Source organism: Arachis hypogaea, chromosome 18, assembly GCF_003086295.3.
Source record: "Arachis hypogaea cultivar Tifrunner chromosome 18, arahy.Tifrunner.gnm2.J5K5, whole genome shotgun sequence".
Lineage (NCBI taxonomy): Eukaryota > Viridiplantae > Streptophyta > Magnoliopsida > Fabales > Fabaceae > Arachis > Arachis hypogaea.
Window position 1 is genome coordinate 121,824,034 of NC_092053.1, and position 72,089 is coordinate 121,896,122.

Here is a 72,089-nt window from a genome sequence, read left to right on the forward strand (position 1 = left end):
TGGCATCATTTTCATATAGTTTTTAGCATGTTTTGTTTAAGTTTTATTATATTTTCATAGGTTTTAGTGTAAAATTTACATTTTTGAATTCTACTATGAGTTGTTTTTTATGGTGATTTCAGATATTTTCTGGCTAAAATCTGAGAGTTTTGACAAAGCCTGATTCAGAGGCAAGGAAAGCGTAGCAGATGTTGTCAGGATCTGACCTCCGTGCATTCAAGCAAATATTTCTTGAGCTACAGATATCCAAATGGAGCATTCTCAATGGCTATGGAAAGCTAACATCCAGGGCTTTCATCAATATATAATAGTCTATAATTTTCTTTGGAGATGAAGGCCCAAAACTGGCGTTCAACGCCAGCCATCTACCCCTTTCCTGGCGTTGGACACCCAAAAGGGAGCAGCTGGCGTCCAACGCCCACAAAGGTGTCCCAAGCAGGCGTTCAATGCCCAAAGAGCATCCTAGCACATGGGAGACACTAAAGCTCAGCCTAAACACTCACCAAGTGGGCCCCGGAAGTGGATTTTTGTACTATAGGCCTAAGTCTATCATATTTCTGTAATCCTTAGTATATATAGACAAGAGTTCACCATTGTTAGGGATACTTAGACTCTTGCCCACTTTTACGTTTCATTTTGTATTTCTTCTATCAGCATGAGTCACTAAACTTCCTAAGTTAAGGTTAGGAGCTCTGCTGAGTTTTATGGATTAATAAAAATACTACTGTCCTATTTCAATTCGTGTTTAATTCTCTCCTAAGATGTATCTTCGTTCTTCAACCTTATGAATGAGTTGAACTGTCAAAAGTTATCTCTATTCTACATGGGTTCAACGAGCGTCTTTCATCAGATATCAATGAACCACTAGCTTGAGGATACGTCTCTTAGACAGCTAATCCACGACTTCATTGGGGACTTCTTGAGACATCAGTTTAGCCAAGGTATGGGGAGATTAGGGTCTTTGTGGTAAAGGCTAAAATCAAGGCGCAGCATTCTCTGATCTGGAAGATTCAACCTTGTCTATGGCATTTTGAGTAGGATCACCAAGGGGATGAACTGCAGGAGCTTCACCCTCATTCAGACTGGATGCGCACTAAACCTAGTGTTCAGCCAAGAGGAAGATTGGCGGCCACTCAAACCGGCGTTGATCACATACAGCTTGCTATAGAAAAAATCATTCACAGTTGAAGTAGACAGTAAGAAAGTATTGATCCAGAAGAACCAAGCATCTCCAAAGCCTTAACCATCTTCTTATTATTCGATTCACAATTACTGAGTAACGTATCTTTATTTTACTTTTATTCATTTAAACAACTAATCAATTTTTCTATCCGCCTAACTAAGATTTACAAGATAACCATTGTTTGATCCAAGCCGACAATTCTCATGGGATCGACCCTGACTCACCTCAGGTATTACTTGGATGACCCAGTGCACTTGCTGGTTCAGTTGTGCGGAGTATGGGAATTCGTACACTAAAATATCAGTGCATTAATCAAAGGTAGAAAAGCTAGAATATTAGTCCATAGGAATCAACAGAGCTACTAACCTTAACCGAGGAGATTAGTGGCTCATGCTTCCAGAGAAAGCCTAAAATTCTATATTGTCAAAAGTGCCAAAGGATCCAAGAAACATGTGTGTCCTCTCCCTTATATACTAACCTTAAAACAAATTTCAAATTCAAAACTTAAAAGAGAATCAACTTAAAACAAAATCGAATCTAACTAATTAATATTTTCCCTCTCAAGTCAAGCTTTAGATCTTTTTACTCATGATTCTCAATCAATGCTATGGGCTTATGTTGAGCCTTGAGTAAATCACTTAAGTGTTGAAGAATTGGAAGCCTTGGTGAGTGAATTAAGGTCCCTGGGAGGTGACCCATATTTCACGTTATAAGTGAGCTTCTTCACGTTGTACGTGAGGCTTAATATTAGTCCAATTTGCTCTCTATCTTGCTCCAATCATGCCACACCTAGGTTCCCACATCTCACGGCCAGGTATTTTGGCCTCAATTGCTCTCTATTTGCTCTCCTTGCATTGCACGGCCTTTCTCTCACATTGCACGGCTTTGTTGTCATGCGTACGCATGCTAGATGTGTGTACGTATGACCCCCTCTTTTCATAGCCCACGTTCGACGATTGTGCTCCTGTATCCCACTGCTGGTGTTATTGTGCATATGCATGCTAGATGTGTATGCTTGAATTTCTTTATACCGCTGGTTGTGCATACGCGCATGGCATGCGTACGCACAACACCCTCTTTGTCGTTGCATGGCTAGGCTTACACGTTTCACGGCTGAACCACAATTCAACCATTTGCTCTCTGTTTCTCCTTAGCCATGGCACGCCTTGTCTTCCACGTCCCATGGCCATTGTGTGTCCTCAATTATTTGTACAGGGAGCTATCTGTTTGGTTCCCCTTCATGTGCTTCTTGTTCATGGTGAATCCTAACCTCTTCTTACTTGATCTTTGTCAATTCTCTTCCAATTTCTCCTGTTCCAAATAAATTCAACTAACTCAAAGTAATGATAATTTAACCATAAAATCATTGCTTATCTAACAAAAATTCTTAGCTTATTGAATGAAATTCTAAAAAAAAAATACTAATGATGCAAATGCATCAATATGGATGATAGAGCAGCCACTGATGCAGCCTCCACCGATGCAGCCCACGCTGATGCACCAACACTGGGCAAAAAATATAGGAAGATCCGTTCTCCTGGTTGCGAGACAGATGGTTTTCATGCACCACCACCGAGGCGAGTACGTGCTAGGCGAGGTGGTCGACATTGAGCTTAGTCATGGTGCATGTTAGTATGTGTATGTATTTTGTTAGGTTACTTTATAGGACTCAATGACTCATCATATATTATCTATCAGTACTTCTTGTTAAGATTTATTTTGTTCTGTTGCTATATTTATTTTGTAAGCGCTTTCATGTTATAAATTCTCATGATAAACAACAAAATAAACATTGTAAAAATTTTAGCAAATCATAATAACTAACAAAGTAAACATTATAGAAATTTTAGCAAATGATGATAACTAACAAAATAAACACTTAAAGAAAGTAATAATATCTAGCGCTGACGGTTGCCAGAAGTGGAAGCATTTGGATCCAACGCGGTGCAAGTCCTCCGTGTATGACCAACCTGATGACACAATTTGCATATCTTCTAAATGGTCTCCTTTACATCATCCATGTTGTTATGTATCCAAGTAGATACTGGACGACCTCTCTTCACTTGCATCATCCGAAGATTAGGCCAGATATGGGGCCCATCATATGCTGGCCAATTATCCTGATGACCAATCAGTCTGAACTTCACTTTGTAAACTCTGAAAACGAATTTCATAAGCAATGTGCCATCTTGGGAGATTTCCATAAGTAAGGTGCCTCCATATTTACCATACAAGTGAGTACCATCAATAGAATTTAGTGATGTGCAGTGCTTGAAAGCCTCAACACATGGTGAAAATGTCCAAAACACTCGATGAAACATAACACTGTCCTCATCACCGTGGCTTGGTTAAGTTACAATTTGAACCCAGGTGCCTATGTCATAACAATTGTTAGAAGTTGGTTTGTTTAATACTGCATAAAACTAAAGACAACGTAATAACACACACCTAATAAGTACATCTCCATTGCAAATAGCTACCTAAGAATATCATTGTATGATTCCTCCCAGTCTCTGTATATTGTAGCGATTACCCTGTTCTTTGCAAGCCAAACCTTTCTATAGGATGCTTTGTAGCCAAAGTGGGTCTCAACATCCTTTGCGAAATCCTTACGCCAATGGTTGGATCGACTTTTACCATTGTAAAGATAGCTTGAGCTATCACTTTTGAGTCTAACCTTCTATGATCTTGCCTCGTCGATGTGTGCAGACAAGAATAAGGACCATTGTATCTCCTCACCTCCCATTTTTCCTGCTTTCGACGATAAGAAACACGTATGCTCCATTGACAACCTGTTCCAAACTGAGTGTACTGAACTGAATATTTCAAATGGTCACTCTCTAATATCTTATACTCCATGGCCCTCCTGATGCTATTCGTCTTTATTGCCATAAGAACTTCCTCCTTATTCTCAAATTGTTGCCAACTATGAACTCATTGATCAGATTATCATTGAGACCTCCTTGACCAAAAGACCAATCTTGGTTCATTACATCTAAATTCAACATGGTATAGTGAGGCAAATGATCATATGGATGAAAAATAGCAGGCTGAGTCTGTGCGAGTTGCGAGTCTATGAAATAATTCATTTCAACATCGTCGTCCTTCTCATCATTAGGTATATCAACTGGTTCAACTTCTACCTTCTCACCATCAGATACAGGGTTAACTAAATATGGATCGATCATTAGGTCTCCAATTGTAGAGCTATCATGGCTTTCAACATCTACTTACGACATACTCTCTGGTTGTATATTCCGATCTTCATGATTCGGCCCATCATTATTGGCATGAGATGCATGTTTAGATCAATGTCCAATTCTGTAATGTTCTTTCTCACGGCCCCATCTGACTGGGTGTCATCAACTAGATAAACAAATAATTTTAAAATATGAATTTTGAAAAAAATGATTATGGCAATCCCTGATTTATTTTATGTCATTATCATCATGTAGTCGATACTTATGACAAACGAATAAAAATAATGCTATAAAACAGATCAGTAAAACAAAACTATCAATTAATTGATATTTATTTAAATAATATATTTTATAATAAAAAAAGTATTATTTGCTTCTATTGGATATCTGTAATAAATTTTTTTCACCCATTTTCTGTGTTGCTGACCAATAACATACAGTCATACAGAACAAAATTACTCAACGTCGCCAGATATCTCACATCTAGTGGCATATCAATAAATATAGGATAAAGAGAACTAAATATAAAAAAATTCATTATAATCTAATAATATTTTTCTATCATAATGAATTTCTAATAGTGACGTTTGAGCCATTTTACAAATTAAAAAAAAAAGGTAAGAGAAAGAGGTAAAATAGGTAAAGAAGTGAATTTTTGTGTACCATAGTGCAAATGATTTGTCTCACTCGCTGTATGTATATATTGTTGGGATTTGTAATAATTCGTCTAATGTCTAAGCAAACTGAAGGATCGAATACGCAACTTCCTTAATATCTAAATAAATTGAATCAGATGTTAGTGCAATTTGTCTAGATATTAAGCACATTATAAAAAAAAATGATAATTAAAATTATTTTAATTTTTTTTAAATAATAATTTTTTAATTTATTCTAAAAAAAATTCCAACAATAATTCATCTAAATTTTTGTCTATGGTTTGCAAATGTTTTACCCCCTAATAACTTGCATGATTTGTAATTATTAATTCTCTAGATTCGGTTGTTGTCTTTGTCGTCAAATTAAGACCGACATGGCTTTCTCTCCAACATTTACATTCTTAGGTGAGACTATAATAATGAATATTTCAATTAAATTTAATCATTTATTTAATTAAATAAGTGTTAAGAGTTCAAATTCAAAGCCAATAAATTATAATTCAAATGGCATAATCTCTCGAAATTGTGGTTTCGAATCTCCTATCTTTAATAAAAAAAAAAAAAAAAGAGTTCAAACCCAAAATTTGCCCTACTAGATAAGGCATGTTGCATTATATTGTATTATGGTACCTGCCAGTTCCCACAATCCCCAAAATTTGCCGTAGTTTGCTCAGCACTTCATCATTATCATTCCACAATGCATTATATAATACTATTCTTTCTCTCTTCTTTAACCCATAACTTGTTAATTATTGTATATCTTTATCGCTGTCTATCTTTTTTGGAATAATTCCTCAAAATACCGAAGTAATTCCCATGTTATTATCGAAAAATGATATATATACAATTTATTTAGACAATATAATAATAACTATATATAAAAAAATGTGTATTTTGTGTTAATGTTATATAGGTCTTATAAAATACACCCCTCTTTTTTCTTCGTTATTATTTTTCGGTATAATTCCTAGGATAGTTGTCTAAATGATTTTTTTTTTAATCGTTTTTGTACTATTAGTTAGCATAACTTCATGCATACTATTAGAAAGATGCGTTCGAATAATTTTTAAGGATAAATCACTACAAATATATTCGAATAATTTTAATACTGATAAACATGTATTCGAATTTTGTGATGAATAAAAATATTTTTAAATAATTTTAAAATATGGTTAAAATGATCAATATTAAATATATATTCTCAAAAAAATTTTAAAAATTAAATTTTTATTCGATTTTTTGTATATATCTTTTAAATAAATTATCTAATATTCTTATAAAATTTTGAATCTAATACATAAATGGTTTGTGAAATACAAATATTGTTTATCACTTACAAAAAAATAATATTTTTTAAGTATTTTTGTTGTATTTTTAAAATTTTTTAAAACATTTTTATTAATAACAAAATTCGAATATATTTTTATTAGTGATAAAATTATTCAGATATATATTTTTTAGTTTATCCAATTTTTAATTATTTAATATTAATTAGTTTTTTAAAATTCTAAAAATTTTTATTTGTGAAAATTTAAAATTTAAAATTAATAATTTAATGCTTAAGATCTAAATTTAAGATAAACAAAACAATTAAAAAACTGATGTTGACTAAAATATATTGGTTCCCTAACGTTGCTTACTTGCTTTATTAGAAATCAAAGTGTATGATGAATTTGAGACATGTGTACTATTGATGATTCAATCATTAATAATTATTTTTATATTTTATTTTTTTATTTTATCTTTTAATTTATTAATAGTTAAACTCATACAATATTGTCAATGAGTTATACCTTAAATGGTATAGTCTTTTTATAATTCTCACTTAAGAAATCGGGAGTTTGAATCTTCCTATCTTTGATTTAAAAAAAAAAAAAACTGATACAATATCTATTATCCATTATATAGTACTAATTTTACAATTAAAATATGTCATATATATATCATTTTCTTATTATAATGAAATTAAAGAATTTTTTTTCCTCTTTTTTCTTTTTTTCTATATCTTTTTTATTTTTTCACCCACTCTACCTTTCTTATATATTATTATCAATGACTAATTATAAATTTGACAATTAAAATATACAATATAATATTTTCTAATTATAATTAAAATTAAACTAAAATTGAAATTAAGTTGAAGTATAGCTATATTATATTATAAATTTAACAAATAAAATATGTCACATAACATTTACTCATTAAAGTTTAGATAAAACATACCACTCGAAAATTAATAAACTCCCTTCTTCCATCCTCTTATCTATTTCTTTCCCCTTCTCTATTTCTCTTAACAATTTTCACTCTATATAAAACTTACAATTTATATTTTATATTACTAATTTGACAAATTAAAATGTGTCACGAGATATTTTTTATTGCAATTAAAATAAAATCTTTCTCTTCAAAATTAACAAATTCTCACTCTCTTTTTTCTTCTTTATCTTTTTCTCTATTTTTTCTCTCATTCTCTATCTTATTTTATCTTTATGTTCTACAAAAAAAATTAATAAAATAATATAATTCAAATAAATTTATAAAATTATAAAAAATACATTAAATTTATAATTAAATATAATTTAAAAATAATTTTATAATATTATTTACATAAAAATGTATTACTATTATTATATGCATATTTTTTAAATGTTTTTATTTAGTTTTAAATTTTCAACGCTTATCTTTCTAATTTATATTTTCATTTCTCTTCCTTCAAATATTTATTACATATAATTTGGAGAGAATATTAATGTTGTGATTAATAATTCAAATCAAGATTTAATTTTTGTAGAAAAAAATAATTTTGAGTTAATTTTATAATTATCAATATAAAATTTTTATACTAATATTTAATTATATTTTATAAAAAAAATATCATTTTTAAATAACAAACATGAAAATTAATTATTTTTATTTGTGTAACAGACTTAATATCATATCTTTCTAAATTTTAAAAAGTTAGAAGTAAAAGTGCCCTTGAGGTTTAAAGTGCTCTGCTAGGGTTTAGCAGAGAAATTCTACTATCTATAATTTTCTGTGATCAATCGATCATTTCGAGTAATCTAGTGTCATTGTGTCAACTTGATCAACATGGAAGCAAACGCTGCTACCGCTGCTAGCAATCCAAGACTACAACCTGAAGAAGAAAACACAATAATCAGTTTTGATGAGAAAGACGTGCAAGTTGGGATTGAACGTTGTGCAAGAAGTTTAGTTGGGAGACTTTTGGCGGATAAACCATTCTCAAGCGGTACTGTGGAGGCTGCTATGTACTCTATATGGAGGTAACTGGAGGGTTTTAAAGTGGTAGATCCTGGAGGAAACATATTTCAATTCTTCTTTGGAGATGAGAAGGATATGCTTCGTATTGAGAGGGGTGCCCCTTGGCTATTCAAAAACTACATCCTGAATCTTAGGAGATGGAAGGAGGGTGAGAATAATGCATAAATATATTTCACTCACGTGCCAATATGGATACAAATTTGGGGTTTGCCAGAACAATTCAAGACTAAAGAACTAGGAAGGAAGATAGGAGGCTCATTTGGAGAGGTGCTGGATGTGGATATCTTCCACTTTCGAGGCAAGGAGCATAGCATTGTTAAAATACAGGTAAACTTGGATGTAATAAAACCTCTCAGAAGATATGTCAAGCTTGCTGGTCCCAAAAATCAACAACTTGAAGTGGCATTAAAGTATGAACAGATCGGCACTTTTTGCAATTATTGTGGATTCATTGGACATGAGACAAGAGCTTGCAGTTTTCAAATTGAAGATTCGTTGAAGGGAGAGGTGGAAGAAGAAAAGTGGGGGGATTGATTGAAAGCCGACCAGACGGGAAGAAGAGAGGGTGCTACAAAGGATAATCCTAATACTAATCTGCCTAAAGGGGAAGACAGCTCACACAACAGGGCCAAAAAGCCAACTCCAGTAAACTTAATTAAGGGACTGGCTAATCTATCAATGCAGTCTCAAGGAAGAGAGGGAAGAAGTGAGGAAGAAGAAGTTATGAGCAATGCTATCGTTCAAAAGAAGATACAAACAGCAAACTATCCTCCACAAATCAGTACCGGATCAGCAATAGAAAGAAACAATGCTGAAGGAAGAGAAGAAAAGGAATATTCAAAGGGGATTGAAGCAACGACGTGCTTTGTGTTTGGAGAACAAAGGCAGCAGCTCACAAAATCTACCAGCAAGAGACAAAACTTAAAGCAGCTAGCAAGGAAACCTACTACAGTATCTGGAGTTAAAAGGAGTTCACATGGAGAAAGGGTTCCACTCAATAAGAAGAAATTATGTTCAGAAGAAAAGATGCAAGCGGAAGAGGGAGAGGGTGCCACCCCACAATGGGCACCCAGTGACCAATGAAGATGATGATGTGAAACTGTCGGGATATGGGGAATCCCCTGACAGTTCACAACATACAAGGGATCTCTAGATCTCATTCTCCCGAGGTAATATTTTTATGTGAAACTAAGAATATTACCACGAATATTACAACTCAATGCAACAAAGCAGGTTTTCAGCAGGCATATTGTGTGGATCCTAGGAGTCAATCTGGTGGGCTAGTGCTGGCATGGAAGGATAATGCAGTTGTCTCAATTCTTTCTAGCGATGACTTCTTTATTTTCTTTGAGTGGACAGATCCTACCAAACAAAGAAAATGGGAAGTAGTTGCTGTTCACCTACATTGTGATGACAACATTCGGTTTAATCAATTCCGAAGAATTATGGAGATTAAAATGACAGACAGCCCCTATTTTCTTGTGATAAGCGACTTTAATGCCATCTCCGCCTATCATGAGAAAGAGGGAGGAAGAATGAAGTCGGCCTCATCAATAGAGGCTTTCAATAAATTCATTAGTGATGGTGAGCTGGTGGACTTGGGTTACGAAGGGAGAAAATTCACTTGGAGCAATAGACGATACGGTGACAACCTAATCATGGAACGGCTGGATAGATGCCTCTCTACACATCATTTCAGAGCAAATTATTCGCAAGCAACAATACTACATTTAGATGATACAGGCTCTGACCATTGCCCTTTGATGCTACTGGCGAACAGGGAGGAGCACAAGGCAAAAAGAAGATTTCGATTTCAGAAAAGATGGTGTGACAATGAGGAAGTTCTTAATATGGTGAAAGAAACATGGAGGACTGAATTTCATGGCTCTCCAATGTTCAAGCTGTTCTCTAAACTGAAAAAATGCAGGCATGTATTGGTAGAATGGCAGAAATCTGGCTCTAGCAATTCGCAACACCTAATTTCGGACTTGGAAAATCAATTGAAACTGGAAAAATTAAAGGGGACAGAAGCAACAAGATCAACTATTTTACAGCTGGAGGAAGAATTAGCTGAAGCCTACTCACAAGAGGAGAGATATTGGAAGGAAAAAGCTAGAATTCAATGGCTGAAATGGGGTGACCAAAACACAAAATTCTTTCATGCTAAATTCCAAAGTCGAAATCGAAAAAACAAGATTTTTAGACTACAAGACAGCTCGGGTAATTTCAGCACAGATCCTGGAGGTATTGCCCGAATTGCCACTGAATACTTTAAGGAGCTGTTCACTTCCTGTAACCCCTATACTGCCTCGGCAGAACTGCAATCTCTGGAGAGGAAAATTGATGATGCTACTAATAGAAAACTTACTAGAAGCGTTTTCGAGGAAGAGATCAAGAAAGCTACATTCTCCATTAATCCGTTCTCAGCCCCAGGAGATGATGGATTCACTGGAAAGTTTTATCAACATTATTGGGAGATTATTAAAGGTGATCTATGTAGTGTTATTAAAAGTTTTTTCTCTGGAGGTCGGATGTTAAGGACATTCAATCATACCCATATTTGCCTAATTCCGAAGATGCAAGGCACAGAAACCATGAGCCAGGTTCGCCCCATTAGCCTCAGCACGGTCCTCTATAAGATTATATCTAAGATTCTTGTCCACAGAATGCAGGATATTTTGGATAAAATCATAAGTGCTAATCAGAGTGCATTTATTAAAGGTCGGCTGATCAGTGATAATATACTAATAGCTCATGAGCTTATGCATTTTTTGAAAAACAAGAACCATGGGGATCATGAGATGGCAGTGAAGCTTGACATGAGTAAGGCTTACGATCGGGTTGAATGGTGCTTTGTTTGGGAAGTCATGGAGAAGTTGGGCTTTTGTTCTAAATGGATTGACTGGATCAAGGAATGTGTTACCACTGTGTCATACTCTGTTACTGTGGATGGTCAACCTCATGGTTACTTTAAACCATGCAGGGGATTGAGGCAAGGCGATCCCCTTTCCCCCTATCTTTTTATCCTTTGTGCAGAAGGGCTTTCCCATCTGCTCCACAGAGGAGAACAGAGGAGAGAGATCTCAGGTCTACGACTCAACGGTAGATGTCCTACGATTAGTCATTTATTCTTTGCAGACGACTCAATCCTATTTTGCAAAGCTAATGAGCAGGAGTGCCAGAGACTATTAAAGATTTTGGAAGATTATAAGAACGCTAGTGGGCAACTTATTAACTTCTCTAAGTCTTCAGTATTCTTTAGCAAAAATACCCCAATACAGATTAGAGATGCCCTAGCTGAATCTCTACAAATTTCACATGTGGGCAGACAGAATAATTATTTGGGACTCCCAGCAGTAGTACATCGATCTAAGAGGCAGACGTTCAATTTCATTAAGGAAAAGGTGGAAAGGAAGCTGCAAACATGGAAGAGATCTCTACTATCCGTTAATGGTAGAGAAGTTTTGGTGAAGGCGGTAGCTACAGCTGTACCTATCTATACATTGAGCTGCTTCAAACTCCCTGATTCATTGCTTGAGGAAATACAAAAGAAGATTCTGAGTTTCTGGTGGGGTCAGAAAGGCTCTGAAAGGAGGATACAGTGGGTGAGATGGGATATAATTTGTAGGGAGAAGAAGTATGGGGGGCTAGGTTTTAAGGACCTTAAAGCGTTCAATTTAGCTATGCTAGCCAAGCAAAGCTGGAGGATTCTTACTAAGCCTGAGTCCCTAATAAGCAAAATTTACAAGAGCAGATATTTCAAATATTCTTCCTTTTTACAAGCCCCAACAGGTCAGCAGCCATCATGGGCCTGGAGAAGTCTACTAGACGGAAGGAGAATTCTGGAGGCAGGGATCGAATGGAGGGTAGGAAGAGGCAATCGGATTAGGATATTTGAAGACCCATGGCTAAGGAAGTTTGATCCTATTTCAGACTACCAGCAAAACAATCACAATCCAGACATGGTATGGGTAAACCAACTCATCAACAATTCCAGACAGTGGCAAGAAAAACTAGTTAAAAGCATATTTAGAGCCGATATTGCTACTGAGATTCTACAAATAACTATCTCAGAAGATGGGGAAGATAGCATTACCTGGAAGTGGGAACGAAACGGATACTACTCGGTGGCTTCTGGGTACCATACTGCTTTTAGACTTTCTCACCCTCCAATCCAACAGCTCCCGGAAGTGTGCAGAGAGAAGAGAGTTTGGAATAGCTTGTGGGAACTGCAATGCCCACCAAAGGTCAAAGTCTTCCTTTGGAAAGCCCTCCACGGTGGTCTACCTGTCCGAAACCGATTACACAATAGGCTGCAGACGATCGAAGATATATGTCCGATGTGCCATGAATTAGGGGAATCAGTAAATCATTGCATATTTGACTGTAAGCATGCAAAGGTAATCTGGAGAAAAGTTGAATTTGAAAATTTTATTACCTTCAACAGCTCTGAAGATTTCTGGAGGCGATGGATAAAGCTTATAGAGGCGCTGAGGAGAAGACCCAATTGGAAGACAAACAGTGCTCTTACTGCAATTCTCGCTTGGAAGATCTGGCTAGCACAAAACCTTAAAATTTTTGAAGCCAAAGACTCTGCCATTGATGTGCTCTATTCATTTGCTGTGGAACTCCTTGAAGAATTTGGGAAGAGAAATATAAGGTAGTGGCTACAGTAAATAGATTCAAAAAATTCAGGTTGTCATATTTTGATTCTTGTAATGGGTTAGTAGTGTAATGGGTTAATGGGTAATCTTTTATTTCATTGGCTGTCCAGATTGGACCCTTATCTTTGTATATTCATTTTACAAATTTAAATGAATATATAATTAACTTTGATAAAAAAAAAATAGACTTAATATTTAATTAAATATAAAAATATACACATTAAATTTTTTTAAATTTTAGATAATAAATATTAAAATTAATTATTAATAAAAAATTAAAATTTTTATATAAAAATAATAACTAAAAATTTTTTTATTTAATTATCTTAATTTCTTAGTTGAGACAGACTTTATTTTCTATAATCTTTTTATAAAAATAGTTTGATTTTATAATTTTTTTTATTATAATCTATAATATCCAAATAAAATTGATGTAATTTAAAAAAAATATATATTTTTTAAATAATATTACTGATAAAAATATTAGTATTATATAATTTTGATCCAAAATAGATGTCTATTTGACTATTGAGCATTGACAGCAACCATATACTGATGGCAGAAGAGTAACGGCTTGGGAAGGTATTCAGAACTCAGAAGTATTGGGAATGACGACATTGATGAGATATTGAGATGAGATTATATATCTAGTTTAAGGATGAGTCTCAATAAGGATTAAGGAATTAGAAAATGAGTACTTTATAATTTAATTTGAAGATGGTTCCAAGCATAAATATCCATGGTGCAAAATTTATGAGATGATTATTATAGAATAGAGATATATTTCAAGAAACAAAACCAGATTAAACATTGGAAGAAGCTGCAAATTGTGAGGTTGCGGAACATAGGTTACCAACACTGTTGAGAAAACATTTGGAATTAATTTTTTGAAAACTACAATAAATATTTTTTTTTGTTACCTTGTCGACTCAAATTCTTAATCTTTATTCATTTACTATTTTTTAACTAATTGTTAATTTAAAACAAAAAAAAATGTTTCCCTAGCAAAATCATTCGTACAAAATGTTGGGATATTCTAACAAATATTGTTCAATTTTTGGATATCACAGCATGCATGTGCGTTTTCCTTTATTGTGTGTAAAAAAAATTGCACTTATTTTTAATTATTTAGAAATAAATAAATCAAACATATATTATCATATTAATAAAACAATTTCTACTTAATAAGAATTCAAATGCGCAAATCTAATGATGTAATAAGAGTAAATGATCATATTCAATTTTAAAAGACTCAATCTCCAAATTAATTTTCAAAAAAAATTTAATCAAGTTTCGCTTTTAAAGATTCTAAATTAGTCAAGTTAGTTCTTGATTATTGCATCAAAATTTTACACTGATCACAATATATGCCTAACAGGCCAAATTGACTGTGAATATGATAATTTTATGAAATTAGATCAAATCAACTCTAAAGATATTAGGCATTGAAATCTCTCACTTTAAAATTGATTTTATCTAATTTCATAAGTTTATTATATTAGCATCCAATTATGACTGTTGGGTGTATGTTGTGGTGTTACTTAACAGTAAATTCTAACACAGTTAACAACAGAAGTGATTCAAGTGATAGAAGGACTAATGTAACCAATTTAAAATTTTTAAAAGATAAATTTAATTAAAAAATATTTTAGGGACCAATTTAAAAAATAAATATTTTTTTAAAACGAATTTGACTATATCAGTAAAAAAACCTTTTTACTATTTATGGTTAGTGTATCAAATACTTTAATTTTAATTTACTGTTAGTATAAAATAATTTTATATATGTATTTTAATTACATATCACTATATTAATAAAAATAACTATTCTTTTTTTATCGCATAAATAATCATTTAAAAAAATAAATATAATTAAATAATTGAATAAAATATTTTACCAGGCATCAAAATTAAACCGATTAAATTACATATATAATTATATATGTTAGCTTCCAAGTTGAACTTTAATTTTGACAAAAGAAATAAGCTTAGCACCCTACAAAACCAAATGGAGTACAGTCTGTTACCACCTACCGAATTATATTGGTGGTCACCCCACTTCCCACTGCACTAGCTACTTTAGTCACCGAGTGAGAGTGAGTGTGTGATCCTTTAATTCCTCAAGCATATGCCACCCAAATTACACATATATCCATGGATCCATCAACTAAAAGATTATATTTGTACATAAAAAGTTAGACATGGTGAAACGTACACAAGCACATAAAGTACTAATATATATAAATAGTAGAATGTTATCATGTTATGTGTCTGCACTCTGCACAATCTCAATTGTGTATGTTAAGTGCAATAGAAACGGAAATGGAATTTTTTTTTTTTTGGTTTTTAATTTTGTTAATTTATTTATAAATATCTTAATGGGGTAGCATTAATCTGAAATTTGACCAAATAAAAGTATTCAAACCACACTCCTTTGGAAAATGATGGTTTGATATACCGTACGATTACACACCTACCTAAACAACCAAGAAAACAGAATAAATGTATGAGAGGCACTTCTTATAAGCAGGCCCTTCAAGAACCTCAATTTTTATTTATGAATGTATAGGTTGGGGAAAAAGCTAGATATCTTAGATGTCAACCAAAATAAATAAACACATAAATATTTTGATGATCTCGTCATATAGTCTAAAAGTGAAAAATGCTTTTAATGTTGACGTGTAAGTCATACGAAAATTTAAGATGGGTAAAATGAAAATCAATCTATACAGCATTAGAATATACACTTTTTAAAAAAAAAAATTATTTTTCATAACACTAATTATATATATAACAACACATCTCAAATCTAATCGTGTCACATTGTCATGTCAATTCGATTTGAATGTCTACACTTAATTTCTATATATACACAGAAACATGGATCATGCTATTAATGTATATAAGGTGGGTCTATGATGTCTATTATGATTACCGTGGTTAAATAATTTTAATAATATTTTAAAATTATTAAAATTTAAAATAATATTTTTTTATTTTTTTCTAATTAAAAAATATTAAATAATAAAAATTATTTTTTTTAGTAACATTTTTTTAAATGTTGTTAAAATTTATAATTAATATAACTACTTTAATTATAGGCACCATAGCACATAAATATTATGGTTTTTGAGAACCGAACCAAATCAATTCATTTGATCCTGGTTAATTATAAATCACCCTCTAAATCGATTCAATTTAAAATAAAAATTACCGTAACAAAAAATTAGTTAAAAGATTAAAAATAGTTAAAAATCGATAAATTGATCAAATTAGTGTAACTTTTTAACGGTTAATCGATTTAAAATAATAAATTTTAAAAAAATTAATTTAAAATATTATATATAAATATATTATTTTATTATATTTAATTTAATTTCAATTAAACTTTAGATGAACTTTGAACTACTTCTAACTCTATCGATTCTATAATCGTTGCGGCTTCTGTAATTATCTATATAGAATACATATTAAAAATGAATTAAATAATAAATATATTTATATACACAAATACATAATGATTAATGATTAATGAATAATTTTATAGTTAATTTTTATGTAATATAATATTTTTTTATAAAATTATTCTAGTTCATTTATCTTATATCTTAAAAGTACATATTAAGATTACAAATTGAAAATATTTTTATTGAAAATACAAAAAATTTAAATTTTTAATATATTTATTTTGTAGTTATTAAATAAAAAAATTTAAAATTTTTCATTAATACTAAACTTGTCATATGTCTTTAGAACACATATTAACTAAATCTAAATTATTATGATGTTATATATATTTTATCCTCACTGCTAAAATTTTTTAGATCCATCAAATCCATCAATATATATATAAAACTTGTCCTTTTAATTTATAATTTGGGTGTATACATTTAAAGAACGGGCTCAATTTGAAATATCATTTATTTCTATAAATCCAAAGAAAAAACAAAACAAAGAAGCTATCAAACAAAGTTGTACTATATATACACATTGAACAAAGTCCTTAGCATGTTAATAAACCATAGCCAATAGTCTAATATACTCTCAACCTTGTAGCAACCATGAAACTCTCACTCCCACTCACCCCATTACTCCTCTGTTTATTTCTTCTCTTGATTTCATCACTATCCCAACTGCAAGGACTCACCCCAAAATGTGACGACGACGATGACAACAACCACACCTCAACCCTCAAAGTGTTCCACATATTCAGTCCATGTTCACCGTTTAAACCACAAACCCCAATCTCATGGGAACAAACCATCCTCCAGCTTCAGGAAAAAGACCAAAAAAGGATGGACTACCTTTCCAGCCTTGTCGCGAGGCGGTCGGTCGTGCCGATCGCCTCCGGACGGCAGATCACACAGAGCCCGACCTACATTGTTCGGGCGAAAATCGGTACGCCCAAACAGACGCTGCTCATGGCTATGGACACTAGCAATGATGTTGCTTGGGTGCCTTGTACTGGTTGTCTTGGTTGTTCTTCTTCCACGGCTTTTGCTCCTTCCAAGTCAACAACTTTTAGGAGCGTTCGTTGTGGTGCTTCTCAGTGTAAACAGGTGATGTGCATTTTTTCAGAATCCAAAACGTTAATTCAACATTTTTTTTTTGTTGCTATTTTTAGGTGTTTCCATTTTATTTATTGAAATATTTGACGATCTTTTTCTGATTAAAACTTTTTTAAAAAAAATTGAACGAACAAGATGGATAGAACTATATAATACTATAAAGGTGTGCACAAAAAAAAAAATGTAAAATAACAATTGTTTGTTTTAGTCTTTTTGGAACAAGTAATGTAATACGTGTACAGTAGTAGCGGATCTACATGGAAACTATTGAGGTTAATTAATGTCCGCACTAAATTAGGATATTTTATTAGTGTACGAATATATATATCTTATTTGATATTTCTTTTTATCAGACATTGATATTATTTTTATCCCTTATCACCAAATTTTTTTGATCTATTATTGATCTCTTAATATTCTTTAGATAAGATTACGCATTTTCAAATATAGTTATATTATAATGCTATTAATTTGCATAAAAATGTTACGTGTATATTAATCAGTCATCAAATCAATTATCATATATTTAATAGATGTATAATTAAATTTGTTTAATATATATTTATATTAATAATTAATTTTAGTATACTTGATTACATAAAAAAAATAGTTCAGATGGAAACTAACAAGAACGCACATGTAAGATTAATGAGACTAAATCATACAACAAAATGCCAAATTTTTCATACTACTCTTAAGAATATATCTATATGAAGCTTTCAAGGATGATTGCAATATTTATAAACTATATTGTAATTGTAAACTTGGTTATATTTGAGGTTATTAAAAAATAAGTAAATGATTATACAAACTAAGTATTAGTTTAATTTTGTTTTTAATATGAATATATTAACAAGAAAACATTTTTTGTTTGTTTGGTAACCACTAACAACAAAAAGAAAGGTATTTGGTTAAATAAAAACCTATATTATTCAATATCTTGGATAACAACACTGCCAGGTTCACATGTCCTTGTCACCATTTAATAGTTCTTCATCGTCGCCATCACTGCATTGAATTGGAGCGAATAAAAAGAACGAGAATAAGAATTCTCGTATAACATTTTTTATGCATTAATTTATGTTGATAATGTAGACAGAGTGAAGTTAAATATGTAATCTACAAAATTCTCTAATTTATAATAATATTATTCAATTTGTCCCACATAAAAATTCAACTGTAGTTTCGTATATTATTATTATTATTATTATTTTAAAATTTTTTACAAGCAAAGGTATGTATAAAATTATCTTTATATAATATATACTAATAACAATTTTGATAACTAATTTTAGTGTATATATAGTATTATTCAAAAATAATTGATATGTGTTCAATACTGAGGTACCGCTAGGTGTATTTATATCTTAGTTGTCGAAAATTAATTGCTTAATACGCATATATTGGTGGACTTCATATTAACATATATTCCGTTAGGAGGATTGCTATTTTAAGCGAGTAAATTTTTTTTTTTAAGGATTTTATTGACACAAAAAAAAAAACAATGTTTTTAAAAATCATTTATCAAAACTAAATTCAATAATTTTGGTAGTCACCAAAAAAAAAAAAAATCAATAATTTTGGCATATTTTTGAAACACACGAGAGAATTGGTCTATATTTTATTATGCGCATGGGCTGCCTCTCTCATAAGATTCCCAAATCCATTATCCAAACTCTTAAAAGGTTCACACACTTGTCGGTGTCACTCTTATACTGTTTTACAGCATAAAATAATTCACGAGTCGCATAATCGAAATGAAAAAAAAGTTAGTTGTCACTTTCCATTTTTAACTCTAGCGCCGGTGGAAAGTAAATATTTTTTATGGGTAATATTTTTATGGCTAATTCTATAATATTTATGAGTTAGTATCTAAAATTTTGTTTAACTTATCTTTTATAATAAATTTTAAACTTTTTTTAATTTTTTTACTTTTATACTTTTTAAGTTAAATATTAATTTTAACAAGTTAGATATTACTTTTTAGACACTATAATAATCACTTAGTTTTATTTATTTGTTACCGTGAAAATATTTCAGGCACCCAACCCCAGATGTGGTGGAAGCGCGTGTGCATTCAACTTAACCTACGGCAGTTCCAGCGTGGCAGCAAGCTTGGTCCAAGACACAGTGACACTAGCCACGGACCCAATTCCAGCCTACACCTTTGGGTGCATTCGGAAGGCCACAGGGAGCTCAGTACCACCGCAGGGCCTATTGGGCTTGGGCCGAGGCCCATTAGCACTTTTGTCACAGACTCAAAAGTTGTACCAATCCACATTCTCTTATTGTCTGCCCAGTTTCAAAGCCCTAAATTTCTCTGGGTCTTTGAGACTTGGTCCTGTAGCACAACCTAAGAGGATCAAATTTACACCACTGCTCAGAAACCCAAGAAGGTCATCACTTTACTATGTCAACTTGGTTGCTATTAGGGTTGGCCGGAGAATTGTTGATATCCCGCCGCCGGCATTGGCGTTCAACCCAACCACTGGTGCCGGCACCATCTTCGATTCTGGTAATGTCTTAAACCATTCTTTTTTTTTTTAATCAAAGATAGAGAAATTTAAACCAGCAACCTCTTAAGTGAGTACGGAGAGACTATGTCATTTGAGGTATAATCATAATAATATACATAAAATTTATTTATTTTACTTTATAAAAAAAAGCTTTATCCATTTTTGTTAAAGAAAAGAAAATGTTGATTTTCTTATTGACAAATGTTAATTAATTGTCAATGAGTTATGAGATGCACTTTATTGAAAATGCTGAAGTATTTAAATAAACAAATGGACCCTCTCTGGGCTAAACATGTGTGCCGTAATTTGACTGGTTGACTCCTTCTATGGCCCATTCCCTTTTGCTTTTCAATGAACCGCATTCACAAAGTTGAGATTAATTAATGGTAAACTACCTATATGGGCCAGTCACATGTGTAATTATTAGAACATGCACCACTTTCATACATGCTCTGAAAATTTCTACTATTAGATCACCCAAAAATTACAATCATGATGCCCAAAGAATCAAATAAATCATCTCGATGATGTTAATATTCTTGATTAAATAATTTTTATTTATATTAATTGACAAAATGAACTTAACTGTTGATCCCATAACAAAAATATTTAGTCAACGGGAAAAGTTCATATTGAGTAATACTAGAGAATTAATAACATAGTAGTCAATTTCAGTCAACATTAGAATAAGTTGTTAAATAAGTTTAATATAAAATTTACTAAAAATAAGTTTTTATTAAATTTGAATTTTAGATATCCTTTCTTTGTATTGAATGTTGACCGTAATATTAACCGTGTAATGTTGACTTCCAAAATTTTTTTTATTTAATATAATTAAATAATAAAATTTTCAATTAATATAGTCTACCAACTCAACTCCATACTCTCTATTATTATATTTCAAAACTAATTTCACTAATATTTTTTTTCTTTTTGGATAATGTTATTAAATTTTACCAGGTACGGTATTTACCCGGCTAGTTGAACCAGCCTACATTGCAGTCCGAAACGAGTTCCGTAGAAGAGTTGGTCGGAAAATAGCAGTGACAACACTAGGAGGGTTTGATACATGCTATACGGTTCCAATAGTTGCACCCACAATAACATTCATGTTCTCTGGCATGAACGTTACGCTCCCTACGGACAACATCCTCATACATAGCACCGCCGGCGGCATCACGTGCTTGGCCATGGCTGCCGCGCCGGACAACGTGAACTCGGTCCTCAATGTCATAGCCAACATGCAGCAACAGAACCACCGTGTGCTCTTTGATGTGCCCAACTCAAGGCTTGGCGTTGCTCGTGAGCCTTGCACCTAAACTTTTTTTAAGAAAAGAAAATGGTGACTATTGGTCCAAAGTTTTCATGATTTGTCACACTTGTATTGTATTGTATTGTCTAATTGGATTACAAGTTGGTGTTTGAGACGTTGCTATTTGGTGTATTCGTATGGATTAGGTTTCAACATTGCCAAGGGTTTATAGCTAATTATATAGTATAAGATTAGTGAGATGCTTTTAATTTGTGTAAGGAAATTACATTTGTGCTATGAGCAAGGTTGGAAGTTAATTAAATTGGTAGCTATAATAAATAGTGTATTAGTGTGTATAGCTCTCTCTCATGCATGTTGTTTACTAATGTTGATTGAATTAATATAAGAAAATGTTTAGCGCCAGCAACTTTTTCAAATTCAGGCCAGCATGTAACCAGCAAAGAAAAGTGAGTTATTGGATGAAATTTCACACCAATCTCACACCATTAAAATTATCGTTGATGACTATTTGATAGCTACAAATCACAAAAATTGCTAATTCCTAACACTCCTCTTAATATAATTTAAGCATCATCTACAAGTTCATGGGTACTATTTCAAAAAAAAAAGCTACTAAATAACAAATTTTAGAATTATACATGATAAAATATATTAAAAAAAACCAAGAAAAATGTGTTGTGAAGCACACATAATGAATTTAAAATACACAATTTTAGGTGCAGTGCTTGCTAAAACTAATTATTTGCATAGCATTTCTCTTATCATTTACATGTTTGTTCTAATACAGTGTGTCTAAAATAACACAAATAACTTTGTACACATCTAATATGTAATTTTTATGAATCATTAAATAAAAATCAATTGCTGGTATTATTAAATTTCTGTTCAGCTTGCAGAAAATAGTGATAAAGCTAGGGGTGTGCATGGCTCGACCCGGCCCCAAACACTTTAGGGGCTATTTTGGTGTGATTTCACTTGGTTTAGGGCCGGGTAAGGGTCTCAAAAATAGACTCGGTCATTATTTCGAGTCGAGTTCGGGTCATGGCTCGGGTCACCCGAAGTCGGCCCGGTGGCTCGATCATCTTTGTGTTATTAGTGATGGATGATGGCTATTCTTATGTGGAATTTAAGTATTGTAAAACTTAATATTTTGTGTTATTAGTTATTATAAGACTATAAGTTAATGTTTTATGTTTAAAATGCATAAGATTTTAAACTAATGCATAATATTGTGTTATTTATATTGATTTAAATATTTGGTGTTATTAGATAATATTAATATTGATTATGGTTATGCTTTAATTTTAGAGAAGAGTTGGTTCTTGTTATATTTTTCTAAGTGAATTTTACCATGTCAAATAATGGTTGGAGTCTTGGAAATTTGGATATTTTCACATGCTAACTTATAAGAAGGTATCAAGGTAATATAATGTTAACGACCCGGTTTTCACCCAGTTTTTACCCGGTATAATCCACAACTAGAAAATGGATTAATACAGACAGATTTAGTCTTTATTACAGACGAATTTTTGGTTACCGATGGATTTTATCCCTCTGTAAAAGCCTCGTCGGAAATTATTTATCGTCGGATTTTTTTCCGTCGGAAAATTACCGTCGGATTTTTACCAGTTACCGACAGATTTTCCCTCTGTAAATTCTCTATCCATTTCTCTAAGACGACAAACTTTCCGACGGATTTTCCGTCTGTAATTACAGACGAATTTTCCGACGGATTTTCCGTCTGTAATTACAGACGAATTTTTCGACAAATTTTCTGTTTGTAATTACAGACGGATTTTTTGACAGATTTTTCGTCTGTAATTTGAACCTTAGAAAACTATCTCACACTCTGATTACAGACAGAAAATCCGTCTGTAAAATAAAATAGAATTTTTTAAAATATTTTTGTTGCAAAATAAACTTGTTTTTTAGTATTAAAAACATAAAATAAAATAAAATAAAAATATGAAACATTTTTTATATAACCAAATATGCCATCATAAGGGATCAAAGTCTTATTATATAAATAACAATAGTATTAGAGACACAATCATATGATGCTGATCTAAATATCCAGCATACATCATAGAATAGGTTATATATACAATGTTTACATATCCACTGACATCCTTCGCAACCTTTATGAGCTCCTCTTGAGCCTTGTACAGTGCCCAAGCCGCAAAAAGACGACCGGCATCTTTTCCCCAGTCTGAGTATCCTATCATAACTTCTTGCATCCCATTGATTCGGTTTCTATACCAATCAATAGAGAAAAGCCGCGCCACTGCAAGGACAAAAGTGACTCCATCAAGTGAAAATTTGAGATTCGTTGAAGCATCTATTCATGGCTTTGCATTGAAGGAATAACCAAATGTTGTTGCTGCACCTGCAAATTCCAACAGATTCCAACAATGTTTCATTAGTCAAAAGGAAGAGATGTTTTTTACATTAAACCATAGAACAGAGGGGATAGGACACTTGGAAAAGTGAGGAAATGAGTTAAGAAGGGATAGAACAAAATAACTTAGAACAAATCCTAAAACAGGCTAATAAACCAAAGTGCGTATACAGAAAGTAATTTAATTATAAATAAAACGACCTCATTCAATTGAATCTTATTACTTTGAAACATATTGACTGATCTATCTTACCTAGCAATATATGTTAGAATCAACCGAATAGTCACCGAATATATGTTAGGATTAAAAGAGGCCTTCTTTTCTTCTGCATCTTTTAGAATCAACCGAATAGTCACCGCAAGAATCTGTCAGAGAGTAACACATATTAGAATATCATTACAGAATTCATAAAGCCAACAGAGGAGAGAAATGAAGTTTGCCTACAGACCTTAGAAAGAAGAAAGGACTTGTTTGATCCCTGTTCAAACAAATAACAAATTAGAGAAAAGCTAAAGAAATACCCAAACCAAAAGAAAATAAAATGGCACAGTGGACCTTCAATATTGAGAAGACAAGCTTGGCATAAATATCAATTACAATAAATGACATTGCTGGCAGCTGTTGAGAAGATTGCAATGCCCCAGAATTAATCACCTCAATGTTTAAGCAGTGTGTAAAAACTAGTTCCTGGAGGAAATAAGGGAGGAAAAAAAAGTTTTATTGATAACTCTGGCCATTAATAGGAAAGTGTGACCTATATCTGAGAGAAGATACACTACCATCAATAGCCGGAAGAAGCGATCTGTTACATCATCCCCCTTAAGGAGACCATTTTGATGTAATTGTAAGATGAAGTGAGTAGAAGCTGTATCATTCGGAGGAGGGAGTTCACATATCCGATACCATTCTGTAAACAACATGGAAACCTACAACACATGTGGATAATAAGTAATGATTGAAAGTTTCCAATGATGTATTGTATTCTCAATTCCCACTTAACGAGAAGTTGAAACACTCTAGACATAATTAAAATATACCACAGGCAATAAATACATAATTACAGTCAGTATCTCACAATGTATGCAAATAGCCACACAACAAAGTATGAATTTATCTAGCAATTTCACAGCAAAATACCTGCTCACGGAATTCAGCAGGATCTGGTTCAACATACTCTACAATGTTTACTTCTTCCCGGTTTGGTGCCAGCATCCCAGGACCCTGTTTTTAACAAATAGATTCAGTCACAGTTGGAGCAGAACAAAAACTGAGTGTAAAACAACAATAACAGTTGAACCTAGTATCCTATGTATGACCTTATTGTCCCTTGATTGTCTTGCCTTATCCTCCTTTGCAGGAACACTAACAGAAGGGTTCTTGATCATCTCAATCAGCTGTTGCAACGATTCAGGGGATCCAGGCTTTGAAGCAAGCTGAAATAAAAGATATTTGGTAAAGACGGGGTAGAGTAAAAAATGCAGACACTCGTGGACAAATATAAACCTTTGCCAAAGCATCAACAAGATTGTGAAGTTCTGAAATAACTTTCAGTTCCTCAACAACCAGCATTTGAAGAAGAGAAATAGAAAACTCCGTAGCAGCGCTGCACATTAATCCAGTGGAGTTGCATGAGTATAACAATATAAAAAGGGAAAACAATTAGAAGGTACATTCTTTTGACATACTGTTTCTCCCCCCATCAATGAGCTTTGCCATATGAACATTGTACTCGGTAAGATTTAGCAATTCACTGCGGGTCAGGCCTACAGTAATATCTTTGTTGAATTTCCTTTCTTCTTCTGAGTAAATTACCTGTAACAAGTATTCAATAACACACTAGTTATAAACAGAACACCAACATAACTTGTATTTAAATGTCACTCATGGAGGATTAGTTAGTAGTTAACCACATCTATTTTAGATGTAAATTTGGCTAATGGCAAGCTCTTTGATCAATTTTATTGATAATTTACATTACAAAATAGCATATCAGTGTCTCAAACAGGTACATAACATTAGTGGTTTTTGCACTTGGAAAAACTCTAACATCGTCAGAATTATCTTAGTAGATGGAAGACACCCAAATCATTAATAATAATAATAATAAAGGAAATTCAACATCAGAATATGCAACATTTAGCAATGCTATGGGTAGATAGAGTATATTACATAAGGAAAAAAGGAACTAATGCCAAAATAAATTGTAATAATGACATAACTTCATTCAAGAGTGAAAAACATACCCAGCTGGTAAGCTCCTTAACGGCAAGCTTGCAAACATCACGAATGGCAGTCAGGATTGCAAGATGAGCACCAACATGAGTATTGTTGGATACATTGTCATAAAGGCCCTTGAATACCTAGTTACAAAAGTTAAAGGACAATAGTGAGCTCCTAGACAACTATAGCATTCATCAAGCTCATATTAATAATGTTCAACAATCCAGATTAACAATTTAAACATTTCTTAGCTATTCAGAATCAAAACCTAATCTAATCCTATTTTAACAACCTAAAAATCCACTAATCAGAAAACAAATCTAACTAAACTAATTACTAAAATCAAACTAACTAAACAAAATTAATTGAACTCAACAGAAATTAAAAGAATTTGGAAGCTAGCTACAACCCTTATGAAAAAGGTAGTTGGAAGAGTGTGTATCTCTGAAAATCTGATTCCCATGCTGATGAATATGAACTGTGCTTAATTTAATTTTACAAAACAGCACTCAGAAGTAAAGCACCAAGAATCACAGAACTTATCAAAGATTCTCCATTATAGTAGAACTCAATAAGCAACTGCAATCTCAACATCTGGATCCTTTTCTTTTCGTTCCTTAATAAACCTATAGATAACAAACAAATAGATGCAGAAAATTTTGCTTATTCCTTCAATATTGCATATGAAAATCATGTAAATAATTTAAAGCTCGTACCTTTCAAGAAGAACCTCTGAATTTACAGCACCTAGAGCAAGCTGAAACAAAGAACACAATTTATTAACATCAACTGATATTTGTCAAAGTACTTAGATTTATGAGATGGTTTATGATATTGATAGGGCACAAAATTATTGTTAATAATCTCATTCTAATCAGTCATAGAGTAATTTCAATCTATGTAATTAGCACATTGCATTTCATGAACTGGTATTTATAGTTCCTTCAAATTCAAAATACAAACAACGTATGAACAAAATGAAAGTGGAACAGATCGAGTTTTAGATGCAACAATAACATATGAACATTTGAATTCAACAAAAAAATATAGATCAATAGCAATTTCAGAATCTAAAATAGATAAAGACGTACATGTAGGTTTCAGATCTGGTGACACGATGACTCGATGAGGCTGTGAACAGCGAGGATGGATGGCGTGCGACAAAGAGAGACATAAGCTGATAGGCGGCAGAGAGAGCTCGTGCAACGCGAGCAGCAGAGGAGGGAGCTCATGCGAGCGAACGGCGGTGGAAGGAGCTCGTGCAAGCGAGTAGTGACGGAGGGAGCTCGTGCGACACGAGTGGCAACAAAGCAGAAGCCACCGAGAAGTCACATTTTTGTCCTATTTTCAACTCGAATAAGAGAGAGAGAGAGAGAGAGAGAGAGAGAGAGAGAGAGAGAGGAGAGCAAGCTTAAACGAAAGATCAGAGAAGATCAATGATGATTTTGCGTTGAATGAAGTTTCATCATCGAATATGGTGTGTTTCATCAGGACTGAACCTAATTAAATTTTTCGAGGGATTTATTAAAAGATTACAGAGGGATTTTTTGTTATCGATGGTTTCAAATTTTAATTTTAATTTTATCGACAAAATTACCGAGGGATATTAGTATCTGTCGGTAAATTTTGTAAATTTTTTTATTTTTTATCGACAAAAAATTTGTCGAAAATTCGTCGGTATTTTCGACAGAAAAATTCCGTCAGAAAAATCTGTCTGTAATTTGCTGTTTTTTAGTAGTGATCATGACCCGAAAGTGTATAGGTTTTATCGGGTTTAGGGTCGGGTTCAGGTCTAATAAATAGCCCGGTATATATTTCGGGTCGGGTTTGAGTCACATCAAACCCGGTTTCACTCGGCCCATGCACACCCCTAGATAAAGCAATGAAACTTATTCCGTAAAAGAGAGAGGAATTCAAAAAATGAAAGCCAATTTTAAGGGTGTGTGGTTGAAAGAATTACAGAACATTCCCAGAATTTTTAAGGGTGTGTGTGGTTGGGAGAATTTGATTCTAAATCATACAATTCAATCTAATATCATTCAATTTCACTATAATCAACATAGGGTTATAAAATTTCAATAATTGACAAGGGTTTAGTGGTTCTTATTGTATCTACTGGCATTTTTGAAAAAATTAAAAAATTATCTGCTGTTAGAGTTCACGTAAATCATTATCAAAATCATTCAATTTCTCAATACCAAAACTCCTAAAATTTCGAAACTGAAGAGAGGAAGGCTGGGTGAGAAAATGGAACTTTCTTACCACTTTGTTTATATGGTTTTAAAGAGAATTTTGAGACGAACGCATAGTCTCTGAAGACTCGTCAATCGGAGCTTTGGATTGATATGTGGAATTGAAATATGGGAGTGAGTGAAAGTTAGGGTTCCATGACTTCCTTTCCTCTAAGCTGCGTGTTTCATGTGGTTTGGGGAAGGAGGAGGTTTAGTATTGGCTTTTATATGTTGGATTTGGAGTTCGGTTTGGGTTTGGTCCAATCGGTTTAATATGCTGGTTCAATTTTGGGTCAAAATCTTTAAAATTAGTGTTAAAATTCATATTTTTAATATTTATACCTCCCTAGATTATAAAAATGTAATTTTCTAATTTTTTTAAATAATAATCAATTTATTAGCTAATTATTTATTAATTTTTCGGAATTTACATTATTGAATTCGTGTTTATTCTAATTTATACTTGCAGCTATTTTCTCTGTGAAAACGGTTATATTTATTTGATGGATGTCTCTGAATTAAGGGAAAGCTCTGCCAAAATTTTGTTTAGTTTGTTTTAAAACATGTTTGGTTTGTCAAAAAATGATAATTGTATTTGGCAGAGGATTCTAATTATAGGATACACTCTACCGAATTTTCTAAAAAAAAATTAATAATTGGTGTTATTCGTTGAATTCTAAAGTGTGTGTTTCAATTTGATTCCAAGTCATCGTCTATGGATGTATGATAGGAATAACTATGTACGGAGGGGTTTAAAACCTGAATTCTTTGATAGGGTTGACGCGTTTGTTGCGCAAGTCTTTAGCGTGGAACTGTTTAGGTCTGAAGGAGTTTTTAAGTGTCCATGTGAAAAGTGTTGGTTGACTAAGTGATTAGGATTTACGGATATAGCACTTCACTTCTACCGTAACGGGTTTAAGGATGGGTATTGGATGTGGACAGAACACGGAGAAGCGGATGAGTATGGGGGTTAACCGGTCTGTCTCGAATTTGAATAGATCCGATTGTTGATCAACAAGGATTCGGGTGGTGAGAGAGCTAAACATGGAAGAACAAGAGTTGCAAAGTACGATGAGAGAGGATTCAAAGTGGAATGACATACCCAATCTTTTCTCCCGAACGGGCTGCAATAGGTGCGGACACTGACTATTAGTTGTACCAGAAGGAAATTGATGCCGCATATCTGCAAGTGTTGCTTAACTGTGACCAGATTTCACCCTACTGCTCATGTGAGTTTTTAAGTCTTCGTAAATATTGCAAGCCGTAAGATACTAACTTCTTAATCTAATCAAAACTTATTTATCCTATTCTATCATATAGGTTATTCCAAGAGGCAAATTCTGATGCCTCATTGAACAATTTTCCACGGTGGTTCTGAGAATACGTCAGCGTACATTTAACTGACACAACAGATTCGGAACTAGTTGCACTTAGTTAGGGCCCAATGAATAACGGCAGTAGCTACCCGATATACAATGTTAATGGATATCGGTTTCATTCTTTACAGTGGTCGATTGAAAAAAAAAACAGATAACACCGGAGTTTGGGTTTGTGGAGATTCAGGCGGGGTCATTCTAATTGGTTTGGTGTGTTGCACAACATAATTAAGTTAGAGTATTTCTTTCGCACTACGTACAACGTGTGCATGTTTAAATGTGAATGTTATGATCTAAGTTCGCGCAAGGAACACGAAAACATATGGGTTATGATATCACTGAATTTAATGTAACTAGGAAATATAGGCACTACGATCCTTTTATTCTATCTCAAAATGCATGACAGGTATACTATTTACCTTATCCGGATTCGTGCAAGTCTAGTTGGGTGGTTTTGGTTAAGACTAAGTCAAGAGGTCGCATCAAGTTTGATGATAGGACAGAGGGTCAGGAACCTTACTAGATTGATGACCTAACTCCTTCGAAAACGGTGCCGATCACCCTTAGGACGGCTATTATAGATGATGACATCATTGACCTTGGCTTAGATGCCGATGCACTACAACCAGAGGACGATAATCTTCAAGAAGAAGACAGGATCGATGGAGACAAAGAAGAGGAAGGCGAGTTCAATGATCAGGAAACTACCTCGTAAGAGGAGGATAGACGACGAAGATGATGAATCTGAATAGGGCTAATGTAAATATGGTTCTATGATATGTATTTTTTAACCAAACTTTGAGAAGAATATAATATAATTAGCATCGTTTCAGATATTTCAATTACCATCATTCTGTATTTTTAATTTGTATGTTTGATATTTCATATTAGGTTTAAAGCACTGTTTCAATTATTACTTATTAGGATACATTATAGATGGAGGGTAAAAGATTATAAAAATAAAAAATAAAAAAGACTATGTCAAAATACACCAACGGGTAACACGGCAGTCAATTTTTTAAAAAAACCAATAATTAAAATTTGCCTCTCTATTTTTTACTTTTTACACATTTTCTTTTTCGTTCAATCAAAATTTCTAAGAAATGAATCAGTTACCTGTGCTAGGGTTTATCATTTATTCTTCACCCTTCCCCATATGAGACAATCCTTTTTAGCATTTCTCCTTCCCCCTTCTATTTTTATATATTGCCGCTTTGTTCTTCTTCTTCACTACTAAATTCGGTCTCGGTCCTTCTCTCGCACCTCTGCCCTTGCGAACTGCCTTTTTAAGGTGCAGTTCCCCACTTTTCTTAGGTACTTAACATATTGTCATAATTTACCTCTCCTCATTACTCTTCCGATAGACAACCTCTACTTCACACTACATTTGTTATGCTTTTTCTTAATCTGCATTTTATTTGTGTATATTGATCATATTCTGATATTTGCAGAGCTTAAAAAGAACAAAAAAAGGTTAAATTAATTTAAGTTTCGGGCTCGAAATTCTTCAGGGAAGAGAGGAAATTCCTAATAAACAACTCAGTCTTACAAATGTCATTTTCATGCAGAGTATTGCACATTATGCAAAGGGATGCTCAGGAAGATCCTGCAATATTTCCCGATGCCCTACATGCAAGGAGACTAGTTAATCATGTTCTATGCCATCCTTTTGGTGTTACTTGATGCATAAATGCAATCTCATGTTTTTTGAAAGAATAAGTTACAATTTCATCTGGAATCTTAGGTTCTTAAGGCATTTGAAAATAAATTTTCTAATTAGCAATTATGGTTCGTTTATTTATTGTTTTTTGTTCTCGTGTAGAAGCTGATTTTGATCTGATCTCGTATACTGTTAGGTGGATAGAAAATTGGTTAAGCAGACAGTGATGACATCAGTATATGGTGTCACGTACATTGGTGCGCGGGAGCAGATAAAGAGAAGGTTGAAAGAAAGAAAATCCAGTTTAGATGATGACGAACTCTTTGGCGCTTCTTGTTATGCTGCAAAGGTGAGAGGGTGAAAATAACTCTGTATTATAGATATATATTATCCTTGTAGCATAACATGTATTGCTTGTTTAATCTCATTTCCTTCTCAGGTCACCTTAACTGCCTTGGAGGAGATGTTTCAAGGTGCACGGAATATTATGAAATGGCTTTGTGACGGTGCAAAAGTATGTTACAATCTTCCTTCCACCTACATATGTGATGCACATATTCTGATTCTTGTTTCGTACTTTTGTTGTCGTCATTGTATTAGTAACAGAATTGGTATGACAATGACCTTGAATAGGTAATTGCATCTGAAAATCAGCCAGTCCGTTGGACCACTCCTCTTGGACTTCCTGTTGTGCAACCTTACCGAAAACTTGGAAGGCATATTGTAAGTATAGTAGAATTTCCATGAAATATACTTCTCAGGATATGTTTGGATGGAGGGTTATCGTTTTATTCTTTCATTTTTTTAAAAATAACTTCAAAATATTGTTTACTTTAAACCTCAATTCGTCATCCCTTCCAAAATCCTCCATGCCAAATATACCCTCAAATTCTGAGTTTATGGCTTTATATAGGTTAATGCTATTATTATGTGATGGGTTACAGGTCAAAACTTCACTTCAGATGTTGACATTGCAGGAGAAACAAATAAGGTAAGCTTAACATCATGTATAGATATTTGGATCATTTACTTTGGAGGCAATTATATTTTATCTATTAACTATTTTATGCTTTGCCTAAGGCATCCCTATTGATTATAATTTATAAGAAGTTATGATATGAAAGTAACATCAAGATTCAAAACATAGGGAAGCTAAATAACATTAAAACTATTCAGAAATTTGTACTCCTTCAATGACCTAAATAACAGCTTAGGATTTAAATTTTAACAATAATATAAAATTTTGTTCTATAAATGCTCTAGGTCATGGCAAAGAGGCAGAGGATAGCATTTTTCCCAAATTTTGTTCACTCACTTGGTGGTACTCATATGATGATGACTGCGGTGGCTTGCAAAAAAGAAGGTTTGAATTTTGCAGGTTTTTGCTAGTTAGGTTCTTCTCATTCAGATTTGATTTATAATGATTAAAATGCTTACAAGAAATGATTTCTGTTCATACATTTAGGGGTTCATGACTCATATTGGATGCATGCGTGTGATGTGGATAGAATGAACAGAATACTCAGAGAGAAGTTTGTTGAACTCTGAGACCCCAATACTGGAAAATGTATGGTTTAGATGTTAACGTCATTTACATGATATGCTATTATTTTTAATCTCTGGTATTCTTGGGAATATTTGAGGAGAAATTGATTTTATTATCTTTAGTTTCGTTGGTATTTTCATACTTGCTTGTGTAATTAAATAGTGGATACTTCTTTTGGTATTGTGCTTTGTTTTCTGCAACTTGAAATCTGGTTTGAATTTCTCAAAAAAAAAATGACGAGAAAAACCATTCTATGTTTTTAGTAGATGGGGAAACTTATGTGACTAGATGCAAAGGTTGATATTAATGGTTAATTTATTTTATTTTATATTTGTATAAATAGCCTCTTTGTAATTTCTAGGTTACTGCTAGATCTGTTAACCTGTTCTTATTTGTGAGCAGTTACTGGAGAGCTTCCAGGGGTCTTTCTCAACATTAATGTTCCCCCTATTACCGAAACGGGGAGACTTCAACCTAAGGGAAGTTTTAGAGTCACCATATTTCTTCAACTGATCTTTCTGCAGTCCTCTGTAGGGCATGGACTCTTTCTTTAGGGTTTATTGACTGCATTCTGAGTTATTTCGGCATGTGCATAATAGCGACAACAGTTCTTCCGAATGCGCTCGCGATACAGGCCGTTCCTCAGTGGCATTATATATCTTTGAAGGCATCCAGAGTCTTGAGGAGGACTCTTGTCTGGTATGATAATATAAATTCACTCGTCCCACTGGAATTTTTGAGGGTATATACCTTGACACCAGATAGAAGCTTTCGTAGCTTTTGCAACCATGATGCTTTCAAGAAAAAAATAGCCAAGGTATCAAGCTTGGCATTGCTAGTTAGTGAGTGTAGTAGTTATTGATTTCAAGAATTTAGGAAGAGATCTGCGAATAAGTTCAGCTCACACGTCTCCATGAAAACTATCCCAGGGATAGTTGCAAGACCATCTTTGATATCAAGAGAATAGCGAATGTGTACCTTAGATAAGGTTTTACATGTGTATTTTGTACAAGCTTTCTTTTGTAAATAACTAAATATAAAAGAAACATTCTTTTTTATTATTTTATAACATGTTTAAGATAATTTATTGTAGACATTATATGCACCAAAAATAAAAAAAGAATATGAGCACTTTTTAGCTCATGAAATTTCAGAGACCAGATGAAGTACTCATCTTGCCTTCTTTAAATAAACATCTTCATGCATATGGGAAAACAATGAAGATTTTTCATAAGCATCTACATTTGCAAACCACCTTTAACATGATGAAATATTGAAATGTCATTTCCCTATCACAATGGAGCCCTCCATTAATCCTCTTAACACCACACACCTACTTCAAATAAACCTTTACAGTGGCAGCAACAAAATTGTTTTCCAAATGACTCCATTCTGTACTTCAAAAAAAAAAAAAAAAAAAGAAAAGAGAAAGTCACTTGTTAGTAGCATTCTGATATCCTGTGGTTGTACCAATGGTAAAGTGCATCTCAACTTGCCATGTCTGCTAAATACACTACTGTTGTAACTTAAACACCAAGTAACCTCATCGTCATCCTTCCACTTCCAGTTGATAAAAGGACGCAGGTCAATGAGTTGTCCAACCAACTCTGCAGGTTCAATGAATCTTACCAGGTTCTACCGAATCCTCCCTCGATATCTATTATTTCTTGAAATCGGCAACGTTATGCATAAATCTGCTCAGTAGCCATATTTGTCATTCAAAGAAGTTCGTCCATCACCTGATTATCCTGCACACACGATACAGGAAAATATGAACATTCTGAAAAAATGACGATCCAATCATATAGTAAGGACATTGAAACCAATTATGCTTACCTTGAGGGGAAACCCATGTGTCATCTGTCTGATTGTTCAAAAATGATGGTTTCTCAGGCCCAAGCACTCTTTTAGGCTTCCTCTTCTCCTCATCTTGGTTTTCCACATCATCAGTTGCATACAATTCCCTTTTTTGCTTTAATAATAAAGCCATAGCATTCTCAGCCATTTTTTCACCCACATGAGCAGAAGTCGATTGCCGAGTGACATCATTACTATTTGCACCCGTCATCTCAACTTGTTTTCTTTTCCTTAAAATCAGACTAGGAGCAGCAGACTCAATATTAGATTCTCTAGTCTTTGCATCATCACCTGAATCCAAAATTTTGTTCCTGTCCTTGTAGTCAACGAACTGGATGGACTCGTCCGTATCATGCAAAGGGGCTATTGATTGTTGGTTATCATCTGTAACCATGTCCTCTACAGCTCCAAGCCACTGGGGCTTTGGAACCGTGTATACAACATTCTCACCCTCCACGTTGTCACTTCCAGGTTCTGACTTGTCTAAATCCATAGTTGCATCTTCATGTTTCCCTTCTTGTATGGAGTTATCTGCCTTTGCACAAGTGTCACTGATTTTCTGGGTTTCCACAAGTGGTTTCTTGTTATCGACCTTAGTACAAGGTTCACTGATTTTCTGGGTTTTCGCTTGTGGTTTCTTTTTTATGTTAGAGGCAACTTCTTGAGATTTGTTTGATTTGGATTCTTGTGTTTTCAACTCCCTTTTCTTGACAGCTTCGCCTGTTGGGTTAGCAATCTTCAATAAGTAGAAAATCCTATCCAACTCGGACTGAAGAGTTGACAATTCCTTCTCAAGCTGCACACTTTTGTCTTGAACTGACAGCAACAAAGAAATCAACAAGGATAAGCTAACGTGTGCTAAAGAAATGTCCAATTTAAGACTTGTAATTGCACATAAAGTTAGAGTTTGAAGGAACGAGACAACTCATTTTTTAGTATTACTTCCAAACACATCAAAGCACACAATTGCATACAATGAATATGTGCAAATATAAGCAAGCAACTAAAAAAAGCAAACAAATATAACTCTTACCAAGTTGGGATAAAAGTCCAGACATGTAAGCATCAAGGGAATCATCAACTTCATCTTGTTTGGCGGACTCTGATGACATTTTATTCTTTTCAATTATAAGCAACTCTTTCTTCTCATTCATCTCCTGGATAATGGCGTCTTTTTTATCCAGAAGAGTATCAGTAGTCTCAATAGATTGGTGAATGCAAGTAATAACCATAGTGCTTTTAGTTTTAGTGCATCACTTTATACATATGGTATACATAAACAAAGATAGCACATGAAATATCAGATTTTCTCCACAATCTAAAAGAGCAGCTTCTCAAAAAGGAGATAAAAGCATGTAAATAGCATTAAGCAGTTCAGATTATGAGTATATCCTCTGTCAAAACCAAAAAAATCCTAAAAATCACAGTATGTCACAAATTAAGCACAAAAAAAAAAAATAATAATGGAAAAAAAAATCAGAGGTACAAGTTCTGAAATGCAAACAAGAAACAAAGTGCTACTCAATACTTTCTTACAATTAGAGAATACAGAAACTGCAACCTAACTTCTTCATGCACTTCATCATAATAAACACAAGTTTATAAAAAGGAACACCATCTTACACCATCTTGAAGGTAAAATATTAACATCACTCTCGTTTTACTAACATCAAAATTTTCACAAATTTTACAAGTAACTTAGATCTCTTGCTATAATTCACACCTAAGATTTTTTTTAAACCAGTATTCTTAGAACATTTGTATTATATCAAATACTACCAAACATTATCGAAACTTCAGACACCAGTTAAAATCTTACATGATAAATTTCATGTTCCGGATATAAGGGTGGATGCTTCGCGGACCAAGTGAAAGCCATAAAATGCCTTCCTCATAAATGCTTACCGTCTTATGCCATTGTCAACTAAAGAGAAACAATTTTAAATAGTTCATCAATCTTTACTGGTCAGAAACATGTGTTCATGGATACTAAAAAATTATTGCAAAATCCATTGAAGAATTTTACTTTTGTTATAGTTGACTGGATAAGCATTGTCTATTTACATAGATTATTACATAGATAGAAATACTGAGTTAGGTACAAATTATACTTGCATCGAGTCTCAAATTTATCATGAAATTCTATCAGAACAAGAGCATCCAAATTCACATAATTTTCATAGAAAAGACAATAAAATAAAATAAAACCTTACAAGAGTAGTTCGCAAGGACAGAGGTGCGAGAGAAGGACCGAGACCGTTAGTAGTGAGGAAGAAGAACAAAGCGGCAATATATAAAAAGAGAAGGGGGAGGAATAATGCTAGAAAGGATTGTCTCATATGGGGAAGGATGAAGAATGGATGATAAACTCTAGCAGAAGTAACTGATTCATCTCTTAGAAATTTTGATTGAACAAAAAAAAGTGTAAAAAGTAAAAATCAGAGAAATAAATCTTAATTATTGATTTTTCCAAAAACAAAAAAAAAGAGTCTAATTTATAAATATTTTTATGTTGGTTAACCTTATTCCCACAGTAACAAATCCGTGGCCATGAATCAAAATTAAAAGTTTTATATTTTATTATGTGATTGAGTTCTTAAAGTTAAAATATTATAAGAGAATAACCTTTTATTCAATACGTCTTATGGTTCAAATCTTATTTTGATTCCTGCTAGTACTATCGACTTTAGATACTTACTTTGTATTAGCCCATTATTAATTACCTAATATACGTCCAATCTTATTGATAATTACTTACTATTAATTTATTTGAATTTTAAAAGGGCACGTGTCATACAAAAATGGGAAAACCACACATATGTTGATTTATTCGAACACAAACTAGCTTACAAATGTGTATATGTATAGCACATGCTTAATCGTTATTCGGCCACTAGCAAATCTTGCCTTGGGAAACAACTATATTATCTTACAAGCATCTATTACCCAAACATGAATCTTAAACTAGGCGAGTAAGAAGACTTCATTTATGAATTTAAGAAAGTTGGTTGTGTATATATGCCTATAAGGAAGAAGAGATAAAACGAGAGGCAGAGGTTACAGTAACACGGTGAGAGTTGTTAAGGATGGTTTCCAACTCTTGAACAAATCGATCCATGGCTTCCGATGGTAAACAGATAGGTATGACCAAACCGTGCTCTCCCTTGGCATTGGTAAAGGGAATGTAAAAGCTGGCCACACCAGGAATGGCTCCAACACCCCCTTTGGCGGGCCCACCATAAGCAGCCCTCCCCCACCCAAAGTCCACCTCTCCGAACCCAGCTCGGGTGACATCCGACACCAAGTATGACCTCACCACAGTAAAATGCGGCCGCCCCTTCAACACCATCAAATCCGCTATTGAGTGCATGTACTCCTCCGTCACATCCGCCTTCGCCTTCCTCACCAGGTCAACGGCATATCCCAGCGGGTTCTCTCGCAACTTGCCCGCACTCGTCACAGCCACAGGGAACGCAAAGGCATTACCGTAGTAACCAGTAGGTAACGGAGGGTTGAACTTGCCGCGTGCATTCACGATACAGATTATGCGAACCTCTTCTTCGTTCTCCGGCTGTAGAGCGATCGTGCGCCACCGCCATAAGCAAGCTGTAAGTATCTCAAAGTCGGAGCAGCGCTGTTGATGGGGAGGGAGGAGGCGGCGGATGGCGGAGAGCTCGCTGGGACCGAAGAAGAAGGAACGGTGGGCCATGTCGTCCAACGGGATTATGGTTCCCTTGGTGTCGGGGACTTGCTCATACTCTCGATGGTTGCATGTAATTCTTGGCGGTACTCTTGCGTTCAAGAGGTCTCTCCGCCACACAGGTTGCACCGAAGGCTCACGTGCCCCACGTGCAATTTCGGCCACTGTATTCATGAACTGGACTAACCCCGCTGCATCACTCATGGTGTGGTTTAGCCTCAATGCAAAAATGAATCCACCACACTTCAGCCGTGTTACCTGCGTGTGCATGTGCCCTTTGGTTATTGTAATTCAAAAATGTGCAAGAAATAATAGAAATCAATCAAAATCAGCCTAATTTTTTTATTTTATTTTATAGAAAAAGAATAAGAATTTAATTTTTTACTTAATCTATATTAATAAATTTTAAAATTTTTTAAAAGATTTAAAATTTATAATATGAAATTAAAAATTAAAAATGTTAATTTATAATCTAAAACTTAAGATAAATAAAATAAGAAAAAGTATAGGTAAACAATGAAAATATTAAATAATGTAAACAATAGATAGATAGTTATTTTAATATTAAAATTTAGAGAATTAAATTGGAGGTGTAGTGTGTTTTTATTTAATTGGTAGTTGTTTATATTGTTCAACAAAGTCATTGTCCCCCTAACATTTTTCAATAAAATAATTTAAAAAAATTATATCAGCTGACATTGGTTAAAGAACTTATGAGTTAGGAAGCAAGGAATATGAAAATTTACCTGAATAAGGATCAAGGGAGTGTTGAGAACTTGTGCAGAGCCCGGAACATCATAAAGGAGCTCCTCCCAACATGGAAATGGAGGCTGAAGAGCATCCCCGAATTGGGTAAGCGTGACGTCAGCGTCGGCCTCAACAAAGAGAACACCCTCGCCGGTGCAGTCCACCATTAGTTTCCGAGCAGGCCCTTCCCTAAGCCTGCCAGCAAAAGGGTAATAAAACACCAGTGCTTCGGCCACAGCCTTTCTAATGATGAGGACAGGGTCCTTCCCTTCCATCGATGGATCACTACGATAAAATTGTATCACTGGAATTTGAAAACGGAGCCCTTCTTGGTCGTCTATGTCTGAGAGTAGTTTCACTTCGCGAGGCGTGGGTTTCGCCGGAGCCACAAGCTCCTCCTTACCCCTCCGCACGGTAAACACAAGGGATTCCGGTGATGATGGGACAGCCATGGCCAAGCCGAATTGGAGAGAGGAGTGAATAGAAATTACAAATTAGTAAATTACTACGTATTCTTATTCACTGCTATCTATGCTTTCTCTCAAGTAAGACTAGTTCTGGGTGTATATAAAGAACAAAAATGCAACAAATTGGAGTAAATAATACAAAAAAATATATAATATTTTGAAGAGAAATACTATTTATATACTAAAATCAGTTATTAAAATTAGTCATCAGTATTTATATATAAATACACGTGTGATTTAATTTATTTTCATAATATATTTATATTCTAGCATATATTTTATTTTAGTGACTGATTTTAATGACTGATTTTAGTATACACTTAGCATATCCTATTTTTAATTAAACAAAGGATTTTTTTTTGGGTAATATAAATGGGAACGGATCAAGATTTTATTTCCATCCCATGTGATACATAATGGGCCAAAATGGGATGGCCCTACCTCAACGAAAAGTCGTCCTGCCCAATGCTTTAATAATGAGAATGTCCATGACCACTGACCAGTAAATTAAAGGCTAGATGGGGTTCTTAAAATTTTTGCACTATGAAATTTCCCGGATGCCACATAGACAATAAAGTAACTTGACCGGCGATGACTTGACTTAATTTGGTAATTAACAAGTGACTTGACTTACGTCCGTTTCTAGGTAATTAACAAGTATTTTAAGTATGATAATATTAGAAAGAAAAAAAAAAATAATTAGTCCAAACAACATAAATTTTTTTATTTAGTATTTATTTATTATAGAATATATTAAATAAAATTAAAAATAATAAATTTCATTATTTTTTATTAATATTTTATTGTTATTAAACATTTTCATTTTAAGTATGAATCTCAGCTGAAAAAAATTTGTGAGCAGTGATCAAACAAAGGAGGGAAAAACGGAACATTCCTAGTAGCGCACTACTTGAAAAATATTACAAATTATTAATTCTTTCGTTTCATATTAAGTATTTTTTTTTAAATTTCAAAAACATAATAAATATATACAAATATGTAGTGTCAAATTTGTGGTATTCATGGAAATTTTTGAATTACAAAAGACTAGCGACATTGTTTTTTGTTACAACTAGACTCTAGATAATGATTAATGAATTGTCTGCAATACTGTCTTTATATTAATTGCTTAAACAATTTCAACTAAATATATTAAAACGTTTACTTATCAAATTTTTTATCATATACATGACATTATTTATTAATTAATTTTTTACATGTACGTGTTATTACACGGAGAGTAAAATATTATAAAGGTTTGTTGAGGTCCGGATTTTATAGAAAAAAGCAATATGAATTATGATTAATCTATTTTATAATTATATTACTTTTTATATAAAACAATTTATATTATTAAAAAAATATAAAATTATCTTTATCGAATTACGTTAGCATGATATTATCACCATTATGATTAGTATTTTTCTTCTTTTTTTTGAATTCTTAAATGTTGTAGTCAAATTTATTTTAAGATTTTATTAGACTTCTTTTTTTCAATAAATAATTAATGTTATATATTGTTATTTTTAAATATATATATTTTACAATTATTATTACATACACTTGTTAATTAGCAAGAACTTAGACAACTTGTTAAGAATACTAATGATAATAATATTTAATATTTTTAATATATTAATAGTGTATTAAAATATAAAAATATTGTTTTATAGTGCAAATTTTCATTTATTTTTTTGCCTTTTCAACAAGTATTCTAAATAATAAATATCCAACTAAATAATTTAATAGTCAACTCTTTTTATTAATTTAAAACTAACATTTTTTGTCACAATTACTTTTAAGACATACATTAATTAAAAATATTACAAATAAAATTTTTGATAAAAAAAATATGAATTAAATGTTAATTTTAAAATGTTTATATATTAGATAAATTAAAATAACTTATTTTTCTTTACTCTCTTAAACAATATTATTAGAACGTTGTTTAGCAAATCCAAAATCTAAACAACCGCGGAAAAGCTAACAAAATTTCGTGGCAATGAGACTAGTGAACACCAGGAAGCTGAGATAGTGTGCAGAGGGGCCTACTCTTTGCTGTTTCACCAAATATCAATTTGTCGTTTAGTTATTGTTTGTATGGAATAATGATGGAAATAAAAAGGCCAAGGAAATGAAAACGAAAGAGAAATAAGAAAAGAGTTTAGATGTTTTTTGTCTTTATATTGTAAAAAGAGTTTTATCGATATAAAATTATTATTTAATTTAAAATAATTAAAATAATATAATAAAATATATTAATGCAGTTAATAATTCAAAAATAAATTATGAGGTACAAATTTTTTATGTTACAATGAGTTTAGCTTATCAAATTTTTTTATCATATACATAACATCATTTACTAATATTTTTTTTACATTACACGTACGTGTTATTATACTGAGAGTAAAATATTATAAAGGTTTGTTGAGGTCCGGATTATATAGAAGAAAGCAATATGAATTATATTTAATTATTTTATAGTTATATTACTTTTGATATAAAACAATTTATATTATTAAAAAATATAAAATTATCTTTATCGAATTATGGGATTACGTTAGCATGATATTATTTTGAATTCTTAAATGTTGTCAAATTTATTTTAAAATTTTATCAGCCTTTTTTTTTCCAATAAATAATTAATGTTATATGTTGTTATTTTAAATATATATATATTGATTATAAAGTAGTTACATATATGACATTGATTATTACACTTGTTAGCTAGCAAGAGCTTAGAAAATTTGTTAAGAATACTAATGATAATAATATTCAATATTTTTAATATATTTAATATATTAAGAGTTTATTAAAATATAAAAATATTGTTTTCTATAATGCAAATTTTCTTCTTTTTTTTTTTTTTTGCCTTTTTCACAAGTATCATAAATAATAAAGATCCAACGAAATAATTAAATAGTCAACTCTTTTTATTAATTTAAAACTAAAAGTTTTGGTAAACATTCCTTTTAAGACACTAATTAAAAATATTACAAATACAATTTTTGATAAAAAAAAATATGAAAGAAATGTTTATATATTAGATAAATTAAAAATAACTTATTTTCCTTTACTCTCTCAAACAGTCAAACAAATTAGAACGTTTGGTAGAAAATCCAAAATCTCAACAACCACGGAAAAGCTAACAAAATTTCGTGGCAATGAGACTAGTGACCACCAGGAAGCTGGGAAAATGTGCAGGGGGGCCTACCCACTACGGTTTTACACTTTTGCCAACTTCCATTTGTCGTTTAGATATTGTTCGGAAGGAAATAAAAAGAAAGAAAATAAAAAAGAACCCAAAAAAAAAATTTAGATGTATTTTTATTTTATTTTTAAATTTTGGATAAAAGAAAAATAAAAAAATTATTTTTTTGTTTGGTTAAAAAAAATAGAAAAAAAAAGTAATAAATTAATTTTAAATAATATTTTTGTCCTTGTCTTATAACTTTTTTTATCGATATAAATTTATTATTTAATTTAAAATAATTAAAATATAATAAAATATATTAACAGAATTAATAATTTAAAGATAGATCATGGAGTTCAAAATTTTTATATTACAATAGATTCAAATTATAAGAAATAATTTTTTAGATCACAAAATATCATTTTATGCAATTTAAGACAACCAATTGCGCTGCTAAAATCTTCGTACAAAAAGAACAATAGAATCACTTAAAGAAAATGCTAGCATTAACTCCCTTTTAACATGAGGACTCCTCCGACTATACATACTTCATTGACTAGCCACATTTAAATCTATCTTCCTCCTCCTATTTATGATTTATTCCTCATGGTCTTTGTTTTTAGCTCCTCCGTTGTTATATCTTCCCTAATTAATCAAGTTTCATATTTTCAATAAAAAAAATCATATGATATAACTTTTAAGTACAATATCAATTTACCACCCAATTAATATATATATATCAACAATAATTAAGAATTATCAACACCATAAAATTTTTACTACTTTTTGAATTTGCAAATAAAACCTCATTATAATCAAATACATAAATTTTTACAGTGAGTGACGCATTCAAAAATTTTAATTAATGAAATAAAAATTTTACACATGTGTGCATACACGCATATGTACGTGTGCACGCGCACACATATATAATCTAATATAATTATATATATTAATCTAAAACTTGTTATTTAATATATAAAAATATAGTGATTCATTTAATTTGGTTAAAAAATACATTTATATTTTTTTCACCGTTTACATTATCAAAATATTAAATAATAATAATAATAATAATTTTACAAGACCAACAATAATATATTGTATTTACTTATTTTAGTATAATATTAAAAACATTTACTTTTTTTTATTATAATAACAGTACTTTTTTGCACGATTACATTTTTTGTATTTTTTTAAATTTAAAAATAATATATTTAATTTTTATTTTTTTATTATTTTTAATTAAAAGATATAATTTTTTTTAAAGAAACAAGTAGAATAAGATCACTATATTTTTTAAGACATCAAAAAAATTGGTCATTATATTTTTTTTTGTTAAAACTAAATAGTTAAACAACAAATAAATTACTAAAATTATTTATTTATAGACAATTACATTTTAAAATTTTGAATGAAAATAAATTTAAAATAATTATAATAATGAGACAAATAATTAAACTAATAGAGACATCTATTATATATACTCATATTAAGTAAAGAAATTATAAACTTTTGTGGGGGTACTTGCTCTTAAGCTCTTGTAAATGGGTCCGTCTCTGTTTATAGTTCTAAAGTCTCTTATTAATCATAGATCAATTACAACAACACTAATATCATAATAAATGATTTTCATCCATTACTTGTAATTTTATTTTTATCAGTTAATATTCAAAATATATAACTATATATTCAACATGCATAAATATATACCAACCATATAATTCTCTTTTAAGATTTTTATAAATATATTGATTACAAAATATAAAGGTTTTACAAACATTATATAATATTAGAGTCTAAACTCATATATGCATAAAAAGATATATATTTTTATCATTATTGATAGGCGACAGTGTTGCTCTCTTAAATTACACCAACTTCTTATATTAAGTCGTATAATGCACCGTCCGTGACCATTTTTTAAAAAAAATACCAAATCTAAGTTAATCAGTTATTGAAATCTTAATTGTTACATGTGTTTCATCAATTACTCTAATACAATCCTACATGATATTATTTAATTAAAAAAAAATTGTTGTATATACTAATTATGATTATCTACTTCAATATGCAATTAGTTATATCTTAAAAAATATATAAAATTTATTACTATAAAGAATCTTTCAGATAACGTTGTTGCGAAAGGTTGATGAAAAAATTCTTCTTTAAGTGAGATTACAACTCTTAAAATATATATATGTATATATAAGAAAAATAAAATGGTTTTATTTTTTACATTATGAGCTATAATATATAAGAATCCAACTACTTACTCCTCAAATGTGACATATAATCATAGAACGAGGACTGTAATATCCTACCATACAGAATCTTATGCTTAAGTCATAAAATTGAGGTGGTAAGGTATTACAATCTCTAAAAGTAAAAATGTATAACTATATAATAATAATAGTTGAAAGGAATTATATCAAGGACCCTGTGAAGAAAAGTTTAAAACAAAAGTTGTAACGCTCATGTAAACAAAAAACTTGCGTACGAAGAAAACTAAGGTTCATAAACCTAAATATATAGAAAGTAAGAGCAGAGAGTCAAGGATACGAAATAACAAACTCCTAACTCAACCTGCGAAACTAAAGCTGACCGGAGAAATATTTACATACAAATATATAACCTTAAGCCTAAAGGAACATGTTTAAAAGCCCTAGTTCTCCATAAAACCTCTAGGAGGTACAATAGCAAAGTAGTAATATACACATGAGGAGAGTCTAATATATATATATATATATATATATATATAGAATAAGAAAATCCCAAACGGAAACTACTTCGCTGCAAAAGCTCCAGACGCCTACCGATGTGCCTCTCGACCTGCATATAAAAAACAACAACACAGTATGGAATGAGAATCGGAGGTTCTCAGTATGGTAAAGGTGCCATGCATATAAGATATAAGGTCTTGGGAATGCCAGAGGCAATCCTAGGACGCCGATACTCTGAGTTAAAGCTTAAGGAACTAAAAACAGAAGCCATAAGTAGGTGATCGTCTAAAGGTTCTCAACCTAACTAAACTTAACCTATACACTAAACTTTTTCACCTTTCCTCTGTTCCTCCGTCTCCTATGAGTTGCACAAACAAACAAGCAAAACAAGGCAAACACAAGTAGTTTACAAGTAGTACAGATAACAATTATAGCAAATAACAGATTATAAACACGTAGGCAATCCCATATAGTTCACAAGCAAGCAAATCAGACAATATGCACATGATGTATGCCTGTCCTATGGCTGTTAATATCAATTGTCGATTACCTAGCTAGCCCGACATGTTCTGGTAGATAACCGTATGAAATTAACCATGAAAAGAATTCCAAGCTGACATGGGGCAGTCAACACCCCAAGCTCAATAATAACCATGGGCAAGATCCCAAGTTGACAAGGGGAGACAACACCCCAAACTCCATATTATCCATGGGACGAATCCCAAGCTGACATGGGAGACAACACCCCAAGCTCAATAATGTTCAATCTTTAGCTCACATATGCATCTCCGGCATATTCGTAACACTACTGCACTTCCTCAATAAATCATACTTCAATTGTTACCCAATTCACACCCTAAGCTTCTTGCTTCCATCAACACAATCATCAACATTCTACCATACATATATATACAATCAATATTATCAACTTGCCAACAATATCTAAACACCAAAGGAGTATTATATTCCCACTATAACCATAAACACCCACACATGTTTAACTTAGATCATCAATCAGTATCATAAATACTAAGCACCCAACATGCATATACTCATTCCAACTTATCCTACGGTTCTCTAGTCTAAATTTTCTTAGGACATTATATATTAAATACGAGAAATCTAAACCATATATTGGCCGATTTCTTCCCAAGCTCAAACTCCTCAATTCAAACCTCCAAGGTTCCAAATCAAGTGTTACAAGATCCAACCACCAAAGCTTGATTTCAAGCATTCCAATTCACCAATTAAATCTCCAATTTAACATAAACTCAATCTAATTCTATGAAATTCACCAAATTAATAACTAGTATTCACATAATTGGATAACCACAAGGGTTTAGAGTTTTCTTACCTTACCCACGAATTATTTAGACAAAACTCATTAATTTTCTCAAGTTAATTCAATTCTAATACATCAAAACATCAAAATCTTCAATACCCATTAACCTAAAAACAAAATCTGGATAGAAGGAAAAGGCTGGGCACGAAAACAAAGTTTCTTACCAAATTGTTCGGTAAATTTTGTAGAGAATTCCAAAACTAACGCGTGGCCGCTGACAGCTTGTCAATCGGAACTACGGATTGAAAGTTAAGAGAGATTGAAGGTTAAGGGTGAAAATGGTTAGGGTTCCACATTTTTCCCTTCCCTGCAGCGTGTGTGTGTTTATTGTGAAAGAGAGAGGCTGAGTTTGGTTTTATATAATGGGCTTTGGGCCCGATTTGGATCTGGTCCAATTGGTTTGACCTGTTCGATCCAATTTTGGACTAAATTCTTTAAAATTGGTGTCAAAATTCTTATTTTAATTAGTTCTATCTCACTAAATCATAAAATTCTATTTTTTAATTTATTTGATTAATAATTAATTTATTAACTAATTATTCACTAATTACTCAGAGTTTACAAAGACCAATGCCTTCCAAAACTTTTTATAAAAAAATTAGTAGTACTTGCATATAAAAAAATTTAATTTAAGCGGTATATTTCTTTCGCTCCCTCATTATCACTACCATAATCAATACTTACTGCTTGTATTTACTCTCTTACTTTTAGTTTCAATTTTAATGGTGGAATTATCGAGAATAAAATTAGGTATTTTTATTTATTTAATTTAATTTTTTATGTTATATAAAATTATTAAAATATTTAATAAGTATTAATAGTATTTTATTTTTATAGATTGATAAAAAAATTTACAAGTTATAATTTAAGATATTTTTATCTTTCAAGTTAAATTCCAAGTCTAAACAATTATGTATTTTTGCATCATCTTTGTAAAGTTAGATAATTTTTTCATTTGATTTAGTGCTACTTTACATTAGTTGGTTCCTTAATTGAACTTTTTTATTAAAAAAATATTAAAAAAGTATATAAATTTTAATATTTATCTTTGTAACTTTTTTTTATATAATTCAAAGGTCATATATTCAAATTTTGTAAAATCATAATAATGATAAAAAATAAAAAAATTAATGCATTTTTTAAGAGAAAGACTAACATTTAAGAAGGAAAAAATATAACTTCTACAATATCAACATCTATAAATAGCTCTTTTACTCCAATGAATCATGAAGAAAGTAAGATACAACTTTTAAAAGTTCAAATAATTGCATCTAATGAGTTTGATCTTAATTCTTTAGAATGAGTCCTTGAAAAACGACATCAAATTTGGCAATATCACCCAAACCAGAGAGATGAGGTTAGACAAGCTTATCTTAAATAGGGTCTATATGAAAATGATCTTGACAATTATCCTCTATCTAGTACGAAGCATCCAAAACGATTTTCATATGCTTAGTTTGGTATTTTTTTTATGGTTAGAATATTCACCTTCTGAATATGCTACATATTATTTATTTTATTATTTGGTTAGCAAAAAATTCAGTGGACATAATGAGTCAGATAATTTTATTAGTAAAGGGTTTAGAAGTTAAAAAAATATTAATAATAGAGTGAATTGTGTTTTCTTAAATATATTGGAGATCTTTACTTATCACATAATAATGCAGTTGTAGCATGTCTAAACTTACTGAATCAGACAGGTTACATCTAAAATGTAATTGAGAATCATATTTCTAAAAAAATTCAAAAGAATCAATTTTGTGGAACTTATTTTGATATTTGTTGATAATACATGATTTTTTTCAAGAACGTTTTTTAATTTTGATCATGTACATGTTAAAGATACTACATCTTTGACTCTGAAACAAGAATTGGATAGCATTCTTTTTTGACATGGCCTTGATGTCTCCAATATTCGTGGTCAAGGATATAATAGTGCCAATAACATGAGAGGGACATAAAATGGGTTACAAGCATTATTTTTAAAAGATTGCCCTTATACTTAATATATCCATTGTTTTGCTCATCATCAATTATAACTTGCATTAGCTATTGCATCTAGAGAAGTTTTTTTGTGCATCAATTTTTTTTAAAATGTACTTTTATCGTCAACATCATTTGTTTTTCTAGTAAGCAATATGATGAGTTACATGCTGTCAAGACAGATGAAATTGTCTATTTATTAAAGATTGATAAACTTGAAAAAACTGGTAAAAGAAAAATTCAAATTGATACCTTGAAACGAGCAAGTGATACTAATGCGGTTCTCATTTCCCTTCTATTTGCAGTTTGATAAGTATGTATGGTTTAACGTTGACTGTTTTACAAAAAGTTAATGTTGATGGATCAACTTATTCTCAGCATAGTGATGCAGACAGTGCTTACAATATCTTGACCTCATTTGAGTTTGTGTTGATCTTGCATTTGATGAAACATATTATGGGAGTAACTGGTCTTCATTGTCAAGCTTTACAAAAGCAATTTCAAGACATAGTTAATAATGTGCAACTAGTTCATTCTACAAAAACACTTATCCAAAACATGAGAGATGACAGAATCATTTTGTGAGCAACATGATATTCTACTTCCTGATTTACTGCTTCTTATGTAGTAAGGCAGGGACACTCGTATCACCAAAAAGATCATATTACAGTTGAACATTATTTTAGAGTAGAGATATTTTTAATTACAATTGATAAGTAATTACAAGAATTGAATAGCAGATTCCATGATCAAGTAATGGATCTATTAAATCTGAGCTCTACTCTCATGCCTAAGGATGCTTACAAAAATTTTGACATTGTTAAGATTTCCACTCTTATTGACAGTTACTATCCTAAAGACTTTACTGAAGAAGAGAAGATTAGTTTGCTTTTTCAGCTTTAACATTTTATTCTTAATGCCTGTCAACGTCCAGAAATAAAGAATCTATCAACTAGACGTTTGGTAGAAACAAAAAAGTTAAAAGTGTATTACTTAATTGATATATTGATTCGTCTGATATTAACTCTTTCAGTTTCTGGAGTTACTACAGAGCGATCATTTTCAACAATGAAAATAATAAAGACAAGGTTAGAAAATAAGATGGGGGACGAATTTCTCACAAATATTTTGGTTACTTACATTAAAAAAGGAATTACTAAAAAGTTTAGTTCTGATTCAATTATTGAAGAGTACCATTATAAACTATTTTATATTTTTATCTGTAAAATTATTTATTTATTATCATATTAGTAACAAACTTAAAGAATAATTATATTTATAAATTTTATTTTAATATAAATACTAATATGTCATTTTTATGTTAAATTTTTGGCTTCCTCAAATTTTTTTTCAAGCTGGTGATATGTATAAAATCTTTCACATGACTAGTCGTCCTTAATTTTGCATATAACTTTAAAAAGGTATGAGGACCCATTCGCAAAATATCACGAAACTTAATTGTTTCACGCAACTATGACAATAAAGTAGCTCAGATTTGTTCTCTCCTAATAATTTAATCTCTTGTGGGTTTCTCAATATTCTTAGCCATCACTTTCTATAAATATAACATGTGTACAGTATAATATAATATTGTTATTGTGCAAAGTCACTTATCTCTCTCCCAATTTTCTTTCAAAACAGTTAATAAATGTCATTGATTCTCAATAGTACATATAAGTCCTTGATTAACTATAGAAACAACTAATCTATGTTCTTGAAAACTATAAGGTTGAATATGTAGGATAATAAAAAATCATCAAAAAAGATATTTTTATGTCTTGATTATAATTACAATTATACAATAATATAAACTCCAATCTTCATCACCAACAAACGTATACATGCCGAAACTGCGAAAACAATCAAACCATGTTTATATACTGCAATGTAATTTTTTAATGAAAGCCAAAATCTAACATCAACAACAATAAAATAGACAATATACATATACAAAGATTAAATAGAATACCTGAAATAGATAAAATTCTAATATTTTATTTGTGACTAACACAATTTAAAAAGCTTTAGATTTTTTATTATCACATTTTTGATTTTTTTTAGTTATGATAATAAAAATAATGCACTCAAATCACAAGGTTGATAGTTCAATGCAAAACATACAGACAAAATCAACCAAAAAGATAAAGATAACAATGCTATTACTACAAATTAAAAATGAAAAAAAAATTCAAGAACTACTATAGGATCCATATTACAGAGGTAGTTTCATATATGAAATAAAAAAATAGTAATTTTTACATATTAAAAATCATGAAATCCTAATATATTTGTGTAAAATTAGACTAAGAATAGTTGTAGAATGCTAGTAGTAATGCAGTAGATGATGGAGAAATTCACTCTGATTTTGTGGTAGAGGCAGAGTTTAGATGCTTCTATTTTGTCAACTTCAAACGCCGTGAAAGAAAACTCTTCTAGTTTTTCTTTTTTTTAGAAGGATAAACGTAAGAAATTACCCTTGTATCTGTTTTTCTACTTAGTTTTTCATTTATAAAAGGAGAAAAATTTGTGTTGGGCCAATCTTTTTTTGAATTATTTCATTTTTTCTTTAAATTTTTATCTCCTAACAAACAATAAAAAATGGACAAATGTACATGATGATGCAAGGGTGATGTAAGGTAGAAAAATGTCTTACTCTTATTAGAATGTTTTGTTGAAAATTAGACTTTCAAAATAATATTTTAATTACTTTAGATGTGGATCATCAAAAATATAGTTCACACCAATATTCTTAGAACACTTGAAACAGCACAACCTCGTTCTTTTTCTTAATTGAAAAATATGTTGCAAGTAACTCTTGCTAATATTTGAGAAGGCTTAATGTTATCTGATGCTTCTCTTTTTATATAATTCAATTCATGCAACGGTCATAAAACAATTCAATGCTTTTTTTCTTAATTAGCAATAATTCAATTTAATGCTTTTCTTCTTAATTAACAATGGTCATATTTTTAAGAAGATTATCAACGGTCATAAATAAATTCAAAGCTTTTATTTTTATTAGAGTATCTCATGTTGTACTAAATTTGAAACACAATCTTAAAAACACAACAATCCCCACATGTTTCAAACTTTGGAAAAACTAGAAGAACTAAGGGAGGTCGAGAATATTTTGTATTAGTAGAGTATCTAAAAGGATTTGAACTTCACCTTAGGTTGAGTAGGTGACAATCCTGTAGAAGTGTGGTAGAGTAAACTCTTTGAACCTTATACTTCTGAGATTATGGTTGGAACACATCCACAAATCCACAAAACATTTTCTTAGGTAATGTTGCTCCTGGTAGTTTACGCTTTAACAGCCATGTGCCACATCCTGTTAATATGAAAGTTCTAGAGTTAAGTGCCTAAACTCATAGGAGACGATCTCATCTCCACTCTTAGTTTTGTGCTTATCTATTAAGAGTATGTTGCAATAACATTTTCATCCCTATATTTTGGAACTATGAACATCATCACCAAGTGTCTCATATAAATGACAGAAACAATAAAGCACCATAACTGCATTAGTACTGTCATTCACCCTAGGGAGGAACTCATCGCCAAACATCTCATATGTATGGCGAAAAACAAAGAAACAATAATACTCTTAAAACTTATATGACTTCGTTGACAACATTGAACCATCTTTATAGAAGATCTATTAAGAGTGGTTGAGTATCAATTGTACAATTTACTCAATAGGCACCAGTTCCATCCCCTTCGATGTTTTACTTACTAGCGTCCTAGTAAGTGGCTTCGTCAAAGGATCAGCCAAATTCTTTTCTGACCTTATAAAATTCATAGATATTACACAACTTTCTGTTAGTTGTCTTACAATATTGTGCCACATTCTTATATGTTGGTTTTTACCATTGTAAATCTTACTCTTTACTCTAGCAATAGCAGCTTGATTATCACAATGCATAGTCACAGATGTTTCTGTCTTAATCCATAGTGGTAGCCATTCGGCTTCAATCACTGCCTTCTCTGAGGGTATAAATTCCGATTCTATAGTTGATCTAGCAATGCATGTCTGTTTGGTGGATTTCTAAGAAACTGCAACTCTTGCTAACATAAACACAAAATCACTTATTGTTGAGTTAAGAAATTAACTAAATTAATTAATGATGACAAACATTATTTTTGGGCAATTATCTAACTAATGTCAATTATTTGTGATTAAGCATTGCAGGCAACAAATCAATACAGCAGCCTAAATTGAATGAAAACAAAAACAAGGCTGGCGGGTAACAAACCAATAAAAGCCCAAAAAAAAACAAAGAAAGAAATCTAACGGGCTGAACTTGAGTGATAACCAACCCAAGCCTGATTTGATTTCAGCAAGCAAATCCCTCCATCATTACTTCCAAAGCAACGTACACTTTTTCCTGTTTTGGTCAGAACTCAAAGAAAGTGAGAGAGAGCTTCTTCCCTAAGCTGTTCACTAAAGAAGAAAGAAAGAGAAAAATTAAGCTTGAAAGGCAGAGGTCTAATCAACCATTTCAAACTACATCAAGCTAAGACAGAGCTAAAAGGTAACCCATTTCCTTATACATGCATCATATCTTCTTCTCTTCATCTTCCACGTTCTGCCTATCCATTATGAGATACAAGGAAAAGATGATCTCTGCTCCCACTGCTGTGCATCTACGGTCACAAGTGAGTCTTGGGGACCAAGTAGCTTGTCAATGGCCAAAATCTGGGTTGACCAGTGAGGATATCTGTTTTCTGCTTTCCTATGATTTTTGGTCAACAAGAGAAGGTTAGAACCAAAGCTTCTATTCTGAGGATTAATGGGAAAAAGGTGAGTTGGTGGGTTGGTGAAGCACAAGGCTCAAGAAGTTGACCTAGGGAAAGCAACCTAGCAACATGCAAGGAGATAAAAGAAGATTTCTGTTCATTCAGAAAGCAAGGAGAGATAACCCAGTGTATTGAGGTTTTATTCTGTGAAGAAGCTCTCTGAAGAAGTTCATCTACTTGGACAGTGCTTTCTTTTAAAGAAGCATTCCGCCAAAAATAAAGAACTGAATCAGAGACATGCAAATCTAGTTTATCACATAGCAAAGAGGCTATTGAAGAAGTCAATCTCCTTTATGTTTTACAGATTGTAATTTACTTTTCAATGTTTATCTTTCTGTAATTTCTTGAGTGAAAAGGCATATTGAGAGAGCTCAAGTAAAAGCCAATGAGTGAAAGAGGTTGAGTGATTCACTTGAGAGAAAAGCCTAGAGTCATCTCTGATTTCTTTAGGTAAGTCTGTGTCTTGTATCTTGTACCAGTGAAGTACCCCTTTCTTAGTTGGGTGAGCACTAAGAGTGAAGAGTTAGGTATTAGCATAGCCAATGTCAAGTTAGGTTAGAACTTGAATGTGAAAGGATTGTGTCAATCTTGTGGAATTGGTGTATGTAATACTTTAACTATAGTGAAAATTCCACCACTGTTGTGGTGGAGACTGGACATAGGTTGCATTGGACAAGGGCAACCGAACCAGGATACATGATGGTGTTAGCTTCTCTTTTCTCTGCTCTGTTCTGTTTTCTGATATTCATGAGACAAAACAAAATTGTCTTATAAATTTTCGCTGCTGAGTTCAAACAGAATCAAAATTGAAAGTTTGTTTTAAAAGGGTTAATTCATCGACATAAAAGAAGGTCATAGATTCAACCCCCTTCTCTAAGCCTTCTACAACCTTCAATTGGTATCAAAAGCTAAGGTCTCAAGAATCAAGCTTCACCGCTTGGAGCAAAGATCCAATGGCGAACAACTTGGGCACAATCACAGTTGCCTACACCCTCACTGAAGGCCAGTCAAACAACCGGCCTCCTTTCTTCAACGGGAAGAACTATGCCTACTGGAAAGAGAGGATGAGGATCTTCATCCAATCCATTAACTACAACATTTGGAAGATTATTGTAAACGGTCCTAAGATTCCAACAAAAACAAGTGCTGATGGAGTGGTGACTCCAAAAGAAGAAGCTGAGTGGAATGAAGATGATAAGAAGAAGATGGAGCTGAATGCTAAAACCATCAACCTTCTTCACTGTGCTATCAGTTTTGAAGAGTACTGAAAGGTGTCTAGATGCAAGACAGCCAAAAAAATCTGGGAGAAACTCTAGGTTACACATGAAGGCACTAAACAGGTCAAAGAAATGAGGATTGATATGCTGCAAAAAGAGTACGACATGTTTAATTTGAAGCATGGAGAAAGTGGTGCACGAAATTACAATCACACTTTTGCAACTCCGCACAACTAACCAGCAAGTGCACTGGGTCGTCCAAGTAATACCTTACGTGAGTAAGAGTCGATCCCACGGAGATTGTCGGCTTGAAGCAAGCTATGGTTATCTTGTAACTCTTAGTCAGGATATCAATAATTCTCAGATTTAATTGTAAAAAGTAAAAGAACATGAATAAATACTTGTTATGCAGTAATGAAGAACAGGTTGAGGTTTTGGAGTTGCTCTGTCCCCTGAATCTCTGCTTTCCTACTATCTTCTTCTTCACACACGCAAGGCTCCTTCCCTGGCAAGCTTTATGTTGGGCATCATCGTTGTCAATGGCTACTTCTTGTCCTCTCAGTGAAAATGTTCTATGCACGCTGTCACCGCACGGCTAATCATCTGTCGGTTCTCAATCATGTTGGAATAGAATCCATTGATCCTTTTGCGTCTGTCACACGCCCAACACTCGCGAGTTTGAAGCTCGTCACAGTCATCCCTTCCCAGATCCTACTCAGAATACCACAGACAGGCTTCCCAGACGTCCGAATAATTCTAGCCTATACCACGAAGGTTCTAATCTTAAATTAGAAACCCAAGAGATACACATTCAAGCTTGATTGCATGTAGAACGGAAGTGGTTGTCAGGCACGCGTTCATAGGTGAGAATGATGATGATTGTCACGGATCATCACATTCATCTGGTTGAAGTGCGAATGAATATCTTAGAATAGAAGCAAGCGTGATAGAATGGAAAACAGTAGTAATTGCATTAATTCATCGAAACACAGCAGAGCTCCGCACCCCCAACAATGGGGTTTAGAGACTCATGCCGTAGAAGATACAATATGAAACGTGTAGAATGTCATGAGGTGCAAGATGAATCACTAAAAGTAGTTTTTATAGTAAACTAGTGACCTAGAGTTACAGCAAATGAGTAAGCTAGGGTGTTTTGTGTAAAAATCCACTTCCGGGGCCCACTTGGTGTGTGCTTGGGCTGAGCATTGAAGCTTTCATGTGTAGAGACTTTTCTTGGGGTTAAACGCCAGCTTTTGTGCCAGTTTGGGCGTTTAACTCCAGCTTTTATGCCAGTTCTGGCGTTAAACGCCAGAATTCTTAAGCTGACTTGGAACACCGATTTGGGCCATCAAATCTTGAACAAAGTATAGACTATTATATATTTCTGGAAAGCCCAGAATGTCTACTTTCCAACACAATTGAGAGTGTGCCAATTGGGCTTCTGTAGCTCCAGAAAATCCACTTCGAGTGTAGGGAGGTCAGAATCCAACAGCATCAGCAGTCCTTTTTCAGCCTCTGAATCAGATTTTTGCTCAGGTCCCTCAATTTCAGCCAGAAAATACCTGAAATCATAGAAAAATACACAAACTCATAGTAAAGTCTAGAATTTTGATTTTTATTTAAAAACTAATAAAAACATAATAAAAACTAACTAAAATATACTAAAAACAAACTAAAAACAGTGCCAAAAAGCGTATAAATTATCCGCTCATCACAACACCAAACTTAAATTGTTGCTTGTCCCCAAGCAACTGAAAATCAAATAGGATAAAAAGAAGAGAATATACAATGAATTCCAAAAACATCTATGAAGATTAATATTAATTAGATGAGCGGGGCTTTTAGCTTTTTGCCTCTGAACAGTTTTGGCATCTCACTTTATCCTTTGAAATTCAGAATGATTGGCTTTTGTAGGAACTCAGAATCCAGATAGCGTTATTGATTCTCCTAGTTAAGTATGTTGATTCTTGAACACAGCTACTTTATGAGTCTTGGCCGTGACCCTAAGCATTTTGTTTTCCAGTATTACCACCGGATACATAAATGCCACAGACACATAACTAGGTGAACCTTTTCAGATTGTGACTCAGCTTTGCTAAAGTCCCCAATTAGAGGTGTCCAGAGCTCTTAAGCACACTCTTTTTCCTTTGGACCATGACTTTAACCGCTCAGTCTCAAGTTTTTACTTGACACCTTCACGCCACAAGCACATGGTTAAGGACAACTTGGTTTAGCCGCTTAGGCCAGGATTTTATTCCTTTAGGCCCTCCTATCCACTGATGCTCAAAGCCTTGGATCCTTTTTATTTTACCCTTGCCTTTTGGTTTAAAGGGCTATTAGCTTTTTCTGCTTGCCTTTTTCTTTTTCTTTCTCTTTTTTTTTCCGCATATATAATTGTTTTTTGTTTTGTTTTTTTTTTTTGCAAGCTTTTCACTATTTTTTCTTACTTCAAGAATCAATTATATAATTTTTCAGATTATCAATAACATTTATCCTTTTCCATTATTCTTTCAAGAGCCAACAATTTTAACATTCATGGACAACAAATTCAAAAATATGCACTATTCAAGCATTCATTCAGAAAAACAAAAAGTATTGCCACCACATCAAAATAATTAATCTGTTTTTAAAATTTGAAATTCATGTACTTCTTTTTCTTTTGCAATAAAAAACACTTTTTATTTAAGAAAGGTGATGGATTCATTTTCATAGCTTTAAGGCATAGACGCTTAGACACTAGTGATCATGTAATAAGACACAAACATAAATAAACATAAAGCATAAAAATTCGAAAAACAAAAAATAAAGAACAAGGACATTAAAGAACGGGTCCACCTTAGTGATGGTGGCTTGTTCTTCCTTTTGAAGATCTTATGGAGTGCTTGAGCTCCTCAATATCTCTTCCTTGCCTTTGTTGCTCCTCTCTCAAAACTCTTTGGTCTTCTCTAATTTCATGGAGGATAATGGGTTGCTTTTGTTGAGGTCCATGAGTGGGCTCTCTTGTTTGCTCCATCCTCTTTCTAGTGATGGGCTTTTGAGATAAATCTCTCCATCTCTCATGACTCGGAGTTGGAGGCCACTGCCTTCTCTTTCCTCTTACTAGAGGTTTTTCCGGCCTTAGGTGCCATAAATGGTTATGAAAAAATAAAAAGCAATGCTTTTACCACACCAAACTTAGAAGGTTTGCTAGTCTCTGAGCAAAAGATGTGTGAAAATGAAGGGGTGAAGATGGGTTTTTATAGGAGTGGGGAGAGGGTAAGGTTCGGCCATGTATGGGTGGGTTTGTGATGGATGGATGTGGATTAATGAAGGTTTTATGGAGAAGATGGTAGGATTTGATAGGTGAGGGGTTTTTGGGGAAGAGGTATTGAGGTGGTTGGTGAAGGGTATATGGGGAAGAGTAAAAGGGTGTGAAGAAGAGAGAATGTGAGTTGAGGTTGGTGGGGATCCTGTGGGGTCCACAGATCCTGAGGTGTCAAGGATTTCTCATTCCTGCACCAATTAGGCTTGCAAAACGCCCTTTGCTGCCAATCCTGGCGTTAAACGCCAGCTTCTTGCCCTTTTCTGGTGTTAAATACCAGTCTGGTGCCCATTTCTGGCGTTAAACGCCCAGAATGGTGCCAGACTGGGCGTTTAACGCCCATTCTGCTGCCCTTACTGGCGTTTAAACGCCAGTAGGCTTCTCCTCCAGGGTGTGCTATTTTTCATTCTATTTTTCAGTTTGTTTTTGCTTTTTCAATTGTTTTTGTGACTTCACATGGTCATCAACCTACAGAAATCATAAAATAACAATGGAAAATAGAAATTAACATAGATAAGTAAAATTGGTTGCCTCCCAACAAGTACTTCTTTAATGTCAGTAGCTTGACTGTGGGCTCTCATGGAGCCTCACAGATACTCAGAGCATGATGATGGCCTCTTAACACCAAACTTAGAGTTTGGTTGTGGCCTCCCAACACCAAACTTAGAGTTTGAATGTGGGGGTTTTATTTGACTCTGTATTGAGAGAAGCTTTTCATGCTTCTTCCCTTTCCTGTCTGCAAACCATGGTGCTTCCTGAATGGCGAAGAGTTGCTCATCCGGAAAGGTTTCAGAGATCTTAGTAGGAGGGTGGGACGCCCCTGCTACTGGTTCTATCTGGGACAGGTGATCAGCTACCTGGTTCTCTGTCCCTTTTCTGTCTCTTATTTCTATATCAAACTCTTGCAGAAGCAACACCCATCTTATGAGCCTGGGTTTTGAATCCTGCTTTGTGAGTAGGTATTTAAGAGCAGCATGGTCAGTATACACAATCACTTTTGAACCTACTAAATAGGATCTAAACTTGTCAATGGCATAAATCACTGCAAGTAGTTCTTTTTCTGTGGTTGTGTAATTCTTATGTGCGTCATTTAGAACACGACTGCCATAGTAAATAGCGTGCAGAAGCTTGTTATGCCTTTGTCCTAACACTGCATCAATGGCATGGTCACTGGCATCACACATTAATTCGAATGGTAATGTCCAGTCAGGTGCAGAGATGACTGGTGCTGTGACCAGCTTGGCTTTCAGGGTTTCAAACGCCTGTAGACACTCTGTGTCAAACACAAATGGCGTGTCAGCAGCTAGCAGGTTGCTCAGAGGTTTTGCAGTTTTTGAAAAATCCTTTATGAACCTCCTATAGAATCCTGTATGCCCTAGAAAGCTTCTGATTGCCTTAACATTGGCAGGTGGTGGTAATTTTTCAATCACCTCTACCTTGGCTTGATCCACCTCTATTCCCTTGCTTGAAATTTTGTGCCCAAGGACAATTCCTTCAGTCACCATAAAGTGATATTTTTCCCAGTTTAAGACTAGGTTAGTCTCTTGGCACCTTTTCAGGACAAGTGCTAGATGATCAAGACAGGAGCTGAATGAGTCTCCAAATACTGAGAAGTCATCCATGAAGACTTCTAGGAACTTCTCTACCATATCAGAGAAGATAGAGAGCATGCACCTCTGAAAGGTTGCAGGTGCATTGCACAGACCAAAAGGCATTCTTCTGTAAGCAAATACTCCAGATGGACATGTGAATGCTGTTTTCTCTTGGTCTTGAGGATCCACTGCAATTTGGTTGTAGCCTGAATAGCCATCCAAAAAGCAGTAGTATTCATGACCTGCTAGTCTCTCTAGCATCTGGTCTATGAATGGTAAAGGAAAGTGATCCTTTCGGGTGGCTGTATTGAGCCTTCTGTAGTCAATACACATACGCCACCCTGTAACTGTTCTTGTAGGAACCAGTTCATTCTTTTTATTATGAACCACTGTCATGCCTCCCTTCTTGGGAACAATGTGGATAGGGCTCACCCAGGGGCTATCAGAAATAGGATAAATAATCCCAGCCTCTAGTAGCTTAGTGACCTCTTTCTGCACCACTTCCTTCATGGCTGGATTTAGCCGCCTCTGTGGTTGAACCACTGGCTTAGCATCATCCTCCAATAGGATCTTGTGCATGCATCTTGCTGGGCTAATGCCCTTAAGGTCACCTATGGACCACCCAAGAGCTGTCTTGTGTGTCCTTAGCACTTGAATTAGTGCTTTCTCTTCCTGTGGATTTAAAGCAGATCTTATGATCACTGGAAAAGTGTTACCCTCTCCCAGAAATGCATATTTCAGGGATGGTGGTAGTGGTTTGAGCTCGGGTTTAGGAGGTTTCTCCTCTTCCTGAGGGATTTTCAGAGGTTCTTTTATTTCCTCTGATTCCTCCAGATCAGGCTGAACATCTTTAAAGATGTCCTCTAGCTCTGATTCAAGACTTTCAGTCATATTGACCTCTTCCACCAGGGAGTCAATAATATCAACGCTCATGCAGTCATTTGACGTGTCTGGATGCTGCATAGCTTTGACAACATTTAACTTGAACTCATCCTCATTGACTCTTAGGGTCACTTCCCCTTTTTGGACATCAATGAAAGTTCGTCCAGTTGCTAGGAAAGGTCTTCCTAGAATCAGAGTTGTACTCTTGTGCTCCTCCATTTCCAGCACTACAAAGTCAGTGGGAAAGGCAAATGGCCCAACCTTGACAATCATGTCCTCAATTATGCCTGATGGGTATTTAATGGAGCCATCAGCAAGTTGAAGACATATCCGAGTTGGTTTGACCTCTTCAGTCACGCCAAGCTTTTTGATGGTGTATGCAGGTATTAGATTGATACTTGCTCCAAGGTCACATAGAGCTGTCTTAGTACAAGCACCCTCTAATGTGCATGGTTCATAAAGCTCCCTGGATCTTGAAGCTTCTCTGGTAAGCTTTTCAGAATGACTGCACTGCATTCTTCAGTGAGAAACACTTTTTTAGTTTCTCTCCAATCCTTCTTATGACTTAAGATATCTTTCATGAACTTAGCATAAGAGGGTATTTACTCAAGTGCCTCTGCAAATGGGATCTTTATCTCAAGAGTCCAGAGATAGTCTACAAAGCGGGTAAATTGTTTATCCTGCTCCGCTTGGTGAAGTTTCTGAGGGTAAGGCATCTTGGCTTTATATTCTTCAACCTTAGTTGCTGCAGGTTTAGTCCCTACAGAGGTGGTTGGAGAAGCCTTCTTAGAGGGGTTACTATCAGCACTTGCAGGTGTTTGATCCTTCATTGGCGTTTGAACGCTAGGATTGGGCATCCACTGGGCATTTAACGCCAGTCTTTCACCCTTTTCTGGCGTTTGAACGCCAGAATTATTCCTCTCTGGGCTCTTTCTGTCCTCAGAGGGATTTTGGGCAGTGGTTTGGTCATCCTCTGTCAGTTGTTCCTTTCTTGGCTTTCTGCTACTTTGAGCTGATTTATTCAATGTCTTCCCGCTCCTTAATTGGACAGCTTGGCATTCTTCTGTTATCTGTTTAGATAGCTGCTGTCTTGTCTGATTCAATTGTGCTTCCATATTCTTATTAGCATTTTTAGTGTCCTGGAGTATCTCTTTAAATTCTGCTAATTGTTTTGTCATAAGGAGTAATTGCTGATTAAGTTCAACAATTTGTTCTTGAGGATTAGGATCAGTAGTTACTGTCCTAGCCTCTTCTTTTGTGGAGGACTCACTGCTTGAGTATAGATATTGATTTCTAGCAACCGTATCTATGAGTTCTTGAGCCTCTTCAATCGTCTTCCTCATGTGTATAGATCCACCAGCTGAGTGGTCTAGAGACATCTGAGCTTTTTCTGTAAGCCCATAGTAGAAGATGTCTAACTGTACCCACTCTGAAAATATTTCAGAGGGGTATTTCCTTAGCATCCCTCTGTACCTCTCCCAGGCATTATAAAAGGATTTATGATCCTCTTGTTTAAAGCCTTGGATGTCCAGCCTTAGCTGTGTCATCCTTTTTGGAGGGTAGAATTGATTCAGGAATTTGTCTGTTAACTGTCTCCATGTTTTTATGCTTGTTGTGGGTTGGTTATTTAACCACCTCTTAGCTTGATCTTTTACAGCAAATGGAAATAGTAGTAATCTGTAGACATCCTGATCCACTTCTTTATCACGTACTGTGTCAGCAATTTGTAAGAACTGTGCCAGTAGGTTCTTCCTGTGGAAGACTGGAATACTGACAATTTTTCTACACCATGATAATGAGCTGAGGATTTAGCTCAAAACTGCTTGCTTTGATAGGAGGTATACAGATGCTACTCCCATATGCAGCTGTAATGGGGTTAGCATATGACCCCAGAGTCCTTCTGGACTGTCCACTTCCACTTATGTCCATGATGGAGAAAAGAGAATTGATATGAAATTTTTTTTATTTAATTAAAAGTAACCGAAAAAAAATAAAACAAAATAAATGAAAAATAAAATAAAAGTTTCGAAAATTAGAGGGAAATAAAGGCAAATTGAAAACTAAATTAATTAATTGATTAAAAAGATTTTGGAAATTAGCAATAAAAAAGATATGATTGAAAACTATTTTAAAAAGATATGATTGAGAAGATATGATTGCAATTTAATAAAAAAAAGATATGATTGAAGAAATTAAAAAGATTTGATTTTTGAAAAAGATTTGAAAAGATCAATTTTTGAAATTAGAATTTTGACTTGACAAAAAAAAAGATATGATTTTGAAAAACTTTGACTAATTTAATGCAAAATTTTGAAATTTATGAGTAAAATAAGGAAAAGATATTTTTTTTTATTTTTGAATTTTAATGAGGAAAGAGAAAAACAACAAAATGACACCAAACTTAGAAATTTTAGATCAAAACAAAGAGATCAAACAAGAAAACTTTGAATGTCAAGATGAACACCAAGAATAAATTTATGGAAAATTTTTAAGTAAATAAAAGCACAAAAACACCAAACTTAAAATTTTTAGAAAATCAAACACAAATTTTCGAAAATTTAAAGGAAAACACAAAGAAGACACCAAACTTAGAAATTTTTTTAAGATCAAGAAAAGACTAGGAACATGCAATTTCGAAAAAATTAAAAGAAAATAAAAGCATGCAATTGACACCAAACTTAAAATATGAAAACTAAACACAAATAAAAGACTCTAAACCAACAAAAATAAATTATTCCTAATCTAAGCAACAAGATAAACCTTTAGTTGTCCAAACTCGAACAATCCCCGGCAACGGCGCCAAAAACTTGGTGCACGAAATTACAATCACACTTTTGCAACTCCGCACAACTAACCAGCAAGTGCACTGGGTCGTCCAAGTAATACCTTACGTGAGTAAGGGTCGATCCCACGGAGATTGTCGGCTTGAAGCAAGCTATGGTTATCTTGTAACTCTTAGTCAGGATATCAATAATTCTCAGATTTAATTGTAAAAAGTAAAAGAACATGAATAAATACTTGTTATGCAGTAATGAAGAACAGGTTGAGGTTTTGGAGATGCTCTGTCCCCTGAATCTCTGCTTTCCTACTATCTTCTTCTTCACACACGCAAGGCTCCTTCCCTGGAAAGCTTTATGTTGGGCATCTCCGTTGTCAATGGCTACTTCCTGTCCTCTCAGTGAAAATGTTCAACGCACGCTGTCACCGCACGGCTAATCATCTGTCGGTTCTCGATCATGTTGGAATAGGATCCATTGATCCTTTTGCGTCTGTCATACGCCCAACACTCGCGAGTTTGAAGCTCGTCACAGTCATCCCTTCCCAGATCCTACTCAGAATACCACAGACAAGGTTTAGACGTTCCGGATCTCAGGAATGGCCGCCAATAATTCTAGCCTATACCACGAAGGTTCTAATCTTAGATTAGAAACCCAAGAGATACACATTCAAGCTTGATTGCATGTAGAACGGAAGTGATTGTCAGCCACGTGTTCATAGGTGAGAATGATGATGATTGTCACGGATCATCACATTCATCAGGTTGAAGTGCGAATGAATATCTTAGAATAGAAGCAAGCGTGATAGAATGGAAAACAGTAGTAATTGCATTAATTCATCGAAACACAGCAGAGCTCCGCACCCCCAACAATGGGGTTTAGAGACTCATGCCGTAGAAGATACAATATGAAACGTGTAGAATGTCATGAGGTGCAAGATGAATCACTAAAAGTAGTTTTTATAGTAAACTAGTGACCTAGGGTTACAGCAAAAGAGTAAGCTAGGGTGTTTTGTGTAAAAATCCACTTCCGGGGCCCACTTGGTGTGTGCTTGGGCTGAGCATTGAAGCTTTCATGTGTAGAGACTTTTCTTAGAGTTAAACGCCAGCTTTTGTGCCAGTTTGGGCATTTAACTCCAGCTTTTATGCCAGTTCTGGCGTTAAACGCCAGAATTCTTAAGCTGACTTGGAACGCCAATTTGGGTCATGAAATCTTGAGCAAAGTATGGACTATTATATATTGCTGGAAAGCCCAGGATGTCTACTTTCCAAAGAAATTGAGAGCGTGCCAATTGGGCTTTTGTATCTCCAGAAAATCCACTTCGAGTGTAGGGAGGTCAGAATCCAACAACATCAGCAGTCCTTTTTTCAGCCTCTGAATCAGATTTTTGCTTAGGTCCCTCAATTTCAGCCAGAAAATACCTGAGATCACAGAAAAACACACAAACTTATAGTAAAGTCCAGAATTGTGATTTTTATTTAAAAACTAATAAAAACATAATAAAAACTAACTAAAATATACTAAAAACAGTGGCAAAAAGCGTATAAATTATCCGCTCATCAGAAAGCATTGATGAAGTGTTTGAGAGATTCGCAATCATAATCAACAACTTTATTGCTATGGGTACAAACTACTCAGAACAAACCCTAGTGAGAAAACTCCTTAGAAGCCTCACAAAAGAATGGGAAACCACTGCCACTGTCCTAACCGAGAGCAATAACCTAAGCCCTATAACCTATGATGAGATGAGAGGAAAACTCCTTGCCTATGAAACCACACACACAAACCAGGATTCAAAAAAAAAGGGAATAGCCCTCAAGTCCAAAATAGAATCAAAAGAGAGTGAGTCTGGTGATGGTATTTCAGATGATGAGTTTATGTTTTTTGTTAGGAGATTTAGAAGGATGATGAAGAACAAGGGCAAGTACAAGGGTTCAAGCTCAAAGGAACACAAAATGGACTTGAGCAATGTGATGTGTCATCATTGCAAGGAGGCTGGACACTTTAAGCTAAACTGTCCAAAGCTCAAGAAGGAGGACAAAGGAAAGAAAGAAAAGAAGAGAGTGCTCATGGCAGCTTGGGAGGATCTTGAGAACGACTCCAATAAGGAAGAAGATTCTGAAGGTGGAGATAAAGATTACTTTATGGCTGGAAATAATAATCTTGATGAGGTAAAATACTATGACTTGTCTATAGATGATTTACATGCCATTATTGATGATCTTACTCTAAACACCTCAAAACTGCTAAATAAGTACAATAAATGCAGATCTGAAAAATATGTATTAAAAGCTGAAAATGATTTTTTAAAAGAAAAAGTGAAGGAAACTGAATGTACTTTGGACATTATTGAAGAAAACAGATTTCTAAAATCTGAACTTGAAAAATTAAAAGGAAAGCACATTATGGATCCTTCTCAAGAGTTAATTGCTGAAAATGAAAGATTAAATGATATGATTAAAAGGTTGAATGGTAACTTAGCAAAATTTGCTCAAAGTTCTAGTAACTTGGACAAATTACTTGCAAGTCAAAGACCATTATTTGAAAAATCTGGTTTAGGTTATATAACCAAGGAAAATGCAGTTTTTAATGATTCCTCTATGAAATTTGTGGCTTCTTCATCAAATACTAAATCTACATCCAACAAATCTTGTATTGGATATGTTCCCACATTTGAAGAGAAATTTGATGAAGTTTACACAAGTGAAACTGAGCCTTCACCAAGAACCGAACCTACTTCAAATAGGTTAGGTCCGGGGTACATTTCGAAAAATGAGGTTGCTCTCAAGAAACCACCATTTTACAATAAAACCTCATATTCGAAAAGTCCAAAAGTTTTCAAAAATTCTGGTGAAAATGCTTTTGCAAAGAGGAACAATTATGACAAAAATCAGTTTGGCAAAAGAAATGCACCTCTTCCAAGAACCAGAAAATTTCAACCCTCTAATCATTTCCAGCATAGTAACCCATCTCAATTTCAGTAACATGCATCAGGAAATCATTGTTTTAATTTCAAAAAATTTGGTCATTCATATTCACAATGCTTCATTGAAAAAAAATTGTAGGAAATCAAATTTACAATGTTGTGTATGATTTCAATGCACCTGGGTAACCAAGATGGATTAACTTCAAAGGATCTAAATTAATTTGGATACCTAAGGTTACTTGAAGTTTTTCATGCAGATTTGCCTAGCATCCAAGAACAAAAAGGATATGTGGTACTTGGATAGTGGATGCTCAAGGCACATGAATGGAAGGTTTTGTGACCTTTGGAGATGATGGTAAAGGTAAAATAATTACTGTTGGAAAAGTAGGTAATGAACAATCTACTTTCATTGATGATGTATTTTTGGTATGTGGATTGAAGCACAATCTTTTGAGTATAAGCCAGCTGTGTGACTTAGGATATTTAGTGACTTTCAAAAGACTTGAATGCTGTGTTGTAAATGAAAAGACTAATGAAGTATTTTTTGTTGCCAAGCATTGTAATAATGTGTATGGAATTACCCTTGATGAACTAAAGGATCAAAATGTAGCTTGTTTTCATTCTAAAGAATCTGAAAAGTGGCTATGACACAAGTGATTGGGCCATGCAAATATGTTTCAAATAAACAAACTTGTAAAGAAAGGGTTAGTAAGAGGTCTTCCTTTGATACGGTTTGACAAAGACATCACTTGTGATGCTTGCCAAATGGGAAAACAAACAAAAAGTTCATTTAAACCAAAGGAAGACATCTTGATGAGTCCATATTTTACGATATATTTTGATTTGATTTGAGTGGATTTCATCACATAAACCCCCATTTACTCATCTAGATAGCATGCTTTTGAGATTTCTCCCTAATTTGTTTTTGGAAGTGAAAACATGCTCTTTAGGCCTTTTATTGCTAAATTTTATTCACTTTGATCCCATTTGGTGTCTTGATGTATTTGTCAAGTGATTTCAGATTTTCAAGACAAGTTTGGGTTGAAGAAGTGAAGAAAGAGCATCCAAAAGGGGAGAAATCATAAAGAAAATGAGATTTGGAAGCTGCTGCAAAGATGCGTATGCACAGTGATGTGCGTATGCACAACGGTGACTTTGTGCAAGGATGCGTACGCACCAATCATCGTGCGTACGCACGATGGAATTTTGCGCAACCATGCGTACGCACAGTAGGTCGTGCGTACGCACGCGTGCATATGCGTAGGTCATTAATTGCAAATCGCTGGGGGCGAATTCTAGGCCTCCAAAATCCAGTCCAACTCATTTTCTGAAGCTATTTAAGGCCAAAGTGAAGAGGAATGAAGGGGGAAATTAGGTTTAGCTTTTATGATGTTTTCTCTTAGCTTCTAGAGAGAGAAGCTCCCCCCTCTCTAGAATTAGGGTTTTATTAGTTAATTTCCTTTTAATTTCAGCTTTTAATTCTTGTTCTAGTGTAGTTTCATTTATGTTTCCATGTTCTTCTATCTTATTCTTCTTCATTTCTCTTGTTATTTCCTTTATTTTGTCATTTTTATGTTTTTTGACACTCTTGTTATTTTAATTCCAATTAATGCAATTTTATGTTTCCATGTCATTTATTTCTTTATTGAGTTGCTATCTTTACTTTCCTTGTTTGGTAGTTGTAACATTTATTATTTCTTGTCATTTAATATTATTTTATTCTCATGCACACCAAGCGTTTGATAAAATGTTTGGCTTAGTTTTTACATAGTTTTTCCTCACTCTTGGCTTGAAATTGATGACTTTGGTGATCCTTGAGTCATTGATGTCCATTCTTGTTTGATACATTAGAGTAGTTAGTTGATTTGGTCTCCCTTGACTCTATGTGACCCCTTAGTGTTGACATAGGACTTAGGGATTAAAATTAACTATGCCTATTTGACTTATCTTCGACGTAAGGTTGACTAAGTAGGATTAACTCTTCATAATCATCATATGTTTGTGGTCAATGACTAGGATAGGTAGCCTTAGTTCTCAATTACTTGCCAAGAGGTTCCTTGCATTTTAATCTTTCTTGCTTTGACTTTTAATTGCTTTTGACTTTTATTGCTTTGATGTTTAATTTCTTGCATATTTAGTTTTCACACTCTTGGTTGAGGAATTGGATGTTTTGGTGGAATTGAGTTGTAGATGTCCATTCTGCATTGTGTGGGAATATTTAATTGATTTGGTTTCTATTGATGCTAGTCTTTCACTAAGTAATTAGTGAGTTGACTAGGACTTATGGATTGAGATCAATTATGCTTTTGACTAATTCTCAAAGAGAATTGACTAGTTTGGATTGATTCCACACAATTACTATGTTTGTGGTCCATAACTAGGATAGGAATCCTAAATTCTCCAATTCTCACTAAGAGCTCTTTTTAGTATTCAATTTCCATTTTCATTGCCTTTACTTGCTTTCATTTAATTTCTTGCATGCTAAGTTATTTCCTTGCTATTTACATTCCCATGCTATTTACTTCCTTGCTATTAACAATAGTTCTCTCGTTATCAAATTTAGCGCCGTTGCCGGGGAGTTACAATGGTGTATGTTTTTGGCTATTGTGCATATGTGAATATTGTAAATAGCTTGCTTTTTGGTTGATTGTACATATGTTGCTTGCTTGTTTTTGGAATTTGTAAATATGTTAGTATGTGAATATCTTGCTTCTTATTTGCTATTGTAAATATGCATCTCTTGGTTGCTTTTTGTTTTTCTTGTTGGGAGCTAATAGCTTGTTGGACACTCCATCTAAGTTTGGTGTAATCAATTGGGAATTGTGGAGATTCTAGTATTGTTGGAAGCTTTACAAGCACAAGAGTAAAGCTCTCCATAAGTCTAACTTAAAGACATTAAATAAAAGTGTTTGGTAACACCTTCCTAACCCTCTCTTTGTACATAGTTTCAATTTATTGCATTTGGCCTCTTATAGATAGCTTAACTTAGTTTAATTTCAAGCTTCATTTGCTTAGATGTTAGTTTAGATTATGTATTTTTGATGAATAATATGTTGAGGTTGAAAAGCTATTTTGGATTCCAAGTTTGGTGCCTTAGAGCACTAATTTTTTTTTTTGAGAAAAACAGAGCATGTGCGTGCGTACGCACACAACCCCAATTTTCGCGTTTTGTGCGCGCACACACCTGCTTATGCACCTTCTGCTGGGAGCGTTAGCACACCTTGTGCGCCCACATCCCCATCTTTGTGCCTCTGTGCGTACGCACGGACCTGTGTGCATACGCACAGACGGCGAGATAGCTGGCAATTTTGACGCTTTATTTTCTTAAAAAAAATGTTCTGTGCGTGCGCACACCTAGGTGCATACGCACGCATCTTGATGACCCTCTCTGCTCAGAGCGCTCGCACGCCTTGTGCGAGCGCACACCTCCCCTGATTCGCCTAGTGTGCGTACGCATACTTACATGTGCGTACGCACGCCCCTGTTTTGTCACCACTACACTTCTCTTCTCCTATTCTCTCTACTTCTTCTCCTCTTCTTTCTTCCACCTCTCTCTTATCTTACTTTTACCCTCTTTTGTACTTGCTTTACTTTGTTTTGTTTGCATTTCATTTCTACTTTAGCAATTATACTAGTGTTGCTTTAGTTGTTTATTAATTAAATAATTTGCAAGTGTTTGCTTGTTGTTTGATTAGGTTGTGATAAAACTCAATTTCGTGGTTTATCTTGTACTTATTTTAGGGGATTTTATCACTTTTTCCCACATTTATTCAATGAAATAGCGTGGTTTTGCAATTCTCCCTTGGTTTGTGCTTAAATGTGAAAACATACTTTTTAGGCCCTTAAATTAGTGATTTTAACTCACCTTAATTCCATTCAATGCCTTGATGTGTTTGTTGAGTTATTTCAGGTTTGTAAGGCAAGTATTGGAGGGAAGAAGTGAGGAGAAAAGCATGCAAAGTTGGAGAACTCATGAAGAAATGAAGGAACCGTAAAGCTGTCAAGCCTGACCTCTTCGCACTCAATCAACCATAACTTGAGCTACAGAGGTCCAAATGAGGCAGTTCCAGTTGCGTTGGAAAGCTAATATCCGGGGCTTCAAAATGATAGAAAATTTGCCATAGTTGCTTCGCGGTTAGGGATGCGCACGCGCACTGTACGCGTGCATACCGAGGGAGCAGCGTGATTCACTAAAGTGAAATCGTGGCCAGCGATTTGTAGAGCATTTTGGGCCCAATCCAACTCATTTCTAATGCTATTTCATGCAGAATTCAAGCTGGGGCAATGGAGGGAGCAATTGTTTGTAACTTAGCATCATGTAGGTTAGTTTCTAGAGAGAGAAGCTCCCTCTTCTCTTTAGAATATGGGTTCTTAGGCTATTTTGCATCTTAGATCTAGGTCCAACTTCATGTTTTCACCTTGTTTCCTTTATGATTTCTTGTTCCTACTACTTAATTCTCTTAGTTTTCATGTTAATTTCTCTTTTATGCTTCTTTTGTGATGATGAACGCATGTTGGATTTGATTTACATTTAATGCAATTTGATGTTGATGTTTCTTTTTATTGATGAATTGAGTTGTGAACTTACTCCCCTTGCAATTGGTAGTTGTTAGATTTTACTATTTCTTACAATTTATTATGCTTTCCTTGTACACCCACCAAGTGTTTGACAAAATGCTTGGTTGGGCCTTAGAGTAGACTTTGAGCATTCTTGGCTTGGAAAGAGTAATTAGGCAATCTTGAATCATGAAAACCAACTCATGTTGGTGATCTAGAGTTGTTAGCTAGTATTATTTCCATTAACTCTAATCTCTTGCTAATTCACTTAGTGAGTTGATTAGGACCTTTGGATTGAGATTAGATAGTCTTGTTAGACTTTCTTCGAGTGTGAAGATAATATAATACTTTCTTCCATCTTCGAGGATGACATAATGAGATAGATTCTTGTTTATTATTGTGATATGATTGATTAGTCTTGTTTGACATTCTCCCTCTGTGAAGATGACATGATACCTTCTTCCATTTGTTGGAGTTGACTAAATAAGATGAATTAATTATTGTATGACTAGGATAGAAAGCCTATATTCTCAATCCTTGCCATGAATGTCTCTCTCTTTATTACTTGCTTTCTCTTATTTACTTGTCTTCTTTAAATACTTGCTTGATTTACTTTTCTTGTCATTTATTTCTTGCCCTTTTACCAAACCAAACCCCTTGCACCTTCATAGCCAATAATTGACTACTTTATTGCAATTCCTTGTGAGATGACCCGGAGTCTAAATACTTCGGTTAATTTTCATTGGAGTTTGTACATGTGACAAAACCAAATTTAATTTGATTCGAGGATTTTCTATTGGTTTGGACTATACTAACAATGGAATTATTTTGTGAAATTCCGAACCAGTAAAAATCCTTGTATCAAATTAATGGCACCATTGCCAGGGAGTTGCAATGGTGCTATGTTATTTGCTATTGTATATATTGTGAATAGCTTGATTTTTGGTTTGTTTGTTAGTTTTTGCTAGTTTTAGAATTTGGTCTTCTTTGTTTCTTGTTAGAATTTATTTTTGTTTTCTCTTATCCCCATGAATTCTCATCACTTTGGCTATGAGTGTGGTTCAAACTATGTTGTAGGAAATAAAAACTTTAATGAGAATTTGCATCAAGGCTTTGGAGATCAAGGGTGGGAGGAGCCCCAAGCTTATGGACAACCTTCTTGGCAACAACCTCCTCCGGCTTCTTATGGGTACAATTTAAATCTTGATGCATACCAATCTAATGTGTGTGATGATCCTCATTGTGGTTGTCAAC

General features: G+C 33.5%; 4 protein-coding genes and 1 pseudogene across 4 annotated transcripts; 2 read left to right on the plus strand and 3 right to left on the minus strand.

Annotated features, from left to right (window-relative positions):
• The first annotated feature begins 16,884 nt into the window (after positions 1–16,884).
• Positions 16,885–21,677, plus strand: LOC112772194 (aspartyl protease AED3). Its single transcript, XM_025817086.2, has 3 exons — positions 16,885–17,544; positions 19,594–20,068; positions 21,030–21,677. The coding sequence occupies exons 1-3, from the start codon at positions 17,047–17,049 to the stop codon at positions 21,386–21,388; spliced, it is 1,332 nt and encodes a 443-aa protein (XP_025672871.1). The 5' UTR covers positions 16,885–17,046; the 3' UTR covers positions 21,389–21,677.
• Positions 21,678–23,649: 1,972 nt separating this feature from the next.
• Positions 23,650–26,103, minus strand: LOC112770400 (uncharacterized). Its single transcript, XM_025814761.2, has 9 exons — positions 25,985–26,103; positions 25,245–25,553; positions 25,058–25,174; positions 24,879–24,962; positions 24,521–24,667; positions 24,297–24,428; positions 24,190–24,219; positions 23,994–24,106; positions 23,650–23,728 (listed from the first exon to the last, which is right to left on the minus strand). Exons 2-9 carry the CDS (start codon positions 25,350–25,352, stop codon positions 23,650–23,652), a joined length of 810 nt encoding a protein of 269 aa, XP_025670546.1. The 5' UTR covers positions 25,353–25,553; positions 25,985–26,103.
• A 5,761-nt stretch (positions 26,104–31,864) lies between these two features.
• On the plus strand, positions 31,865–33,287 carry LOC112770402 (DNA-directed RNA polymerase 1A-like; annotated as a pseudogene).
• A 657-nt stretch (positions 33,288–33,944) lies between these two features.
• On the minus strand, positions 33,945–36,196 carry LOC140181451 (uncharacterized). The gene is made up of 4 exons (XM_072225032.1): positions 35,665–36,196; positions 34,611–35,447; positions 34,112–34,166; positions 33,945–34,029 (listed from the first exon to the last, which is right to left on the minus strand). Exons 1-4 carry the CDS (start codon positions 35,861–35,863, stop codon positions 33,945–33,947), a joined length of 1,176 nt encoding a protein of 391 aa, XP_072081133.1. The 5' UTR covers positions 35,864–36,196.
• A 1,229-nt stretch (positions 36,197–37,425) lies between these two features.
• On the minus strand, positions 37,426–39,930 carry LOC112771083 (benzyl alcohol O-benzoyltransferase). Its single transcript, XM_025815676.2, has 2 exons — positions 39,078–39,930; positions 37,426–38,589 (listed from the first exon to the last, which is right to left on the minus strand). Exons 1-2 carry the CDS (start codon positions 39,528–39,530, stop codon positions 37,654–37,656), a joined length of 1,389 nt encoding a protein of 462 aa, XP_025671461.1. The 5' UTR covers positions 39,531–39,930; the 3' UTR covers positions 37,426–37,653.
• Positions 39,931–72,089: the final 32,159 nt, after the last annotated feature.

Coding starts and splice junctions, on each gene's coding strand:
- LOC112772194 (XM_025817086.2), top strand. CDS start 17,047: ATGAAACTCTCACTCCCACTCACCCCATTACTCCTCTGTTTATTTCTT. Junction 17,545..19,593: donor GTGCTTCTCAGTGTAAACAG/GTGATGTGCATT, acceptor AAAATATTTCAG/GCACCCAACCCCAGATGTGG. Junction 20,069..21,029: donor CGGCACCATCTTCGATTCTG/GTAATGTCTTAA, acceptor AAATTTTACCAG/GTACGGTATTTACCCGGCTA.
- LOC112770400 (XM_025814761.2), bottom strand. CDS start 25,352: ATGTGCAGCGCTGCTACGGAGTTTTCTATTTCTCTTCTTCAAATGCTG. Junction 24,668..24,878: donor CTGCTGAATTCCGTGAGCAG/GTATTTTGCTGT, acceptor CATGTGTTGTAG/GTTTCCATGTTGTTTACAGA. Junction 24,429..24,520: donor GCTTCTTCCGGCTATTGATG/GTAGTGTATCTT, acceptor TATTTCCTCCAG/GAACTAGTTTTTACACACTG.
- LOC140181451 (XM_072225032.1), bottom strand. CDS start 35,863: ATGGTTATTACTTGCATTCACCAATCTATTGAGACTACTGATACTCTT. Junction 34,167..34,610: donor CACATGGGTTTCCCCTCAAG/GTAAGCATAATT, acceptor TTTGAAGTACAG/AATGGAGTCATTTGGAAAAC. Junction 34,030..34,111: donor ACTGTAAAGGTTTATTTGAA/GTAGGTGTGTGG, acceptor ATCATGTTAAAG/GTGGTTTGCAAATGTAGATG.
- LOC112771083 (XM_025815676.2), bottom strand. CDS start 39,530: ATGGCTGTCCCATCATCACCGGAATCCCTTGTGTTTACCGTGCGGAGG. Junction 38,590..39,077: donor CTCCCTTGATCCTTATTCAG/GTAAATTTTCAT, acceptor ATGCACACGCAG/GTAACACGGCTGAAGTGTGG.